The sequence below is a fragment of the Peromyscus eremicus genome, chromosome 1 (assembly GCF_949786415.1).
Source record: "Peromyscus eremicus chromosome 1, PerEre_H2_v1, whole genome shotgun sequence".
In the NCBI taxonomy this organism is placed as follows: domain Eukaryota; kingdom Metazoa; phylum Chordata; class Mammalia; order Rodentia; family Cricetidae; genus Peromyscus; species Peromyscus eremicus.
Genome location: NC_081416.1, coordinates 192,813,792 through 192,885,880, shown reverse-complemented (window position 1 = coordinate 192,885,880; position 72,089 = coordinate 192,813,792). Strand labels below are relative to the sequence as shown.

The 72,089-nt window shown below is 38.2% G+C and overlaps 1 protein-coding gene across 1 annotated transcript; it reads right to left on the bottom strand.

Annotated features, from left to right (window-relative positions):
- Positions 1-15,433: 15,433 nt before the first annotated feature.
- Positions 15,434-64,487, bottom strand: LOC131902696 (vomeronasal type-2 receptor 116-like). Its single transcript, XM_059253703.1, has 6 exons — positions 64,276-64,487; positions 44,165-44,456; positions 43,012-43,821; positions 41,291-41,518; positions 22,125-22,248; positions 15,434-16,362 (listed from the first exon to the last, which is right to left on the bottom strand). Exons 1-6 carry the CDS (start codon positions 64,485-64,487, stop codon positions 15,434-15,436), a joined length of 2,595 nt encoding a protein of 864 aa, XP_059109686.1.
- Positions 64,488-72,089: the final 7,602 nt, after the last annotated feature.

The following is a 72,089-nucleotide window of genomic DNA, read 5'->3' as shown; positions in this document are numbered from 1 at the left end:
ATGAATAATGCTGATATGAACATAATTGAGCAAGTGTCCTTGTGGTATGATTGAGCATCTATTGGATATATGCCCAAGAGTGGTATCATTGGATCTTGAGGTAGAGTGATTCCCACTTTTCTGAGAAGTTGCTATACTGATTTCCAAAGTGGCTGTACAAGTTTGCACTCCCACCAACAGTGGAGGAGTGTTTCCCTTGTTCTGCATAGTCTCCAACATAAACTGTTATCAGTGTTTTTTATCTTAGTCATTCTGACGGGTCTAAGATGGTATCTCAGAGTCATTTTGATTTTCATTTCCTTGATGACTAAGGATGTTGAGTAATTCCTTAAATGTCTTGTGGCCATTTGGGTTTCTTCTGTTGAGAATTCTCTGTTTAGATCTGTAGCCCATTTATTAATTGGATTGTTTGGTATTTGTCTGTGTAGTTTCTTATATTTTGGAGATCAGCCTTCTGTCAGTTGTGGGGTTGGTGAAGATCTTTTCCCATTTTGTAGGCTGTCAGTTTATTTTATTTACTGTGTCCTTTGCCTTACTAGAGATTCTCAGTTTCAGGAGGTCTCATTTATTAATTGTTGTTCTCAGTGTCTGTGCTACTGGTCTTATATTTAGGAAGTGGTCTCTTTTGCCAATGCACTTTAGGCTACTCCCTACTTTCTCCCCTATCAGGTTCTGTGTAGCTGGATTAATGTTGAGGTCTTTGATAAACTTGGATTTGAGTTTTGTGCATAGTGATAGATATGGGTCTATTTGCAGTCTTCTACATGTTGACATCAAGTTATGCCAGCATCATCTTTTGAAAATGCTTTCTTTTTTCCATTGTACAATTTAGGCTTCTTTGTCAAAAATCAGGTGTTCATAGGTGTGTGGATTAATGTCATGATCTTCAATTCATTTCCATTGGTCCATACGCTGGTTTTTATGACAATATTAAGCTGTTTTTATTACTATAGCTCTATAATAGAGCTTGAAGTCAGGGATGGTGATACCTCCAGAAATTGCTTTATTGTAAAGGATTGTTTTTGATATCCTAGGTTTTCTGTTTGTCAATATGAAGTTGAGTATTGTTCTTTTGAGGGCTATGAAGAATTGTATTAGGATTTTGATGAGGATTGCATTGAATCTGTAGATTGCTTTTGGTAAGATTGCCATTTTTATTATATTTGTTCTACCTATTCAGGAGTATGGGAGGTCTTTCTGTTTTCTGATATCTTCTTCAATTTCTTTCATCAAGACTTAAAGTTCTTATCATACATGTCTTTCATTTGTTAGAGTTACCCCCGAGGTATTTTATATTATTTGTGCCTACTATAAAGCATGATGTTTCTATAATTTCTTTCTTGGCCTGTTTATCATTTGTGTATAGGAGGGCTACTGTTTTTTTTTTTTTTGAGTTAATCTTTTATCCTGCCACAAAACTGAAGGTTTTCTTTTAATCATTTGTAGGAGTTCCATGGTAAATTTTTGGGGTCACTTATGTATACTATCATAACATCTGCAAAGAGTGAGAGTTTGACTTCTTTTTTTCTAATTTGTATCCCCTTGATCTCCTTTTGCTGTCTTATTGCTTAAGATAGAATTTGGAGTACTGTATTGCACAAGAATGGGGAGAGTGGACAGCCTTGTTTTGTTCCTGACTTTAGTAAAATCACTTTGAGTTTCTCTCCATTTAATTTGATATTGGTTGTTGGCTTGCTGTTAATTGCCTTTATTGTGCTTAGGTATGTTCCTTGTATTCCTGATCTCTCCAGGATCTTCATCATGAAGGGGTGTTGGATTTTGTCACCTTTTTCAGCTTCTAATAAGATGGTCATGTGTTTTTTTTTCCAGTTTGTTTCTATGATGGATTACATTGATATATTTTCATATGTTTAACCATCCTTGCATCTCTTGATGATGATGCCCCTACTTGATCATGGTAGATGATGTGCTCTTGGATTTGGTTTGCTAGTATTTCACTGAGTATTTTTGCATCAATGCTCATGAGGGAGATTAATCTGTAATTCTCTTTCTTTTCTGCATCTTTATGTGGTTTAGGTATCATGGTAACTGTAGCCTGTTAAAAAAGAGTTTGGCAATGTTCCGTTTGTTTTGATTTGCAGAATATTGGTATTAGCTCTTCTTAAAAATTCTAGCAGAATTCTGCACTGAAACCATCTGGCCCTGGGCTTTCTTTGGTTGGGAGACTTTTAATGACTGCTTCTATTTTCATAGGAGTTATGGGTCTATTTAAATTGTTAATCTGGTCTTGATTCAATTTGGATATATGGTACCTATCCAGAAAATTGTCTATTTGTTTTAGATTTTCAAATTTTGTGCAGTACAGGTATTTGAAGTATGATTATTTTCTGGAGTTCCTCAGTGTCTGTTGTTATGTCTCCTTTTTTGTTTCTGATTTTGTTAATTTGGATATTCTCTTATTGCCTTTTAGTTAGCATGGATAACTGTTTGTCTATTGATTTTCTTCAGGAAGCAACTCTTTGTTTCATTGACCTTTTGCACTTTTCTCTTTTTTCTCCAACTTTATATATAGGCAGTTAGAGTTATGAACTTTCCTCTTAGCACTGCTTTCATAGGGTTCCATAAGTTTGGGTATGGTTTACATTCATTTTCATTGAATTCCAAGAAGTCTTTAATTTCTTTCTTTATTTCTTCCTTTACCCATTGGTGATTCAGTTGAGCATTATTCAGTTTTCATGAGTTTGTAGGCTTTCTGTAATTTGTGTTGTTGTTGAATTCTCACTTTAAGCCATGGTAGACTGCTATAATCCAAGAGGTTATTCCAAATTTTTGTATCTGTTGAGATTTGCTTTGTGATCGAGTATGTTTTCAGCTTTAGAGAAGGTTCTGTGATGTGCTGAGAAGAAGGTATATTCTCTTGTGTTTGTGTGGAAAGTTCTGTAGATGCCCATTAAGTCCATTTTAGTCATAATGTCTGTTAGTTCCCTTATTTCTTTGTTAAATTTCTGTCTGGTAGACCTGTCATATTGGTGAGAGTGGGGCGTTGAAGTCTCCCACTATTTGTGTGGGGGGTATGGTGTGTGATTTAAGCTTTGTTAATATTTCTTTTACACATGTGTATACCCTTGTACTTGGGGCATAAGTGTTCCTAATTCAGACTTCATCATGATGGATTTTTCCTGTGAAGAATATGGAATGTCCCTCTTGGTCTCTTTTAATTAATTGTAGCTTGAAGTCTATTTTGTTAGATATTAGGATAGCTACACCAGCTTGCTTCTAAAGTCTATTTGACTGGAAAGACTTTTCCTTGCCTTTTACTCTGAGGTAGTGTCTGTCTTTGAGGTTGAGGTGTGTTTCTTGTATGAAGCAGAAGGACAGATCCTGTTTTCATATCTATAATGTTAGCCTATATCTTTTTATAGGTTAATTGAGTCTATTGATATTAAGGGATATTAATGACCAGTGATTGTTCATTCTTGTTATTTTTTGGTGGTTGTGCTGTGTGTTTCCCTTCTTCAGGATCTGTTGGTGTAGGATTATCTATTATTTGTTTTCATGGGTGTATCTAACTTCCTTAAGTTGGATTTTTCCTTCTAGTGCTTTCTGTAGGGCTAGATTTGTGGATAGGTATTGTTTAAATCTATTTTTATCATGGAATATCTTGTTTACTTCATCTATGGTGATTGAGAGTTTTTCTGGGTATAATAGTCTGAGCTGGCATCCATACTTTTTCAGTGTCTGCATAACCTCTGCCCAGGACCTTTTGACTTTCAGAGTCATCATTGAGAAATTGGGTGTTATTCTGATGGGTCTACATTTATATGTTACTTGGCCTTTTTTCTTCACAGTTCTTACTATTTTTCTTTATTCTGTATGTTTAGTGGTTTGATTATTATGTGGGGAGGGGCCTTTTTTTTGTTCCAGTCTATTTATTGTTTTTTAAGCTTCTTGTATCTTGATTTTCTTCTTTAGGTTGAAAAAGTTTTCTTCTATGATTTTGTTGAATACGTTCTCTCTACCTTTGAACTGGTATTCTTCTCCTCTTCTATCCCTATTATTCTTAGGTTTGATCTTTTCATGGTGTCCCAGATTTATTGGATATTTTGTGTTCTGTCTTTGTTGACTTTAATATTTTCTTTGATGGATGAATATATTTCCTCTATCCTATCTTCAACATCAGAGATTATCTCGTCCATCTCTTGCATTCTGTTGGTTGTGTTTGCATCTGTTGTTCCTGTTCATTTACTCAGATTCCATTTCTAGCATTACCTCAATTTCTGTCTTCTTTATTGCCTCTATTTCATTTTTCAAGTCTTGAACTGTTTCTTTCACTTGTTTGATTGCTTTTATGAGTTTTCTTGTCTTCCTTTAAGGGATTTATTAATTTCTTTCTATTTTTGTTTGTCTTTTTTTGATTTCTTTAGAGAAAATTTTCATTTCTTCTTTAAAGTTTTCTATCATCTTTTGTAAAGTTATTTTAAGATTTTTTTCCCTCTTTCTACTTTGGGATGTTCAGGTCTTGACAATGTAGAACAACTACGTTCTGGTGGTGCCATATTGCTCTTTACAATGTTGAATTTATTCTTGCACTTGTGTCTACCCATCCCTTCCCCAAATCAGGGCAAAAGGTGTCTGTGTCTCAGGGAGCTACTCTTGGACCAATGAGTACTCTTGTTCTGATCAGAGCTCTTGGTCCAATAGGAGCTGGTGGAGTCTGTGTTTCAAGGAGCATTTATGTCTTGAGGGATGGGTGGATTTGGGCAGTGGAGTGTGGCTTGTTGGTTACAGGATCCAGTGGGGGGTGGTACTCAGGGCTGCCTACAGGAGTCCTGCCTTCTGGTCTACAACTAGGGCTGCAATGGGGGGTTATAGGGACACAGGTTATGCCACTGGGCCTAATGCCTAGAGGCTGGGATAATTGACTAGGAGAACAAAGACTCATGTCTTGGTACAATCAGAGCTGCTGGAGTCTGTGTTTCAGGGAGCAGCTACAGTCTTGGGGGATGGGTGGGTTTGGGCAGTGGAGTGGGGCTTGTAGGTTACAGTTCTAGTAGGGGGTGATTTTAGTCAGACCCACCTGTAGGAGTCCTTCCTGCTGCATGCAACTGGGGCTGCAGTAGTTAGGAGTAAGGGAACACAGATGTTGCCCCTGGGCTCAAAGACTAGAGGCTAGGATGATTGATTTTGAGAACACAGCATCACCTCTTGGTCCATTTGGATTTGGTGGAGTCTATGCCATGGCAACTTTTATAAATGAAAACATTTAATTGGAATGGCTTGCTTACACTTTCAGAGGTTTAGTCCTTTATCATCATGATGGGGAGCATGGCAGTGTGCAGGCAGATGTGGTGCTGGTGTAGTAGCTGAGAGTCCTATGTCTTGTAGGGAACAGGAACTTGACTAAGACACTGGGAGGTATTCTGAAGTATAGAAAACCTCAAAACCCACCCCCACAGGGATACACTTCTTTTAACAAGGCCATACCACTCCAACAAAGCCACTTCTAATAGTGCCACTCCCTATGAGATTATGGGGGGACAGTTACATTCAAACTATCACATCAATGTAGGTCTGGAACACATAGAATGAGAGTAGCAGAATAAATATTCCAAAATAGAACTAGATTTATGGATATCAACAGTTTTATTACAGACTTTGGATAATTTCTAGGGATATGAAAACATGTCTTTATTGACATTGTCAGAGTTTGTGCTCCTATCCTAGAAGCACTGATTCATGGAAGTTCTAATTCTGTGGTTCTGGAAGCCCTGACTCAGTGTCTTTTTTACTTTGACATAAAACCAAAATAATAAAACCATTAACTGAGTTCCTACAAGTTTAAGTTGAGGTTAATATACAAGACCACTCCTATTTGCCAACTTACAATGGTGCTCCCACTTTTATAATTTTCCTAATAGATCATTAAAAAATTTAACAAATTCCAAAATTATTTCTGCTTATATTTACCTCTGAGGGTTCATGAAATATTAAAAGCAAGAAATAAGACCATACCCCCCAAAAAACTAAGTGGAATGTATCATCAAAAGATTAAAAGTGGTTGTCAGGAGTGGTAGAAATGGTTTAAAATATACTGTGCTGTGGGATGTTCTGTATACTCTGATTGGTTAATAAATAAAGTGCCAATTGGCCAGTAGCCAGGAAGGAAGTATAGGTAGGACAAAGAGAGAGGAGAAGGCTGGAAAGGGGAAGACTGAGTCAGGAGATACTGCCAGCCACTGCCATGACGAGCAACATGTAAGATACCAGTAAGCCACAAGCCATGTGGCAAGATATAGATTTATAGAAATGGGTTAATTTAAGATGTAGGGGCTAGCTAGCAAGAAGCTTGAGACATTAGTCCAAACAGTTTAAATAATATAAGCATCTCTGTGTTTATTCGGATCTGAGTGTTGCGGGCTTGGGCAGGACTAGAGATTTCCCCCAGCTACAAATGTTGCCCAATGTGCGGCAAAAATTTCCCCCTAAAATCTGAAAAAGCTTAAAAAAAAAAGAAGATTCTAAAAGGGAGCTAAAAACACCACCTAATTGTCTCTCTCAAAGTAGTAGGAGCCTGCGGGTTTGAGCTACTCCATGGCGGGTTTGTGGTGTGCAGGCTTGACCTATGCTATGTTACACAGAGGTGTCTCCAAGCTGCGCACATTGCTGTGTGTTGGATATAGTTTTTGCTAGTGAAAAAAAAAAGAAGTTTCTGGGCTACACGTTGCTTGGATAGAAACATAGACCCACTGCCTCCCAGAGTCAGTGGACACCATGGCTCCCAGCACTGGCAGTAAATTATCTCCACCATGTTGAAAAGCTAAATTGAGTGGAGCTAACATCCAAGGCTTCTGCTTCAGTACTAGCTGCTGTAATTTAAAGCAGTAAGTTCACAATAAGACAGATTCAGATGAAATAGCTTACAATGTTTGTAAAAATATACATAGGCTTGAAAAAGAAAAAATATATGCAGTTTTATAAAAAATAGATAGTTTTTAAAAAATAAAGTCTTTAAAGAGACAATGAAGGTAATATAAAAAATAAGCCACATAAAGAGAATCACACAGAATCTATATTGTGCTGTCTTTGGAATTTTTAACTACAGAGAGACATTTGATTGTAAAGCCAGATGAGTTAAACCAATATGTATATTTTAAAGGTACCTTGACTTCAAAATTTGGATCTAAAGATATGTTGCTTTGGAAAGGTGGCTCTGCTTTTGTTTCCACAGAAAGCAAGAGGCTACGGATTTGTTCCAGATTAAGATACATCAAGTTTGACTAGCCAAGACCCCATAAAAGGTCTCCAATGAAACCATGGCCCAGATGATCCAACATCCAAAATGGTTTCAAGGCAACTGGCTCAGAAAATACACCTTCATGGACTACTCCATAATCCTAAAATATTCTTTATGTCCCTATAAGAATAGAGCACCCTAATCCAACAGGAAGTAGCATGAGAAACTATGCCCAAATTCCCATATATACTAAGCTAGCTTTGGGGATGGAATTGGCTCACTACTTCTCTAAACCCAAGCATATTGCTAAAAAAAAAAAAAAAAAAAAAAAAAAAAAAAGGTGTAGTGGGTAGTCATTCTAGCTTTGATCTGGAAGTTCCAACCCCCATTGAGATTTCAGCAACTGTCACACCTACAAGGCGGGGCCAAGGGAGGTGCCTGGGGACCCGAGATCTGGGTCGGTGGGGCGCGCTCTCGGTTCCAGGACCCTGGATGGTGGAGGTGGATCAAGCAGAGCTCCAGAGAACACCGCTGGACTGTGATACACCTTCCCCAGATCCTGTGACCTACCTATCCCTTAATTTGTAAGTTACGCCATTAAATAAATCTCCTTTTACCTACGTGGAGTGGCCTTAATATTTACACCAATATCTGGTGCCCAACGTGGGGCAAATTCCAAAGGTCTGGGTAGCTCCTGCCCTCAGCCTCCTCCCCAGCTAGCGGGGTACCTAAACCCGCCTGCAAAGTTCCATATAACCAGGGAACGCCTGCACGGTTCCATTCCTGAAAAAGGGAGCAGCTAGTCCGGTCTCAGTTCCCTAGCTTAGCCCCAGACCAGCGAAAGAGGCACTCCCCTGCTTCCTGGGTGCCGGCTCCAGCTCCCACCATCTTGACTCCAGCGAGCTGCAGTCAGCCAAGATCACCAGCAGGCCCTGCTTTGGAGCTGTACCAATGCCACCTGCTGGCTGAAAAGTGCTACTACACCCCCCAAAACCATGAAAGGTAAGTAAAAGTACCTGATAATTTTACACCTTAAAATTGACTAACAAATTTTGAGTAATTCTTGTAATATGGCTGACAACATTACCTCACAAGAATTTGAAAACCTTTTTGCCTGTATGATGAATGACATCTTCCTGGAAATATACGACCTTCCTAAGGCATATCTGGCCTGTACCATTTTGGCATTCATTGTAATAATCCACACAGTGTTCAAACACTGGTTTAATGACAAGAACAAAGATGAGTCATTATTGGAACTGATACAGGATTTAAGCGAGAGCAATGAAGGCTTACAGAAAAAGATTCTCTCTCTGGAATCTGCTAACCAGGATTTACAGGCTTTTAAAAATAACAATGAAGGCTTACAGAAAAAGATTCTATCTTTAAAATCTTCTTTAAAAAATAACAATGAGACCTTAGAAAAAAAATTCTTTCTATGAAATCTGCTGATCAGGATTTACAAAACAGGCTTGTATCAAAAATTGATCTTATTGATAATAAATGTGAATATTTAATGGACAGAACACTAACTCTCCAGACACTATATAAGGAAGAAAGATTATCATTAATTGATAAGATAGGTCCATGGAATCATATGTGTCTGAGGAACATAAAAACTTCTATGATTCCATGAGAAATCTAGAGTCCCTTGCCAGAGAGGAGGTTCACTCCATAGAACAGACCCTAGGTGCTCGTTTACAGGCCTTAGAAAAAACTCTCAGTAAATATGACAAGGGACCTAATAAGCAGAAGGGCAAGACCATAGAGGTTGTAACATCTCCAAATGGCTCTCACACAATGGCTTATCCTGTTATCATCCATGAGAAGCCAGTGGATGACACACACCCCGAGCCATATAATACATATACATTACAATGTCCTCTTTAAATCCAAACCTTCCATTTTGATAACAAATAAGTTTTTTTCCACTAGCAATCTTGGAAGTCTCCAGAAGGAAGATGGGGCCCCAACAACAGCAACTCTACCCAATCCAGAATGATGCCATGGTAATCATCATCATACTACACTTCTTGCCAGAATTTCAGACAATCTTACATAGTACTCTAAGACTTGCTGCAGAACCTACATTTAGTCTAACTGAGATTTAACTATCTGAGCTTTCTCACAGTACCCAACAGAGATAACTTCACCCCCTAAACAGCAGGAAGCAATTCTAAGAAAACGACGCCCCTTCTCCCTTAGGTTTCATAATTCTCAGGGTTCTGGATGATGGTTATAGGGTTGGGGATGGAAGAAAATATTAGACTCAGTATTCTAAAAAAAAAAAAAAGAAATGGAATGGATAGGTATTAGATATTATGGTAGATTATTGTATATACAAGTATGCAAATTTAGTAAAATAGCAGCCTTAGATAATTTGTACTGTAATTTGCACTGTTATGGATTCTTATATGTTGATACAAATATAAACTATTTTTATATTCCTGTTTGCTGTGGGCCCCAGGAATATATTATAAGAACTCAGCTGGTTATGGCAAAGTCACTACCTGGAGGAATCAGGGAATTCCTCCAGAGGAAGCCAAATCCCAAGGAGTTTTTGGTGTTACTTGGCTTGTTACATATCAGCTGTCTTCTGTTATGAAAATCATGTGTGCCTTCATAGTTTTCCCAATTGACTTTTCCCTAAGAAGGGCTAAGAGTGTGGACTGATCACTCTCTGGACATACACATTCCAGGTATTTGGAGAATAGCCTCAGGAAAGGCTTTCTCTGGAATCAGATATCTCCCTTGGCCACTTTCAAGGACTAGCAGTAATAACAGTCCACATGCAAGTCTCCTGATTTAAGGTAAATTCCACAAGGAGACACCACCTAGGTCAGGTGGACGTTAAGTAATAGCTTTACACAATTCAGCTCGGACCCTCCTTTCTTATAGCCTTACTAACTTTATAGACCGCTAACTCCTTACCTAATCACTTCTAGGAATATTTAGATAACCTCTTGCACTGACAGCTATGCTCAGCCAGAACCCCAGTTCAAGCCTCCCTGTAATTATCATTATTGGCAGCATCCGGCCAGGTCCATCACCGGATGGAGGAAAGTACCTTATCAGAGATACCTCTGTACTTTCTAAGAACAGACCATCCAGGCTACCTGTTTGAGAAGGCCTGGCGGATGTGCCAATTAAGCTTTACTTCCTCCTTTCCCAAATCTTACCTCTGGTTCCAGATCTCCCTTTAACTATCACCAGAGGCATCTAGCTGTACACAGGTTGCCTAGCAACTGAGCACACTTTCCCCCACCCTGCAGAAAAAACAGCAGATAGCTTGGACAGATAGGAGTGACAGGAAAAAAGAAGACAGTTTTCTTTTCTCCCATTGACCTAGCAACTTATAGATTCTTAACATTTTCTACCAATCATGTTTAAGATTATAGTTGAGCACATAAGAGCCCCCTTCCTAGATATTATCTGAATTTAGCCTTTAGTTAATTCATTTCCCCATTGGTCACTTCCTTTGGGGTTGCAAATTATAATTAACGGTTATTGCCTCTCAGTGTGATTCTTATCACCTCTCCATTTGACCCTGGAAGCCTGGCTTTATATACCAGGACTTCTAGGGCATGGAGGGACAGAGAAGAGAAAAGAGAATGGAAGAACTAGCCAAGTAAGAACTTGAGAGGAACAAACTGGGATGGGGAAGAACTAGATTGAAGGGGTAAAAGGGAGGACTAGAGGAACGAGATGGAAGATGAGGAAGAGCCAGATGGGGAAGAACAAGATGAGGAAGAGCCAGATGAGAGAGAAGGAGATGGGAGAGGAGCTAAGATGGGAAAGAACTAGATGGATGAGAACCTAGAAGGGACAGAACTAGATGAAGGAATTAAGATAGAACCTAGAGGGGACAATAGATAAATATAGAGAAATCAGGCAAGAAAGGAGCTAGACATGAGAGCAGAATAGAAGCTGTGTAGAGAGAGAACTATCACAGAATAATAAAGTGTATGAACTAAGGAGTTTTTTTGTACATAGATTCATTTCTTCTCATCAAAGATTAATTATTAGCTGGTTGTAGATTCTTCCCGGACCCTGGGAGGGGACTATCGAGGGGCTGGACCTCCGTAGTCCCCGATAGTAAAGAAATTTCAGATTATAGAAAGCCTATTGGCTGAATCACCTTATTAACAGCTCATAGATTTGTTACCATTCTCCATTTTCCAGGTTTCTTTTTAATAATAAATACAGGAAAATTTCAAGGGCTGGTTGATTCTTCAATATTGAGCATTTAGCTGTTCCTGTACCAGCTGTTATAAGGCCTGGAATTTCTCTAATATTAAAAGCCATTGCTCAACTCCTACAGGTTTGTCTGTCAACCATTTTAAAGGTCGGACTGCTGATGCCTTTGAAAGATTAGCAGCTGTTGTGGCCTGTTCTTGTATAACCTGAATGGTTGGTACTTAGTCTTTATAAATATTTCTAATATTTTTCTCGGAAACATATGTTATCTAATGGTTTATTTCTGAGATTGGCGGAATGTTAATCTGAGTATTCCATTGTTGTAACAAATCACTTCCCCAAAAGTCCATTGCTATATGAACCACATATGGCTTTAATTTTCCTCTCTGTCATTCTGGCCCTATGAATTTGACCCTTCTTGTGCTCTGTTTTAGCTGAGATTATGTTCCAATCCCTAAAAGTTGAATATTTACATCCTGAAAAGGCCAATTTGGATAGCAAGATTCTGTAGCAATTATTATTACATCCATACCTGTGTTTATAAGACCTTCAATGATGTCATTTATTTGTATTTTTAATTTTGGTCTTTGTTCATTCATAGAAGCTTGCCAAAATATTTTCTTTATGATTTCTCCTGAATTTTTTGTTCTCTTTTCTATAACCATTCTATTATGCAGAGCAGTATGGTTTCTTACAATAGGCGTTAGGTTGTTTAATTGCTCTTGGAAGGGGTTTCCTTCACAATGACAGGAAATGATTGAACCAAATTTGACATGGGGGCCCATCAAAGTGTTACCTAATGGCAAAGAGTTACCTTGACTCTCCCTTGTTGATCTATATTCATTAGCCCAGTGTCTGCCTTTACCACACTTTCTGCATACTCTAGAAAAGAAGGGTGATCAGTTGAGATTATTCTTAGCAAAAATATTGTTTCTAGGAATGCCCTGTTTACAATCGCTTTTGAGGTGACCTTGTTTACTGCAATTGAAACAATTGACATTCGTTTTTTTTTTCCAAACTTCTGGAAACCACTCTCCTATCTCTTGCAGGCAGCAAGAATATATTATAAAGATTCAGCTATGTATTAAAGCTATACCTAGAAATTGCAAGGCATTTTTCTAGAGGAAGCCATCTATCATGGAATATTTGGTGTTATTTAGTTTTTAACATTTCATCTGTATTTGGCTATGAAATTCTTGTGGGCCCATATACTACTAGACCATTTGGCAAATAGTTCAGCTTCTCAGACTTCCTGATCCTTTAGGAAACTAACTAACTCTCCCACTGAGCCTGTGAGACAAGGAAGCTGTAGATGCATAACTTTGCTTCTTGTGCAAATTAAGCTCAGACCATCCCTTGCTTTCAGGCTTAGAGGCATTCATTCCAGAGCTATTGACTCAGAACAAAGGAAATTTTTTATATCTAGTTGTAGTGAAGAGTGTGGAAGAATTCCTAGCCAAAGAGAGTTGTGTGGCAAGGAAAGGAAGAAGAAGGCAGTTTTTTTGTAGAGGGTAGACAGAGCTGCATGGCCAGAGAGAGGAGAGAAAGGCAGATAGTCTGTAGATGTAAGGCAGCTCTCTTGTAGAGTTTTCTCAGATCCAGGAGAAAGGTGCAAGGAAAGAAAGATATAGGACGAAGGAACAGAGGTTGAAGATGAGGTCAAAGGCATAGGTGTTTACTAAAATTATGAGGACAGGAAAAATAGGCACAGATAGGAACTGAATGTGAGGATGCAGCTGAAGCTGTATAGATAGAATTTTGTCACAGAGAAATAAAGTAAATGGAAAAGGAGCATGGTGTACATAGATTCTTTTCCCTCAGATAATCCTATGCTGGATGTAGCATGTTTCCCAGGACTCTGGGAGGGAATTTTCTCAGGGCAGGGACCAGGGAAATTCCATTACCTTTTGGAGCATCATCATGGTTATGAGATTCAATATTTATTGTATCTTGGGTCCATTCCTCCAAGGGTGCTGATCTTGTCTTTAATGGCCTAATTACCCTTTTGCGTTGTGCGTTAGCATTTGCAAAAGCCAGAGATTCAATTATTATTTGTCTAGCTTCTGAATTTTGTACCATTCTACTTATTGCTGCAGTCAATCTTTGTAAAATAAATCAGTGAAGGTTTCTTTTGGGGGCTGCATAACTTCAGTAAACGACTCAATTTTCTTTTTTACTTCTTCACTTCTGCCCCCAAGCATTCAAGGATGCTTCCTAGCACAAAGCTAGAGTGTGGTCAAAACATAGAGATTGCCATTCTACATTAGCATAATCTCCCTCTCCAGGAAGTTGGTTTTGGGAGATTTCCATAGCTCTAGCCCTACTTCACTGTTCAATGGCCTTAGCCTCATCTTTCCACTATGTCCTCCATTTTAATTGAGTTCCAGGCTCCAGACTGCTGAAACTAAATCTCTCCAGTCTTGAGGAATAATTCTATTAAAAGTTGACCAGGAGTTTAACATCTGCTTCACAAAAGTTGAATGCTTGTGATATGAGAATTACTTCCTTGAATCTCCTCACATCTAACATTTGCACAGTAGTCCACTCAGGTCTTACACAGTCTTGGGGTTATCTATCATTTGGTAGTTTCTGTAAGGTTTGTGGATAAATTGCAGTTGCCTGTTTGAAAACCTTAGGCTGCTCCTCTGTAACCTTATAATACAATGTTGATATTGGTTCTCTTTTAAATTCCTTTGTCTTGTTCTGAATATCTCTATGATCTCTTTTATTAAGTTTTTCTAGAACTTTTATCTTGGTACTCATATTAAAAAACTTTTTTAATGATAAAACAAAAGTGATCAGATATTATTTATAATTGACATTACATCAATTCTATCTAAATTATCATTTCATTTAATGACTCCATTTTCAAACCATCCAGAGTATTATCATACAGAGATCTAACTCTATCATGATAGTGTTTCCCACTTTTAATGTGGGAAAAACTCTCTTTAACTAATTCCTCCCTTTAAAAATTCCCATTTGTCTCATCAAATCTGCCAACCATGAGGATTCAGGTGATGGTAAAGATGTGAGGCTAATGGCAGTGTGTAGAACAGTAGAAGTCTGAGCAGTTTTCAAGGCAGCTACCTATTGCGGTAGCAGCCCAAGAAAGGGACCCAAGGAAAGCACACAATGCATCAGGAGAAGGAACCCATTGTCTAAAAAATTCACACAGGAGGTGATGGGGAAGAAACACATGCATCAGGAGTTACCTAAAGGCAGAGCTGGCTGGTGGTAAGGGATTAACTCTGGCAGCATATTGAGCCTGTGCACCTGTGGAGCTTGTTGCAGAGAGGCTACAACAAAAACTTAGTCTGTGGGGTATTGATTCTGGCCACATGAAGCTCCAGCTTGTGCTGGTGGCTGCAAAGCCACAAGCAAATGATTGGGTTTTTTTTTTGTGTGAATTTACAGCCCCCAAATTGGATGCCAAATGTAACATGAATCCAAATTGGTCTTCATAATGAAAGCCCAGAGTCAGATATAGGGGTAAATGTAGAAAGATCAGAGTGACAAAGGAGCAAGCCATAGCTACTTCTTACTTCTACCAAATTCTCAGCCTGAAAAGGCCAAGCTCCTGTCTCTACCCTGCCCTACCACTTCCTCTCTCCACCCAGCAATATGACTTCCTGTTTTCTCTAGTGGCTAGCATCACACTCTGATCTTGAGGCAAGATTTGTTTGTTAAAGCACAAACAAAATCTCACTATAGAGAGTTTCTGAAAAAGAGACTCTAATGTGATTGGATAAGTAAATGGTAACCTAGGAAGCCAAACTCATATTGTAGCTCTGTAGCAGAGATAGCCTCCTACTTTTCATATAGAGCAAATAACACAGCTAAATTTCTTGGTGTTCTTGCTTTATCATTGAAGTCCAGAATAACTCAGGATAATAAGGACTTTGAAACCATTTTCACATTGGTAGGCTTAAAAGAAGTGTCTTCTTATCAATCTCAGAAAGAGACTACAGGACACACTGACAGAGGACTAATTTCTATACTTTTCTTCAATTTATTAACATAGAAATGAAGTTTATTTTACTAATGTTTAAGATGCTTATTTCTTCGAGAATGTGTTTTGTGTTTGATGAGATTAAGAGAGTTTCTATCTGGCCTTAACAAAATAATGTAGCACTTGGGGGCAAAGATCAAGCCAAGGAGAGCTGCACTGGAAGCCAAGATAGAGAAAACTTCCATTGCCACCATGTCCCTTCCTTTGGTGCTGTGGTATACAGGTAGAAAGGTGACCCAGACACAGAAGAACACCTGCATGCTAAATGACAGGAACTTGGCTTCATTGAATGTGTCAGGCAGATTCCTGGACAAGAAGGCCATGGTATAGCTCCCAAGTGCCAAGGAGCAGAGGTATCCAAGGACACAGTGGAAGGCAACTGCTGAACCCTTGTTGCATAAAATGATGATGTGTCCATGTTCAGCATAAGCATCTTGGTCAATGAAGGGAGGAGAGGTTGCCATCCATATTCCACAAAGAACCAGCTGAATCAGGGTACAGATGGGAATGATTAAGTTTGGAGCTCTTGATATCATTAACCACCTCACCATTCTCCCTGGAAAAGTGACCTTGAAGGCAGTAACCACTGTAATCGCTTTAGCTAACACAGTGGAGAGAGCTACAGTGAATGCAACTCCAAATATGGTCTGCTGAAGGATGCAGGTGGTTGTGTTGGGACGGCCAATGAAGAGCAAGGCACAGAGGAAACAGATGGTGAGTGTGATGAGCAAGGTGTAACTGAGAGCTCTGTTATTGGCTTTGACAATGGGAGTGTCTCTGTTCTTCACAAATACCCCAAGAACCATAGCTGTGAGTGCAGACAAACACAGTGCTGTGGTGGTGAGAGCCATTCCCAAGGGGTCTTCATGGGCTAGAAAACTCACAGATTTCTCTATGCAGTGTTTCTTCTCTGTGTTTGCATATTGACTTTCTGGACACTTCACACATTGATCTACATCTGGTCAGAGATGAAGATAATTGTGAGGCATTGCTGCTTTATTTCTTTTTATACAAAGCCATGTCTCAGTACCTGCTCATTGGGTTGCTAGCTAATTCACCTTTCTTTGTATTCTTATAGTCAAAGAAATAAGCACTCTATAGTGATTTCATTTAGTGCCAAGGCGGAATTGTGACCACTTGTTGATGTTCAAACAAGTGGCTACAAACTTCCTGAGCCATCTTTATTTATTCAATTTCAATGGCTTGCTTGAACAGTTTTACAACCTGTTTTTAATCCATAAGTTTCTAAAAGTCATTACAATAGTTACTGATTGTTCCTTGTCTGTTTTCCCTTCTGTCTCCTTATTTGTCCATGTATAGCCATGATATTTTGGATCTATATCTTCATCATCAAAAGTATAAGCAGTTTTTCAAGCTACAAAGGAACTTTTCTAACTAGGCACGTCTTCAGGTGGAACAGTGTTCCAAGTTCACAGCAAGTGCAGTTACAGCATCATGCAGGTTGAGAGGCAGTTTTGTCTCTTCTGGTTAATATTTACCAGAGGAGGTTGGGTCTGTGTTCTAGCAATCAACTCACCAGCCAAAGCTAGATGAATCCATTCTACATTTTGGATGATTCTATTCCCTCTGGGGGGCATATCAGGGTTTTTCCTTTATCTTATAGGCAATATAACTTAAAAACTTACTCTTAATAACTGGCATTTTTTTTGTCTCTTGTCCTTATGTCTATGTCCCTTAACTTCTTGGAGTATTGGCACAGTTATTAGAAATTAGGGAATAGTGGGATTCTATGGTTCTAATACATTCCCTGTTTATGAATGTCCTCATTAACTCTTGATATCATCTCTTCCGTAGCATTTCTCTTTTTTCATTTTTTTATTAAGAAATTTTCTATTCACTTTACATACCAACCATAGATCCCACCTCTTTCTTCTTCCCACCCATCAGCCTTTCCTCCCAAGCCACCCCCCATCCCCACAATTTCCAAATCAAGGTCTCCCATGGGGAGTCAGCAGAGTCTGGCATGCTCAGCTGAGGCAGTTCCAAGCCCCTCCCTGCTGCACCAAGGCTGTGCAAGGTGTCACACCATAGGCACTAGGCTCTAAAATGCCTGCCCATGTACCAGGGATGGATCCCAATCCCCCTGCCTGGGTGTTCCCTAAACAGTTAGAGCTAAACAACTGTCTTCCATATTCAGAGGGCCTAGTCTAGTCTATATATCCCATCCTATCTAGTCTATATATGTCATAGATATTAGTACACAGTTCATGGGTTTCCACTACTACGGCTGGTCATCTCTGCATGTTTTCCCATCATGATCTCAACATCTGCCCACAGTATCCCTCATCTCTCTCATTGATTGGATTCTGGGAGCTCAGCCTGGTGCCTGGCTATGGATCTCTGCATCTGCTTCCACCAGTCACTGGATAAAGGTTCTACGATGACTGGTCACCAGAGTAGACCAGTCCAGGCACCCTCTCGATCATTGCCAGTAGTCCAAAGTGAGGTCATCCTTGTGGATTCCTGAGAGCTTCCCAGCACCCTGGCTCTTCCTATTCCCATGATGTCTTCCTTTATCATGACATCTCTTTCCTTGATCTCCCACACTGTCCCTGTTCCAGCTCGACCCTCCCATTTCCTTATGTTCTCATTCCCATTCTTTACCCTCTGTTACCCCCACACTCCCAATTTGCTCATGTAGATCTCATCTATTTCTCCTTTGCTGGGCAATCCCTGTGTCTTTCCTAGTAAGGTACTCTGCATCTTATCAATAGAGAAACTCAAAACCAAGCCAGCCACAAACCATTTACCTTGAATGGTGTAGTTGGAAAATATGTTAGAGCAATGGTGGCATCAAGCTTGTAGGAATAATCACCCAATGACTGATTAGAAATAAGGCCCACAGCCCTGGACTTCCCTTCTGGACAAGAGGTGAGTGCCTAGGCTCAGCCTAGATCCCATCCCTGGGCACCAGCCACTCCGGGGAAGACCTGCCCAAGTTGGCCCCAGGTTCTGGCCACCGGGCAGGATCCCTTCTACCCCCACCCCCACCGGGAAGGCTCCCCTTCTCCAAGACCCCCAGCAGACCCTGCAATCTCCATGTACTGCCCCCAGGCCCATCATTGCCCGAGACCCCAGCCACTTCCTGAGACTTAGAGACCAGCCCCCAGCTCCTATCCTGCCCTGGACTTCCCGTCTGGACAAGAGCTCCCATCCTGCCCCAGACTGGACAAGAGAGCTCCCATCTGGACAAGAGAGAGAGACTTTCTGAATATGTCAGCTCTGTCTGGACCAAGTGCACTGATAAGACCAAGAATGAACCACAAGGAGATGGGCAGACATCATGGCAGAAGTAAATACAACAAAATGAAGAGCAAAACAGCATCACCAGAACCTAGCCATCCTCCAACATCTAGACCTGAACATGAAAAATTGGAAGAAGCAGAAGAAAACAGCCTTATGAATAAAATCATGAAGAAGGTAGAGGCTTATATAGAGGAAAAGACAAACAAAAAATGGGAAGAATGCTATAAAAAACTAGAGGAAAGGACAAATAAAGTAGAAGAAAACAATAAAGCCCTGGAAGAAAACAATAAAGCCCTGAAAGAAAATCATGAAAAAGCAATGAAACAGATGAAGGAAACAGTCCAAGACCTGAAAAGGGAAATAGAAAAAATGAAGAAGACACAAATAGAAGGAATGCTGGAAATAGAAAATCTGAGTAGATGAACGGGAACTTCAGATGCAAGTAGAACCAACAGAATGCAAGAGATAGAAGAGAGGATCTCTGGCGTTGAAGATACGGTAGAAGAAATAGATTCATCAGTCAAAGAAAACACTAAAGCCAACAAAGTCATGACCCAAAATGTCCAATAAATTTGGGATACTGTGAAAAGATCAAACCTATGAATAATAGGGATAGAAGAAGGCGAATACCAACTCAAAGGCACAGAAAATATATTCAACAAGATCAGAGAAGGAAACTTTCCCAACTTAAAGAAGGAAGTGCCTATGAAGATACAAGAAGTCTATAGAACACCAAACAGACTAGACCCCCAAAAAAGTCCCCTCACCACATAATAATTAAACAACTAAATGTACAGAATAAAGAAAGAATATTAAGAGCAGCAAAGGAAAAAGGCCAAGTGTCTTATAAAGGCAAACCCATCAGAATAACACCCAATTTCTCAGTGGAGACTTTGAAAGCCAGAAGGACCTGGACAGATGTAATGCAGACACTAAGAGACCATGGATGCCAGCCTAGACTAATATACCCACCAAAACTTTCAATCATCAGAGAAGGAGTGAACAAGACATTCCAAGACAAAGCCAGATTTAAACAATACTTATCCACAAACCCAGCCCTACAGAAAACACTAGAAGGAAAATTCCAACCTAAGCAAGTCAGATACACCCTCAAAAACATAGGCAATAGATAAAGCCAGAGCAGTATACACCAAAGAAGAGAAGTACACACACACTACCACCAAAAAAAATAACAGGAATGAACAATCACTGGTCATTAATATCCCTTAGTATCAATGGATTTAATTCACCTATAAAAAGACACAGGCTTACAGAATGGATACAAAAGCAGGATCCATCTTTCTGCTGCATACAAGAAACACATCTCAAATTCAAAGATAGACACTACCTAAGAATAAAAGGCTGGGAAAAGACTTTCCAATCACAACACCTGGGAGGCTACCTGGAAAACAGGACCCCAAGAAAGACACGGGGATCGCACAATGATGGAGAAATGAACAGCCTGGACATGAGTGGGGTTAATGAAGGGCAAGGGTCGAGGGAAAGAGAGCTTGGGGGAGTGGGAGATCCCAGCTGGATCAAGAACAGAGAGTGAGAACAAGGAATAGGAGACCATGGTAAATGAAGACCACATGGGAATAGGAAGAAGCAAAATGCTAGAGAGGCCCAAAGAAATCCACAAAGATGCCCCCACAATAGACTGCTGGCAATGGTCGAGAGACAGCTGGAACTGACCTACTCTAGTGATAGGATGGCCAAACACCCTAATTGTTGTGCTAGAAACCCCATCCAATGACTGAGGGAACCGGATGCAGAGATCCATGGCCAGGCCCCGGGTGGAGCTCCGGGAGTCCAGTTGGTAAGGAAGAGGAGGGTTTATATGGGCGAGAATTGTTGAGACCAAGGTTGGATAAAGCAGAGGGACAAATAGCCAAATGAATGGAAACACATGAACCACTCAAACCAATGGCTGAGGGGTCTCCAACTAGATCAGGACCACATTTTAGTTATCCATTCTTCAGTTGAATGGCATCTAGGTTGTTTCCAGGTTCGGGCTATTATGAATAATGCTGATATGAACATAGCTGAGCATGTGTCCTTGTGGTATGATTGAACATTCCTTGGGTATATGCCCTAGAGTGGTATAGTTGGGTCTTGAGGTAGATTGATTCCCAGTTTTCTGAGAAACTGCCATACTGATTTTCACAGTACAAGTTTGAATTTTTACCAACAGTGTACGAGTCTTCCTTTTGATCCACATCCTCTCCAACATAAGGTGTCTTCAGTGTTTTTGGTCTTAGCCATTCTGACAGGTGTAAGATGGTATCTCAGAGTGTTTTAATTTGCATTTCCTTGATGACTAAGGATGTTGAGCAATTCCTTAAATGTCTTTCAGCCATTTGAGATTCTTCTTTTGAGAATTCTCTGTTTAGCTCTGTAGCCCATTTTTAATTGGACTGTTGGGTATTTTGCTGTCTAATTTCTTGAGTTCTTAATATATTCTGAATATCAGCCCTTGTCAGATGTGGGGTTGGTGAAGATCTTTTCCCATTCTGTAGGCTGTCATTTTGTCTTATTGACCATGTCCTTTGCTCTACAAAAGCTTCTCAGTTTCAGGAGGTCCCATCTATTAATTGTGGCTTTCAGTGTCTATCCTACTGGTGTTATATTTAGGTAGGGATTTCCAGTGTCAATGCATTCAAGACTACTTTTTAGTTTCTCTTCTATCAGGTTCAGAGTAACTGGATTTATGTTGAGGTCTTTAATCTACTTGGACTTAAGTTTTGTGCATGGTGATAGACATGGATCTATTTGATATATTCTACATGTTGACATCCAGTTATGCCAGCACCATTTCTTGAAGATGCTTTCTTTTTTCCATTGTACAGTTCTGGCTTTTTCATCAAAAATTAGATGTTCATACATGTGAAGATTAATATTAGGGTCTTCAGTTCTGTTCCATTGGTCCACATGTGGGTTTTTATGCCTTAGTAGTTTTTGTAATGCTACATTTCTGAAGTCAGTTAATCACACAATGTTTTTAGTCTTTGATTTGGATTAGGTAAGAGTTCTTTCCTAGATTCATTAGATTTTCCCTAATTATTTTGGTCAACTTACATTCCTCTTCAGTTGTTGCATTCCCATTTGATTCTGGGGCTTGTCCTCAGAGCTTTATAGTTGCTACACAAGTGTTTCACCATTAAGCTGTATTTCACCCCTACTTTTCCTCCTTCTCTGAGACTTGAAAAGTCATTGTTGAATTCTGTAGTTTATAATAAAGACTTATTGAAGGGAATATGAGAATATTTGTGACTATTAAGGCTTAGAGTTTGTTATTCCAAGGGGAAATGGAATGAAGTGTAGCGTCCAAATTCCTAAACAAAGGAAAGAAACATTTTCTCTCTGACTTCTCTCCAGCCATCTCAGTTGCTTTAAAATTTCCAGAATCCTGTAGAGAGTTGGAAAAGTTCTCTGTAAGACCTACACATTTACCTGTTTCATTAGAAATCTCATTGTCTGGGCAAGGAATACAACCATAACAGCAGACAACCCTGTTTTCCAGGGCAGTTTTTCTGAATCCAGGCCCACAGCTCTTTTGGCACACAGAATGAGGGATCTGAAAAAAAAATGAAAGCTGTTAGAAAATGTTCAGGGTTTTATGGAAAGACTAAATGGAATTTTTAATGTTAAACAATTATTTTTCAAATATAGTATCTGCAAAAGCAGAAAATGATTTAGACAGAACTTGAACTTCACTGGCCCATGCATCCCTGGCTTATTCTTGACTATAAGAATGTTGCAGAGTTTGGAAATACTTTTTGAAACTTGAAAAGTTTGTGACAAGTATAAGGAAGTTAGGCCACTGGGGACCTATCCCAGAAAATCTAGTGCTCCCTCCAGGTTCATCCTGTCTTACTACAAAGTAATTACTGGTTTAGTAGCTTTTACTTCCAGCAGAATTGTGAATTTTTATTCCCATCTAGACAAGATTTAGACTTATCAGGGAAACAATTCTTTAGGTATTTCTGTTTGGGAGTGTTATACATAAATTAAATGGAGGGTAAAGGGGCTACTCTAAAGGTAGCTATCAGAATCATTGGCTGTTGTCTCAGACAGAGGTAAAAAGAGAAAGGAGGTGAGCAGCTGCATTTATTGCTCTCTGATACCTGCCTGGGGATGGGATGTCATCACCACTTTCTGTCCTCAGAATCAAGCCATTAAATACTGCTTGCTCACACTATCAACCAAGAGAACCCTTCTTCTTTTCTTTTCTTTTGTTTTATGTTTAGTTGTAGTAGAAGACAATATCCTCTCTCTCTCTCTCTTTCTCTCTCTCTCTCTCTCTCTCTCTCTCTCTCTCTCTCTCTCTCTCACACACACACACACACACACACACACACACACACAGACATGATCATACTATTCCTCCTAGTTATATACTGATAGCAAAATGCTAACTGATTAAGGACAATGATACAAATCTTACTAAAATAGAAATATTGATTGAATGAAAAGCATCTCCCATAGATTTGGTTATCTGAGTACTTAGGGCTGAGTGTGAGGTACTTTTTGGTGAGACTATGAAAGTTTTAGAATATGGCATTTTGGAGTGAGAATGACATCACTAGTGTTGTGGTGAGAGTTTTTATAAGCATAATTCACATTGTGTTTACTCTCTCTGATTCTCATGTGTGGATGGACATGTGATCTCTCAGGTTCCTGCTCCTACCACAAAATCTGCCAATTCTTTCATGTCCCCCTACAGTGATCAATTCTTATCCTCCTGTAACAATGAGAACAAAAATAAAATGAAACAATCCTCTTCTAAAAGTTGTTTTTACTCATAATGTTTCATCAAAGTCAACATTTGATACCTCTGATTATATTTATTATATGAATCTCAACTGAAGAACTGCCTGAACTGGATTGATCTGTGTGGCATTTCTGGAATTGAGATTCTCTGTTTCCAGGTATCTCTAGCTTATGTCAAGTTGACAAAAACTTACCAACAGGAGAGTGAACATTTGGAAGCATATTGAAAAGTTAATGGTAAATCTCTGGGTATTTCCAGGCCACTCTGACAAAGAATGCAGTAATGAAACTGCAGATCTTCATATCTCCCACCTGTCTTCTAAATCCAAACCCCAGTCTCACTCTCAGTTCTGGAGCAGACCATCGGCTGTGGCCTATCCCCCTTGGATCCACTTCAAGTGGATCATACAGATTTTCCCCTTCAATTTTATTCCCTCAGTGTCATTGCTATAGTCTAATCCCCAACTCCAGCAGGCATTCCCTGGAAAACTCTAGGTCCCTCCAGCCAGGAAAGCAATAGTCTAACTGTGGATTTTCACCTCTCCCTTCTATCCTTTAAAGAAAACCCTCATCACACTCCAAAATCTTCAGCAAAAAACCGCATGGGGCCTATACCTCCTCTTTTTCCCCATGTTCACTGCAGAATACAAATCAGCTGCTCTAACATTCTTTCCTACTCACCCTGTCATCCCAGCCCCCCCCCCCACTTCAACAGGTGTTCCCTGGAATTCTACAAGACAAGCCTGTCTAAGTAGGCCACAGAACCAGAGAGGCAAACTTCATATCTTCTCTCTCTCTCCTATCCTATTAACATAACACCCTCACCCTGGGTCATCTCCAGCTTTATAGCAGATTGTCTGGTATAGCCTCCCCATATTCTGCCCTGATTCTCCAGGACTAAGCAGATCCTTGTGGAAAATCCTGCTATCCTCCAACATCACTCTTTCCTAGTCCATCCCATTCTAAATATCAGGTACCAATACCAAGGAACACATTTTTGCCTGGAAGCCCCATTGGCCACATTTAGAAGGATTCCAAAGCAAATATTTAGCAGGAAACACAAAGTTCCCATAACATCCTGCTAAAAACCAGAAAAAGCAACAGAAATCAAGAAATCACCTAGCCAATAAAGATAAGATATCAGCACCTAGAATTACAAGCATCCCAAACAGAGATGCCTATTTTTCAGTATAAAAATACTATCAGTAATAGTCAGGACAATATGTCTCTACTAGAGCCTTGCACTTTCATTACAGTAGGCCCTGAGAATTTCAACATAGGTGAAGCATGGGACAAAGACTTAAATATCCTTTATATTTAAATCCTTTAAATATCCTAATATAATAGAGGCCTTTAAAGAGAAAATTATCAAACTAAAACTAAAGTAACGTATAAAAACACACAAAGTGATAAGACAATGGAAAGTAATGAACAAAATATTTCAAAATCTTAAAGTGGAAATAGAATCAATATAGAAAACCAAATTTAGGCAAATCTGGAAGTAAAAAAAATTGGAACCCAAACTGGAATCTCAGAGGTAAGCCTCAACAATAGAATACAATATATGAAAGAAAGAATTTCAGGGATTGAAGGCATAATAGAAAAGATACGGATACATTGAAGAAAATGTTAAATCTAAAAATACCCTGTCACAAAATATCCAGAAAATCTTAACCACCATGGAAAGACCAAATCTAAGAATATTAGGGATAGAGGAATGAAATGTACAGAAATTATTTTCAACCAAACCATATGAAAAAATTCTCTAATCTAATAAAAAAGACCAATGAAGATACAAGGAGCATACAGAAAATCAAATAGACTATATGAGAAAAGAAAGTCTACTTGGCATATAATAATCAAAACACTTAACATACAGAATAAAAAAGAGTATGAAAAACTGCAGGGGTAAGGACTAAATAACATAAAATATCAGATGTATTAGATATTCACTTGACTTCTCAGTAGAATAACTAAAACCCAGAAAGTCCTGAACAGGTTTTCTATAAAGACATCATATATGCCAATCCAGAACATATATCTAGCTAATATTTCAATCACAATAGATGAAGAAAATGTACAATTCCATGATAAAACCAAGTTTAGGAAATATTTACTTATTTATCTAACCCTGGAGATGATGTTAGAAGCAAAACTACAAGTTTATCCCCCAAAAACACAAAGGTGAATAATCTCAGAACAGAAAATCTAAAGAGAGGATATATGCACATACACATGGACAAGCACACCCCAAAATGAAGCAAAAATAACTTGAATCACCAAACATTGTTCACTGATAACATTCAACATTCATGGTCCCATTTGCCCAATAAAGAGACAGAGATTGGGGGGCTGGAGAGATGGCTCAGAGGTTAAGAGCACTGGCAGCTCTTCCTGAGGCCCTGAGTTCAATTCCCAGCAACCACATGGTGGCTTGCAACCATCTGTAATTTGATCTGGTGCCCTCTTCTGATGTGTAGGCTGAATACTGTATACATAATAAATAAATAAATCTTAAAAAAAAAGAGAGACAGAGATTAAAAGAATGGATGCAAAAGCAGAATCCACCCCTGTGCTGCATCCAAGAAACATAACTTAACAGCAAGGATAGACATTAATTCGGGAAAACGTTGAGAAAAGTAATTCCAAGAAAATGTACTGGCAGCTCCAGTTACAGGCCAACAGGCAAGACTCCTGAAGGCAGGTCTGGTTAGGGCCCAGCAGACCCTGTAATCTACAAGCACAAACCCACCCATCTCCCAAGACTGCAACTGCTTCCTGAGACACAGACACTGTCAGCTCCAATTGGGTCAAGAGTGCCAAATGGACCAAGCACAGCTGCCTTAGATATAAACACCACTTGCACTGGTTGGAGGAAGAGACTGGAAGATGCCAGTGCAAGAATACACCCAACAACATAAATAGCAATATGACACCACCAGAAACTAGTGGTTCTACAACAGCAAGACCTGAACATCCCAACGTAGAAGAAGCACAAGAAAATGATCTTAAAATGACTTTACAAAGATGATAGAGGCCTTTAAAGAAGAAATGAAAATTTTTCTTAAAGAAACCAAGGAAAGGACAAACAAAAAATTGGAAGAAATTAATAAATCCCTTAAAGAAAGTGAAGAAAACCAAGAAAAACAACCAAACAGGTGAAGGAAACAGTTCAAGGCTTGAATACTGATATAGAGGCAATAAATAAGACACAAACTGAGAGAATGCTAGAAATTAAAAATCTGAATAAACAAACAGGAAATACAGATGCAAGCAGAATGCAAGAGATGAAAGAGAGAGTCTTGGGAATTGAAGATATGATAGAGGAAATAGATTTATTGGTTAAAGAAAACATTGAAGACCAAAAAGTCATAACACAAAATGTCCAGGAAATCTAGGACACCATGAAAAGACCAAACATGGGAAAAATAAGGATAGAGTAAGAAAAAGAATACTAGCTCAAAGGCAGAGAAAATATATTCAACAAAGTCAAAGAAGAAATCTTACCCAACTTAAAGAAGGAAACACCTATAAAGATACAAGAAGCTTACAGTACACCAAATAGACTGGACCAAAAAAAAAAAAAAGTCCACTCGCCACATAATAATCAGACCACTAAATATACAGAATAAAGAAAAATATTAAGAGCTGCAAAGGAAAAAGGCCAAATAATTTATCAAAGCAGACCCATCAGAATAACATCTGACTTCTCAGTAGAGACTCTGAAAGACAGAAGGTCCTGGACAGATGTTATACAGACACTAAGAGATCATGGATGCCAGCTCAGCCTATTATACCCAGCAAAACCCTCAATCACCAATGACAGAGTAAACAAGATAATTCATGACAAAACCAGATTTAAACAATACCAATCCACAATTCCAGACCTACAGAAAGTACTAGAAGAAAAAACCCAATCTAAGGAAGTTAGATGCACCCACAAAAACACAGGCAATAGATAACCCCACACCAACAAATTGCAAAGAAGGGAAACACACACACTACCACTAAAAAATGACAGAAACTAACAGTCACTGGTCCTTAATATCCCTGAATATCAGTGGAATCAATTTGCCTATAAAAAGACACAAGATAACAGAATGGATACGAAAACAGGATCTGTCATTCTGCTTCATATAAGAAACACACCTCTACCTTCTTGGCTCGGCTTGGGAGGAAGGGACTGGACCTGCCTGGACTAAATCTATCAGGTTGAGCTCAATCTTCAGGGGAGTCTTTGCCCTGAAGGGGATGGGAGTGGGGGGTGTGCTGGGGGAGAGGGGGGGACAGGAGGGGGAAGAGTGGGGGAATCTGTGGCTGATATGTAAAGTTAAATTAAACTATAAAATTAAAAAAAAAGAAAAGAATCTATTTTCAATAAAAGAGGGGAAAAAGGTCTACCTGGAAAAAAAAGGAAAAAAAAAAAAAAAGAAACACACCTCAAATTAAAAGACAGACATTCAGAGTAAAGGGTTGGGAAAAGATTTTCCAATCAAATGGACCTAAGAAAGAAGCTGGTATAACTATTCTAGTATACGGTGATATGTTGTGTACATTAAAAGTTTGCCTGAGGATCAGAGGACAGAGCCAGCCACTGGATAAGACATAGAGGTCAGGCAGTGATGGCACACACCATTAATCCCAGCACACGCCTTTAATCCCATGCCTTTGCTTGGGAAGCACACACACCTTTAATCCCAGGAAGTAATATAGTAGGGCAGAAAAAGGTATATAAGGCATGAGAAAACAGGTACTCACTCTGTTTTGACTGGTGATTTCATAGTTAAGATCTAGTGGATAGCTGTTCAGCTTCTCTCATCTTTCAGCTTTCACCCTAATATCTGGCTCTTTTTTTTTTAATTAAAAGTCCATCTAAGATTCAAACCACACTAATATCTATCAAAATAGACTTCAAAGTTAAACTAATCAAAAGAATAGAGAAGGACATTTCATATTCATCACAGGGAAAATGCATCAAGATGAAGTCTTGATTCTGAACAATTATGCCCCAAATAAAGGGCACATTTACATTTGTAAAAGAAACATTACTAAAGCTTAAATCACACATCAAACCTCACACACTAATATTGGGAGACTAAAACACCTCATTATCACCTTCTGCTGCATACAAGAAACATACCTCAACTTCAAAGATGGACATTACCTCAAAGTAAAGGGTTGGAAAAAAGTTTTTAAATAAATTGAACTAAGAAACAAGCTGGTATGGCTATCCTAATATCTATCAAAATAGACTTGAAAGTAAAATTAATCAAATGAATGGAGAAGGACATTTTATATTCATCACAGGGAAAATGCATCAAGATAAAAATCTTGATTATGAACACTTATGCCCCAAATACAGGGGCACCCAAATTGTAAAAGAAATATTACTAATGCTTAAACCACACATCAAACCGCACATACTAATATTGGGAGACTAAAACACCCCACTCTCACCAATAGACAGGTCTGCCAGACAGACACTTAACAGAGAAATATGGGAAATAGCAGATATGGTGACTCAAATGGACTTAATAGACATCTATAGACACATTTCACCCAAAAACAAAGGACTATATCTTCTTCTCAGCCCTTCAATGAACCTTCTCTAAAACTGACCACATACTTGGTCAAAAAGTACATCTCACCAGACACAAAAAATTGGAATAAGCCCCTGTGTCTTATCAGATCACCATGGCTTAATGTTAGAATCAACATCAATACAAATTACAGAAAGCCTACAAACTCATGGAAACTAAAGAATGCTCAACTGAATCACCACTGAATCAAGGAAGAAATAAAAGACTTTCTAGAATTCAATGGAAATGAATGCACAACATACATAAACTTATGGGACACCATGAAAGCACTACTGAGAGGAACATTCATAGCAATAATTGACTACATAAAGAATTTGGAGAAATCTCACACTAGTGATTTAACAGTACACCCAAAAGCTCTAGAACCCAAAGTAGCAAACTCACCCAGAAGGAGTAGACAGCAGGAAATAATCATATTTAGGGATGAAATCAGTAAAACAGAAACAAAGAGAACAATACAAAGAATCAATGAAACAAAGAATTAGTTCTTTGAGAAAATCAACAAGACAGACAAAACCTTATCCAAACTAACCAAAAAGCAAAGAAAGAACATCCAGATTAACAAAATCAGAAATGAAAAGGGAGATATAACAACTAATAATGAGGAAATCCAAAGAATCATTAGGTCATACTTCAAATACCTGTCCTGCACAAAATTCAAAAAATGTCAAAGTAATGGACAATTTTCTGAATAGGTATCACATACAAAAATTAAATCAAGATCAGACAATTTAAATACATCTGAAACCCCTAAGGAAATAGAAGCAGTCATTAAAAGCCTCCCAACTGGACATGAACTTTCTCAGACTAAGTAGCTGCTCTAAGAAGTGATTTAGAAAGAATCTCCTCTCATTTATTGGAAAACATGAAAATACAATTATGTAATTTGCAATTAAAATGAGGCTTTAGGTCCTTAAATTTAAATTGCTGAATCTCATAACAGATTGCCTTATACATTTTGTGTTTCCTGTAAGTATATCTCCTCTTCTCTGTGATGCAGAGACCATGCATTAAACTTTTCAAATATCAAAAAAAGCCTCCCCCCCCAAAAAAAGCCCATGGCTAAATGGTTTCATTGCAGAATTCTATCAAGATTTCAAAGAAGAGGTAATACCAACACTCCTCAAATTCTTCCCTACAACACAAAAAGAATGAACATTGCCAAACTCTTTTTATAAGGCTACAGTTACCCTGGTATGCAACAAAGAAAGAGAATTACAGACCAGTCTCCCTCATGAACATTGATGCAAAAATACTCAATAAAATACTGGCAACCTGAATCCAAGAATACATAAAAAAAATTGTCCACCATGATCAAGTAGGCTTCGTGCCAGAGATGCAGGGATGGTTCAACATATGAAAATCTGTCAATGTAATCCATAATATAAACAAACTGCAAGAAAAAAAAGCTACATGATCAATCTGAAATAGCCTTTGACAAATCCAATACCCTTTCTTTTTTATTATTAAGAAATTTTCTATTCATTTTACATACCAACCACAGATTCCCCTCTTCTCCCTCCTCCTGTCCCCCAGAATTCCCTCCAACCCACCCCACATCCCCACCTTCTCCAAGCAAGGTCTCCATGGGATGTTAGCAGTACATTCAGTTGAGGCAGATCTCAGCCCCTCCTCTCTGCACCAAGGCTGTGCAAAGTATCCCTTAATAGGTCGTAGGTTCAAAAAGCCAGCTCATGCACAAGGGACTGGTCACAATCCCACTGCCTGAGGGCCCCCTAAAGAGTTAAAGCTATATAACTGTCTCGCCTATCTAGATGGCCTAGTCCAGTACCATGGGGCCTCCTCAGCTATTGGTGCATAGTTCATGCATTTCCATTAGTGTGGCTGGCTGTCTCTGTACATTTTTCCTTCATGATCTCGATGTCCCTTATAGAAGCCCTCCTCTCTCTCATCGATTGGACTCCTGGAGCTTGGCCTGGCACCCAGCCATGGATCTCTGCATCTGCTTTCATCAGTTCCTGGATGAGGGCTCCATGATGACAGTTAGGGTATTCAGCCATCTGATCACCAGAGTAGGCCAGTTCAGCCACACTTTTGACTATTGCCAGTAGTCTAAGGTGGGGTCATGCTTGTGGATTCCTGGGAACTTACCTAACACACTGTTTTTCCTTATTTCCATGATGCCTTCATTTATCATGGTATCTCTTTTCTTGCTCTCCCACTCTGTCCCAATTCCAGCCTGAACCTTCTGTTCCCCTATGTTCTCAGCCCCCTTCCGTTGCCCTCCATTACCCCCCACCCCTTACCCCAGGTTTGCTCATGGAGATCTCATTTATTTCTTCTTTACTGGGTGATTCACGTGTCCTTCCTAGGGTCCTTCCTGATAGCTAGAAAAACAAGGACATCATGAAATTTGTAGATAAATAGATGGAACTAGAAAATATCATCCTGAGTGAGGTAACCCAGACCAAGAAAAACAAGCATGGTATGCACTCACTCATATATGATGATATTTTATTTTGTTCTAAAATGTTGTTTGTATGTTAATAAATAAAGTTGCCTGGGGGTCAGAGCTATTAGGAAGCCATAGGAAAGCCGGGCAGTGGTGGTGTAAGCTTGTAATCCCAGCACTTGGTAGGCAGAGCTAGGTAAGTCTCTGTGTGTTCAGGGGTACAGCCAGCATTGGAGAGACACGCCTTTAATCTCAATACCAACCATAGAAGACCTGGAGGTCTATACAGACAGGCAGTGACAAGGCAGTCATGTGGTTGGATTTACAACCAATGAGAAGGCAGAACAGAAAGTCTATATAAAGACTTTAACACAGAAAGTAGCTCTCTTTTGGAGAGGTATGACCACCGCAAGAGAAAGGGTAAGGTTTTAGCTCTTAGCTCTGACCTCTTGGCTTTCTTCTTTGCATTGGTTCTGTGTTTCTTATTTAATAAGATGGTTGGTTACATCTACACTCATAAGTGGATACTAGAGGTAAAACAAAGGATAATCAGACTACAACCCACAGTTCCAGAGAAGCTAGAAAACAAAGATGACCCTAAGTGGGATACATGGATCATCTTGGATTGGGGGAAAAAGATGAGATCTCCATCAGTAAACAGGGGATGAGGAGAGCAAGAGAGGGGAGATGATGGGCTATGAGAACATGAGGGAATGGGATGGTTGATCTGGGAGGGGATGGAGTAGAAGAGCAATGAAATAAATATCTTGATAGAGGGAGACATTCCAGGGTAAGGGAGAAAACTGGTGCTAGGGAATTTCCCAAGATTCCACAAGGATGACCCCAGTTTAGAATACTAGGAATAGTGAAGAGTGTGCCTGAATTGGCCTACAATGGCAAATACCCTAACTGTCATCATAGAGCCTTCATCTAGTAACTGATGGAAGCAGATGTGATCCACAACCAAGCACCAGGCTGAACTCCAGAAGGCCAGTCAAAGAGAGGGAAGATGAATTATGAGCTAGCAGTCAAGATCATGATGATGAAATCTAGTTTTCATGAACCAAGCTCATAAGAAGTCAGGAACTTTAGCTCAACAGCTGTGGAACATGCATCAGACCAGACTAGGCCCTCTGCATAGGGGAGACAGTTTTGAAGCTTGGTCTGTTTGAGGGGCCCCTGGCAGTGTGATTGGGATCTATCCCTTGTAAATGAGCTAGCTTTCTGGAGCCCATTACCTATGGTGGCACACTTTGCTCACTCGATGCAGGAGGGAGCCTGCCTCAACTGAATGTACCAGACTTTGCTGACTCCCTATGGGAGGCCTTACCTTTTTAGAGGAGGGTATGGAGAGGTGGATTTGTGGGGGGAGGGTGGGGAGGAGAAGGTGGAGGGTTGACAGGTGGGATATAGGTTGGTATGTAAAATAAATATTTTTTACATAATTAAAAAAAGAAAATGGACTGAAGAAGTAGCCTGGTATGCCCATTTTAATGTCTGTCAAAGTAGACTTCAAACCAAAACTGGAACAAGATATCTTTAAACAAGATAGGGAAGGACACTACTTACTCATGAATAGAAAAATCACCAAGAAGACACTGCAATTCTTAACATCTATGTCCCAAACATAAGGCCACCTAAGTTTGTAAAAAAAAAAAACACTTCAACAACTTAAATCACATACTGACCTTCATACCCTGATAGTGGGAGACTTCAATGATACTCTTTCACCAAAAAACAAATGAACAAGAAAAAAATAATTTTTTTTTTTAAAAAATAAAATTTTAACAGAGAAATTCTGGAGCTGCCTTCTGTGACGAATTAAATGAGCCTGGCAGATATTTACACAACATTTCACTTAAACAAAAAGGAATATGACTTCTCAACACCTCATGGAACTTTCTCAATATATGAACACTTATTCTGACACAAAACAAGTCTCAGCAGATACAAGGAAACTGAAATAAACTGCATCCTTTTTGAACCACACAGATTAAAGCTATAAATGATCAATATCAGAATAAAAAACCCAGAAAGCTTAAGAACTTTTGGAAATTGAACAACTTACTATGGAATGAATGACTGGTCAAGAAAGTAATTACAAACAACTTACATAATTGAACAAAAATGAATATTCAACACACCCAATCACATAGGACACAGTTGAGGCAGTTCAAAGTAGCAAGAGTATGTACACAAAAATTCTGGGAGATTCACATTAGTAATTTAACATTACACTTGAAAGCTCTTAACCAAAAAGAAGAAATCACACTCAAAAGGAATAATGGCAAGAAAAACAATCAAACTCATGGCAGAAATCAAAACAGAAAAAGTATAAAAAACAATGAAAGAAATTGTCTCTTAGAAAATATCAAGAAGATTCAGAAATACTTTTACAAATTAACTCACAGGCAGTGAATGAATATCTAAATTAACAAAATTAGAAACAAAAAGGGAGATATAACAACAGACACTGAGGAAATAAAGATAAACATAAAGACATACTTTCAAAATCTCCATTCCATCATATTGGTAATCTGAAATGAATTAATCTTTTTTATTTTTATTTATTTTTATTTTTATTTTTATTTTTTTTTTGGTTTTTTGAGACAGGGTTTCTCTGTGTAGCTTTGCACCTTTTCCTGGAACTCACTTGGTAGCCCAGGCTGGCCTCGAACTCACAGCGATCCGCCTGGCTCTGCCTCCCGAGTGCTGGGATTAAAGGCGTGTGCCACCACCGCCCGGCTGAATTAATCATTTTTGATACTCCCAAATTATCAAAGTAAAATCAAGATCAGATAAGCCATTTACACAGACCTATAAATTATAATAAAATTGAAACAGTAATCAAAATTATCCTAACATGAAAAAGCCCAGAACCAGGTAGTTTTACTGTAAAATTATACCAAACTTTTATAGAAAAGTTAATGCCAATGCTCTGCAAATTATTCTACCAAATAGGAACAGAAGATACTTTGCCAAATTCAATTTGTGAGGGTACACTTAACAATGATATTCATGCCATATACGGATCCAACAAAGAGAGATTACAGATCAATTTCCCTTATGAATGATGATCCACAAATTCTCAATAAAATATTTGCAAAAAGAATCCAAGAACACATTAAAAAGACCATCTACCATGATCAAAAAGGTTTCTACCAAAGAAACATATTATGTAAATGGTAAACAAGCATAAATCAATAAATGTAATCCATCATATGCACAGACTGAGGAAAACTGTATGATCATCTCATTAGATGCAGAAAAGATCATCCACAAGATCCAAGACTTCATGATAAATTTCTTGGCAAGATTAGGGGTACAGATGACATTCCTCAACATAATAACAGTTTAGAGAAAGCCTATAGCCAACATTAACTTAAATGGAGAGAAATATATAGCAACTCCACTAAAATCAAGAACAAGACAAAGTTGTCCACATTCTCCATACCTATTCAATATAGTACTTGAAGTATTACCTAGAGCAATAAGACACAGGAATTTTACTAAGAAGATATGAAAATGGGAAAGAAAGAAGTCAAAGAATTGTTATTTGCATATGATATGACAGTATACTGAAAGTACCCTGACAATTCCAGTGGAATGTTTTCCTATAGCTGATAAAAGTTTTGAGCAAAGTAACTTCATACAAACTTTAGTAACAAAAATCAGTAGCCTTCCTATATACAAGTGACAGAGACTAAGAAAGAAACCAGGGACAAATACCTTTCACGATAACCTCAAATAATATAAAATTTCTTGTGTTAAATCTATTCAAGCAATGGAAAGGCTTGCATGATTAAAAACTTTAAGGCATTGAAAAGAAGTAGACTGCTACTCACAACTCCAGAGAGGCTACCTAGAAAACAGGACCCTAAGAAAGACACAAGGATCGCCCAATGACAGAGAAATGAATGAGATCTACATGAGCAAACTGGACATGAGGGGTGGTAGTGAAGGGCAAAGGTCGAGGGAAAGAGAGCTTAGGAGAACAGGAGATCCCAGCTGGATCAAGAACAGAGAGGGAGAACAAGGAAAAAGAGACCATGATAAATGAAGACCCCATGGGAATAGGAAGAAGCAAAGTGCTAGAGAGATCCCCAGAAATCCACAAAGATACCTCCACAATAGACTACTGGCAATGGTTGAGAGACAGCCCGAACTGACCAACTCTGGTGATAAGATGGCCAAACACCCTAATTGTCATGCTAGAAATCTCATCCAATGACTGATGAAAGCAGATGCAGAGATCCAAGGCCAGGCACCAGGTGAAGCTCCAGGAGTCCAATTGGCAAGAAAGAAGAGGGATTGTATGAGTGAGAACTGTTGAGACCAAGATTGGAAAAAGCAGAAGGACAAATACCAAACTAGTGGAAACACATGAACTATGAACCAATAGCTGAGGAGCTCCCAACTGGATCAGGCCCTCCAGATAAGTGAGACAGTTGATTAGCTTGAACTGTTTGGGAGACACTCAATGGGACTGGGACTTGTGGCTGTTTGGAACCTGGGCCTATGCAGGGACACTTTGCTCAGCCTGGAAGGAGGGGACTGGACCTGCCTGGACTGAATCTACCAGGTTGAGCTGAATCCCCAGGGGAGTCCTTGCCCTGGAGGAGATGGGAATGGGGGGTGGACTGGGGGAAGGATGGAAGGGAGGTCCCTGGAGGAGGGAGGATAGGGGAATATGTAGCTGTTATGTAAAATTAAATTAAATTATAAAAGAAAAAAATTAAGACATCGCTATTAATAAATTAATCTTTTTTCTAAAATATGAATCAAAAAAAAGAAAAAAGAAAAGGACATCATATTCTCATTAATCAAGTAAAAATGGCCATCCTACCAAAAGTAATCTACAGATTTCAAGCAATTAGCATCAAAATTCCAACACAATTCTTCAAAGATATTGAAGGACAATTTTCAGCTTCACAAAGACATACAAAATAATGCAGTATACCTAAACAATTCTGAATAATAAAAGAATTGCTGGAGGCATCAACATCACCAACCACAGAAGGCACTACAGAGCACTAATAATAATAATAGCATGGAATTTACACAAATGCAACATGTTGATCAATGTATTCAAATTTAAGATACAGACTTAAATCCACATACCTATGGACACTTGATTCTTTTCCATGAAAGAGAATTATAAATATATTTATTGGTACAATTCTAATAGGATTTAAATGAAATATAGAGAATGCAGGGTACTTATATTTACTCAACTCAACTTCTCCAATTGCTAATAAGAATTCTTTGAATATATAATATTTTAAAACATCAAGACATATAGTACTTATATAAAATTAAAATAATTATAAAATAATAGCATTTTCAGAGAAAGCAAAGGAATATGTCATAGCATTTGAGAAATAAACACTAAACACACTGTGTTGCTATTGGCTATAATATATAAAATGTGACCTCAGTGTACAAAGACTGGGAAGTGGCTTAGCCAGTGTGGAGTTTCCACACATGAACTCATGACTTCCAAAGCTGAGATGGACATCTGATTTTTGATGAAGAATTTCCATTTAAACACTGGAAACAAGACAGCATCTTCTACAAATAGTTATGATCAGATTGGATGGCTGCATTAAAAAATGCAAAGAAATCCATGCTTATTCCCCTGCAAAAAATCTCACATCCAAATGGATCCAAGATCTTAGCATAAAACCAGATATATAGAGAATAAAAGGTGGAAAATAGTCTTGAACTCATTGGCACAGGAAAAAAACCTTGTGAACTGAACATGATAACCACAGGCAGTAAAATCAACAATTAATTAACATGGAAAGTTTCTTCACAGCAAAGAACTTGGTCATTCAGACAAAGCAGCAGTATACAGAATGGAAAAATATTGGTATGACTTACATATCAGATGAAGGGATAATATCCAAAATATATAAGTAACTCAAAAGACTGGATATCTACAAAACAAATAACCCAATTTTTAAAAATGGGTACAGATCTGAACAGAACTTTGAAAGGAGAAAATTCAAGTGCCTGAGCAAGACTTAAAGAAATGTTCAATATCCTTAGTCACCAGGAAAATGCAAATTAAAACTATTCTGCAATTTTGTCTTTACACTAGTCAGAATGGCTCATACTTGCAGAGATATGGAAAAATCATAGTACTCATCCACTGATGGAGGGACTTCAAACTCATACAGCCACTAGGGAAATCAGTGAGGCAGTCCCTATGGATGATGAAAATTGATCTACCTCAAGATACAGCTATACAACTCTTAGGTACAAACCCAAGGAATGTTTCATCCCACCACACAGACACTTGTTCACCCATGTTTACTGAATCTCTATTCATAATAACTAGAATTTGGAAATAACCTAGATGTCCCTCAACACATGAATTTTTAAAGAAATATGGTGCAATTATACAATGTAATATTACTTAAGCCATTGAAAAAAATGAAATCATGAAAGCCATAAAGATATGGATGACATTAGTAAAATTATCCTGAATGAAGGACTCTAGGTGCAGAAAAACTAATATTGTTTATATTTGCTTATATGTGGATATTAGCTGTTAAATAAGTATATCCAAGATAGAATCCATAGAACCTCAAAGCTTATGTATTGAGTGAGGGACTAGGAGTGATAGATCTCCCTAGGAAAGGGAAATAGAATAAATAACTGTGCAGGGATGAAAGAGGCTAGAACAATAATCAAGTGGGAATGAAGAGGGAACAGGGAAATAAGAGTGGGAAGACAGGAGAGACAGCTAAATTTAAGTGAAGGATAGTATGGAAACCTAATACAATAGAAGTTTTAAAAAATATATATTTATATGTAGGGGATCTAAGTAACATCATCATTATTTGATGGAGGAGACAGAACCCCACTGAACATCTCTTGTCACCAAATGAAGCTACCAGTAGTGGGATTAGATTACTTCAAATTGAGGTGTTGGCCAAAGGGGTCCCATGGGATCCCCCCCCCAAAAACTAGACTTTTGCCAAGACAATTGCTCTGTACAAACTGACAGCAAGGCTCTTTTGCTCTGATAACACTACCACAACTCTTCAAATATTTTAAATCTTGGGAGTGCCCACTTTACAGCTTTCACTCCACTCCTGGGTACTAGTCTTTGGTATATAAAGTACTCTGTATGCTACCAAATGAGGAAAAGTAAGCATCAAACCAGCCAGCAACCTCTTTGATCTATAATGTTGTCATGCCTACAAGATCTGCTATTACAATGGTGCCATAAAACTGTGAGAGTGGCCAACCATGATCTGACTTGACTTAATCCCCACACCATGAAATGGAAATCATCCTAATACTCCTTGACTGACTAAGAATGTGAGACTAGGTTGATAGGGCCCTAAGGTAAAACCAAATACTACTGTTCTAAAACAATCTAGCAATAAAATGATTCCTAATTTCTGCTATACCCATAAATCAGTGCTTTGTTCAACCATCTTCAGAGAAGTTTCTTCCTGAAGCTGATGGAAACAAATACAGGGAACCACAACCTGATGATATTCAGAGAGAGACCTTGCAATAATCAAGTATAGATAGAACGTCTCCATAAAATTCCTCCCACTGGGACTCAGGTAATCATGTGGAAGAGAAAGTGAAAAGAATGTAAGAACAAAAGGAGTTGGGGAACACCAAAGAAACAAGGCCCACTACATCAAGGTGATCAAAATACACCTGAAATTACAGGGCTTGAGATAGCATGCTCAGGCCTTGGAAATTCACCTGTACCAGATGAGGTCCTAGAACTGAAAAGAGAAGTGGAAACATAACCTCATCCCTAACCCAAAAGCTATATGCAATTGACAACCACTTGCCAATGAAAACTTAGCTTTCTCTATTGTAATTTCACTGGTGGAAACAAACTACTCTTTTTTTTTTATGAAACCTTACTTATTTTTTTTTTCAAATTTTTATTTTGCAATACAATTAAGTTCTACATACAGGCACAGATTCCCTTGTTCTCCCCCCTCCTGCCCCCCTCACCTTCCTCCCAGCCCGCCCCCCATTCTAATCTCCTCCAGGGCAAAGCCTTCCCCACAGACTGAGATCAACCTGGTGGACTCAGTCCAGGTGGGTCCAGTCCCCTCCTCCCAGGCCGAGACAAGGGACCCTGCATAGGCCCCAGGTTTCAAACAGCCGACTCATGCAATGAGCACAGGACCCGGTGCCACTGCCTGCATGCCTCCCAAACAGATCAGGCCAATCGACTGTCTCACCCACTCAGAGGGCCTGATCCAGTTGGTGACCCCTCAGCCATTGGTTCATAGTTCATGTGTTTCCGTTTGTTTGGCTATTTGTCTCTGTGCTTTATCCGACCTTGGTCTCAACAATTCTCTCTCATATAAACCCTCCTCATTCTTGCTAATTGGACTCCCAGAGATCCACCTGGGGCCTGGTCATGGATCTCTGCATCCAGATCCCTCAGTAGTTGGATGAGGTTTCTAGCATGACAATTAGGGTGTTTGGCCATCCCATCACCAGAGTAGGTCAATTTGGACTGTCTCTCGACCATTGCCAGCAGTCTGTTGTGGGGGTATCTTTGTGGATTTCTGTGGGCCTCTCTAGCACTTTGTTTCTTCCTATTCTCATGTGGTCTTTGTGGTACATATACACAATGGAATACTACTCAGCAGAGAAAAACAATGACATCATGAGGTTTGCAGACAAATGGATGGACCTAGAAAAAATCATCCTGAGTGAGGTATCCCAGACTCAGAAAGACAAACATGGTATGTACTCACTCATAACAGGATACTAGATGTGGAACAAGGATGACTGGACTGCTACTCACATCACCAGGCAGGCTACCTGGAAAACAGGACCCCAAGAAAGACACAGGGATCGCCCAATGACAGAGAAATGGAATGAGATCTACATGAACAGCCTGGACATGAGTGGGGGTAGTGAAGGGCGAGGGTCGAGGGAAAGAGAGCTTGGGTGAGTGGGAGATCCCAGCTGGATCAACAACAGAGAGGGAGAACAAGAAACAAACTACTCTTAATTGTTGTATGCATTCCCAGCAGTAGATGAACAACAGAAAATGAACTCAAACACTTTTTGGAGGTTCCTTTTTACATAATGTCATGTCAGGGCTTTTCTCTTCTTTTAATCTAATTTGTAATTTTTGACTATATATATAATCAAATATATATAAATATATAAAATATATAAATATATAAAATAAATAAATATATAAAATAAATATATATAAATATATATAAAATATATATAAATATGTTATATATATAAATTTCTTTCTCTTTTTACCTTTCAAGGACTTTGCAATTATATATAATGGCTCTCTATTTAGTATTTTAGGGGGTTCCTGAGTGTCTGAGTGAATGGGAGTCTGCATCTATATCTGTTTCTTATGCATTTTCTTGGTCTCTTTTCTTTCCTGTTTGTTTTACCCAATTACAATCTGTTAGTTTTGGTTTCATCATTTGACTTTTTCTTTTATTTCATTATTATATCTTGGAATCCTATTCACTTTCTACTAAGAGACTGAACGTGGGTGAATCCAGATGGATTGCAAGGTGTGAAGGAATTGGGAGGAGTAGAAGAGGGGAAACCAATATCAAGATAAATTATATGAGAAAAAAACTCTAGTTCTGATAAAAGAAAATAGGAAAGAAAGTGACTGGGTCCATTGATCAGAATTAGGAAGTAAGAAAATTCTGTAATTAGCAGTGGTTCCATGGCATTTCTTCTTTTCCTTTGTATAGTGGTAGATATGAATGACCATCAAAAAATTATTATCTCCAGAAAAATAATATTCTTAGTAAGGTAAGTTCAAAGAATTGAGATAAATTACAACCCACCTTTGTAAACCTTATAGGCCATTTTATCATCTGCTCAGTTAAAGATAACTGTTGTCCCTGAGGAGCATTAGAGGAAAAGGTTCCTACTTTCACCTTTAGTCCAAGACCCTTTGGAAAATTCCAAAAATTGAATATATCATAGTCTGAATCTAATTTCTGCTTCCAGTCTGCATCCACGTGTCCTCCCACATGATTTTTTGCATGAATTTTCCTCAAGAAAGGGTGCAGCTGGAAGAGATCCAGGAACCTATGGTAAAGTTAAATTGAAACAGATGCATGAATCTGTGTTAAAGCTACACTGAAAGAGATGCATGAATCTATGTTGAAGTGGATCCTAGGGCCAGAACAAACCTGTTTTTATCAAAAGCCTCTCATGGTTTTAAATCTTTGATTTTACACGTGGTATTGTGATGGTTGAATAGGAATGGCCCCCATAGCCTCATGAGTTTGAATGTTTAGCCCACAAAGAGTGGCACTAATAGGAGATGTGGTCTTGTTTCAGTAGGGGTGGCCATACTGAATGAAGTTTGTCACTGTGGAGGTGAGCTTTGAGATCTCACATACTCAATAGACCTAGTGTGGCAGTTTCCTGCTTCTGCTTGAGGATCAAGATGTAAAACTCTCAGCTCCTTCTCCAGTACTCTTTGCCTCCATGCTACCATGCCTCTTGCCATGATGATAACGGACTAAACCTCTGAAATTACAAGCCAGCCTCAATCAAATATTTTCCATTATTGGAGTTGCCATGGCCATAGTGTCTTTTTACACCAATAAAAATCCTAACTAAGACAGATACCAATGTGGATATTAGTGAGGTTGAGCCAGTGAACACTTGGGTGGGTCAGATGCTATTCTGCCTCAAAAAGTCAGTCAATTTTTTTTATTTTAATTTCTTTAAAGTTTATTGTCTTTCTTGGTAAGGTCTCACTCTCTTGCACTTGCAAACATATATGATAAAATGAATATTTAAAAAATAAAACATAAAGCATAAACTATAACAAATATAATATTTATGTGTATAAGACAGCTTTTTTAAAAATTAGAAATGTTTAATTTCTCAAGAATAAAAATTCTAGCATTCTGAGGTCAAACAATATGACAAATTTTCAAATAGTGACCCAAAGAGAAGCTCGCAGGCTCCTTTTAAGCAGGGTTAGAGGAATTCCAGCTGTAGTTGAATGTGCTTTGAAGTGATTGGGTATTGACCCTTACTGGTACAGGAATCACTTTATGATTAGCTCATGAAGGTCAGTCAGCTTTAAGAGAAAATGCTGAACCAAGGTCAGGTAAGTGATCAGTGTGTGTTTATTGAGTCAACTGTAGACTTACTTGAAAACTAGTCACACCTATTTACTTCCAAAATATATTCAGAACTTCAGTGTGGAAATTGAGGACATTTAGATCCAATGATTAAGTAAATGTGGTCATTAGATATAAAATCATTGTGGTAGTTATCATTGCTACCAAACTATTAAGAATCTGTAATTTTCTCTATTTCACTTTGCAAAAAATTTGAGGGAATTCATATTCTTTCTTATTAAATCTCTTGCCATGAGAAGATGATAAGGCTCTTTATGATACAAACTTAAAATTGACTAAGCTCATTTCCTCCTTTCAGGGATACTATCCTAATGGTCAGCATCAATTTATAGGCAGACAAAATCCCCTGTGGCTATTGACAACATATCTGAGAATCTCTAAAACAATGGAAATGATGGTACCTGCCAGGGGAAAAATTCCATTTGTTGTTTCCCACTTCTGTATTGTTGTATTTCTACTTGCTGAAGACTCATCTTATGAAGACTATGGGCCACAGTATACACAGCATTGTATATATTGTAGCTCTCTTCACTCATTACAATGTCAAAAATGTGTCTAGGCAATAAATCCAAGGAAGCATTGGGATGGCAGTTCTCCAAAAGATGACAATCAAGCTCAGAAAATGCACATTTAAAGAACAAAAACCATAGCTTAGGAAGGTAATTGTCTTTTTGGTATTTGTAAGGATTAACTGTTCTGATAAAATTTGTAAACTCAAAACTCTCCTCAAGGTGGTGTGAAAAAATAAAACTGCCATGGAATGAGTCTAAAAGGAAATAATCAGCATGGTTCGTATAATCCCACTGAGCATTCAAGACCCACACTTTCCCTGTCATTAACAGTTGCCCAATGTTTCTCATTAAACCTTGTAGAGAATAAGTATCTCCATAAATGATTACCACATTTGCTGATGAATTTTGGATCTTCCCCAGATTTTTCCAGAATTTATTGGAAAATGAAGTCCAGGTGCCTGGAATCATTTCCACAAAAGCTATGCAGACTCTATTACTCTCCAATTCTTTTCTCAATTCTGACACAAAATGAGTCCCTTTATGGTCATCTGGGAGAATCAGACCAACCCAGGACCACTTGAAATGAAGCATCAAAGCAAGAACAGCAAGTGATATAGATGTGTCCTTTGGGGCCATCTGGTAGAGAGAGGAAAACTGTCTTCGGTCACCCAAGATAGGATCAAAAGGTCCAAAAGTAAGCTGAAGAGAAAACAGAATTGGACACAATAGGAAGAATGCTGGAATAGAAACTATCTAAGTCCTGAGGTAACAGATGGGATGATCAGTGTGAAGATGGACGCATTCTGCTTTAGTGGCATATCTCTGAGTAAGGTTTCTAGAAAATTACTGACAAGTTAACAGCTTTCATAAGCCTCCTTGTCTGGACCACACTTTCTTTTCCATTCTGAGCAATAAAAATATGTATATATCAATGGGTACCTTGGTAGCTGAATACTATAAGTGTCTTTCCTTTACCTTTGAGATTTCTGAAATGTTTACAAGGCATACCAAGATCCCTGTTCCACACAATACCCTTCCTCACCTGTGGTGTTTTGTAGAGTTGCAACAGTGTCCCAACTTGTGCAGATGCTGCCAATGTTGTTCCTGTAAGTACAGCAGCTGACTTACTCTTCTTTCTACAGTTGTAATTAGGAATGTAGTCTTTTAGACCTGTTATCCAAATAAAGGCATTCTCAAGTATGTCCCTTTCAGCATATGGTACATTACGAAAATCAAATCCTAGAGATGTGTTGGGTAAAAGATGGGGGTTCCTGTTGATCTCCTCAATGGCAAAAACCAGGGCCAGAACAAATTGGTAGTTCTTAAAATTATACCTGAATAGATGGCATAAAAATATACAGGAGGAATACATATATCACACACATGTGGATTTAATGCAATTGTTTTTCTAGTTTAAATGTCTGTGCTTATTTCTAGGATGTACTTACTTACACATGGACATTAGCTGTAAAAAAAAGAATAATCATGTAACAATCCATGACCCAGAAGGACTAAATAACAAGGAGAGCTCAGGGGAATTGATGAATCTCTCTGAGAAGCAGAAATAAAATAGATATTATGGGTTGACTGGGGGTGAGTGGGGACAGAAACAGGAGGAATCACGTGAAATGAAGATGGATGAAGAGAATACTGGGAGAGAAAACTGGAATTGGGAGGCATTTGGAGTGCAAGGTAGAAACCTAGTGCAATGGAGACCCCCAAAATTTGTGAGTTTGACCCAAGCTAAAACACGTAGTAAGTGATATATAGAGTCTGAGCCTCCATTGGACTGATGAAGGTACCAATCCAGCTACAAAACCTTCAAGCCTACAATTTGTCCTACCTACAAGATGTGCTGTGGTACATGTGGCACAGAAATTGTGGGAATGACCAACCAATGACTGGTCCAGTTGAGACTCATAACATGAAAGAGAACCAATACACTGCCTGGAGTGGCAGGACCTAGAGGCTGGATAGCCCAGAGACATAGGATAGAACCAGACAAGACTGTCAAAAAAGTCAATGCAGTGATGCTAAAGATATTCTTCGGTACTCATAGAGTGGTGTCTAGCCCAATTGTCATCAGATATGCTTTATCCAGGAAGTGATGGAAACAGATGTAGACACCCACAGTCAAACATGAAGCAGGGCTTGAGAAATCCTACAGAAGAGAGGGAAGAAGGATTGTAGGAATGAGAGGGTCAAAGACACCACACACAAAAAACCCCAAAATCAACTAACCTGGCCTGACAATCATGAAGCCTGCATGAGTCTGACCTAGGTCCTCTTCTTGTATGTTATGGTTTCATAGCTTAATCTTCTTGTTAGACTCCAAACAGTGGAAGCAGGCTGCCTGACTCTTTTGTCTATGTTGGGGGCCCCTTTTCCTCTTACTAGGTTGCCTTGTCCAGACTTAGTAGGAACAGTGTGCCTAGTCTTACTGTAATTTGATATGCCATTTTTGGTTAATATCCTCAGGAGACCTGCTCTTTTCTGAAGGAAAACAGAGGAGGAGTAGAAGGAGGGAGACAGGAAGTGGGACTGGAGGAGAGGAGATGACTGCAGTCAGGACGTAATATATGATAGAAGAATATTTAAAAAAAATAATAAAGACAAATCTCTCATGCAAAATTGCCTGTGTTTTTAAATCATGTTTTAGTATATTCCCATGAATACCTGGAATTAGAATAGGCATTCTATGTAATGTAAACTAAGTAAGAGCTTTTGGTATAATACCCATTATTGTTTTATTTTCATGAATTTATTTTTGTTTGTTTTATATATACAGGAGTTTTATCAACATGTATGCCTCTGTAACATGTACATGCCTGCTAGCAGCAGGCAAAAACAAGGTATATTCCTTGGAACTGGAGCTAGAAATGGTTGTAAGCTGTTTCAAGGATGCTGGCAACTGAACCTGGGTTTTCTGAACCCTCTCTCCAGCACCAACGATCTCAATAAAATGCTCCAAGGAGCTTACTTTATTTGTCTTCCATGTATTACTTGAAGTAATAAAATTCTACTCTAAATCAGGAAACAGGCCCTTAGAATTATTAAATCTCCTTTTGGTTGGATGGTCTTTCAGCCACTTCAATTATGAAAACCCTGTATTTCTTTCAGATTTAAGATTTATTTAATATGTCATTTTTTTTTTTTGCCTGCATGAGTGATGTACACCACATATATGCTATGTTTGTGAAAGACAGAAGAGGATGCTGGGTTCCTGGAAATGTGAGCTGCCTTATAGAAACAGCGAATTGAAACCCAGTGTTCTGATGGCAGAAAGTGCTTTTAACCACTTCATCTCTCCAGCCCCAAAGACAGTAGTCTTGTTTTAGCCACCCATTTTCTAAGATAATATTTCATAGAATAACATCAAATATATTCAAATTATCTCCTCAACTTGTCTTTTCTAAACTATTTTTTAATCTTTCTGGGTATAAAAGGGATTTGTGTGTATCATGAGTGCTTGCATGTGTTGTGTGCCTTTGTGTGTGCGTGCATGCATGCATGCGTGCGTGCGTGCATGTGTGTGCATGTGCGTGTGCGTGTGCGTGTGTGTGTGTGCGTGTGTATGTGTGTGTGTGTGCAGTTGCATAGATGTTATGGGTATGAGCACAGGAGAGAAGACAACCTGAAGGGAAAGTCCTAGAAATTGAGCTGGGGGCTATTGTTTATGGGAAATAACAAGCCACACATTTTCACTCCCCTAAACAAGTTTGTTTGTCCCAGCAACACTGGATGTTCTTGATCACATGTGGGGGGGAGGTACATAGACAAGAAATAATCCTGATATGTACTTAGCCCTGATTGGACCTGATGGGAAATGCACTGAAGTATGGGTTTTCCATCTGAAACCGTTGCCATACTTGATTCTGGGTTATTTTCTAGGAACCTGGGTATGGACCTGGCCAAAGCCCATCTACCTGGATAGTATTTAATTAAAGCTTGCTTCTAATTTGGCATAAGTCATGCTCTTATTCTCTGTCGGTGGGGTTAACATTTTCTGGAGGCTACCAGCTAGATTCAGACCACCCGGGCTGAAGGGGCTGCTTTAGGAGGCATGTGCCTTGAGATGTTCTAAGGCTCCAAGGCTGCCTTCCATTTGCAGATTATCAATGAGAACTGCTATGCTGAGAAAAGCAGCAAACATCCGTGGATGCCTCCTGGTGAATCATAGTTTGGTCCTGTTTTGTGGGAACCCTATCTGGGACATGGAAGGGATTCAATGGGACCCCAATACCTCATACCCCAATACTCCAATATTCTCCCATCCAGGGCATGTAGCTAGATGCCACTTGCCCATCTGGTTCTGGTTCTGGCTCTGATTGGAAAGTTTTAGTTCCTGGGGAGAGTTTTGTTTGTCTTTTTGGAAAGTTTTGTCTCTGTTTTCTGGTGTGTCTGTAAGTTTTGTTGGAAAGTTTAGCTGTCTATTTCTCTCAAGAGTTGTGTCTCCATGTGTTGTTGGGAAGTTTTGTCTGTGTTTTCTGGTGTGTCTATAAGTTTTATTGCCAGTATGAAGCTGAGATAGAAATAGATTTGATAGTTTTTTTTTTCTCTGCTGCCAACAGCAACCAGTCACCACTGCTGTCATGGCTATTTCTATGGCTAGTTCTCAGAATTTGTCTCTGAGTCTTCTGACCACTGGATACAGGACTTTTTTGGTGTAGATAACATTAAAATTGTTTTGTGCTATTCTATTTTATTTGAAAGTTGGCTCTAGAGCTGATTTATAGCTCTACCTTCTCTAGACCCAAGCATATTTAAAAGTTTCATCTATGTCCTATGTCAGTCTGAGCCACTTGTCACAGTGACAGGGAAAAGAAAAAAAAGCAGAATAGCCAAAAAATTTGACTGGGTTTGTGTGAACTTTATGTACCTCGAGATTAGTAAGTTTGTTTTTTGGGTATGGTTAAACATTTGTAAAATCTTGAAAAAACTTAAAATTAGTGACACTGGGAGTTGATAGTTAAAAAATCTATGCATGGGTAATTTTAAAGGAACCTTGGGCATGATTCCATCTTAGATTACCCCCATAGTTTGGCCGCTTCAAGGCAGATTGCCAACTTTTGTAGTGTTGGAGGTGGATTTCAGGTGGTTGCACCTTCATTGGTCAGTCTTGTGTCTGTCAGCCATCTTGGTTAGTGTTGGAGAGAGTAGATATCATGCAACTTCACAATCTTTGGGCAGCCAAGTGTGTAGCAGCGATCTGTGCTGTGGTTGGAGAGGGCAAATGTCATGTGACTTCACCATCTTTGGGCAGCCAAGTGTGTAGCAGCGATCTGTGCAGTGGTTGGAGAGGGCAAATGTCATGTGAGTTCACCATCTTTGGGCAGCCACATGATTGTCAGTTGTCTTTGATGGGATTAGGAAGACAGATGTTATTTTACTTCCCTGCTATCTTGATTAAAGGTGACCACATGGTATGAGTCTACCAAGGAGCCAACAAGTCTCCGAGATATTTTGGAATAGAGTGAATTTTTGTATGATAATTCCTGTCCTATCTTGAAAACAAGGTTTATGAAAGATAGAATTTAAAAATGTTTGTTTAATAAGGTATTAAAACTGTACCTCCATGTTTTCATATGCAAGAATGTACCTTGCTCTGGAAACTTTACAATTTATGAGTCATGCAGGTGACAGTTTTAAATACACGAGGGGATCATGGGAAAATAATTTTGCAAATATTAGGCAGGGCTAGAGTTCTTAAAGAGAGCCCAGTTGCAATGGTGTACCTAAGCAGTTTTGGAAATGCTGATGCCAAGTGACATTCACCAGAAGCAACAAACGCAATGAAATGGAGTAGACTGAGATCTAGAAGGCAGGTTATATATATGTTCATGAGGATGGGGCCAAAGAGGGAAAACTCAAAGAATTGTGAGCAAATCTCAGGTATTGAGTTATAGAATATTCACCCTATTGGAGTATGATTTGGCTTTATGCAGATTGTGGTTATGCCCTGTTTTCACATTCTTGAGGTAAAAAGGGTACTTTATTTCTGATGTTGTGGGAACACACAATTGAGAGGTTTCAAACTTTTTTAAAGAAGAAATTCAAGAGTTTTACAAAAAATTTAAATTAAAAATGGACATTTTTTAAGGAACAGATTTAAAAATATTTAAATTTGTAAGGCTATGGCATATTTTAAGTTTATAAAAATTTATATCAGTAATATTTGAACTTAAAATAAATAAAATGTTAAAATTAAGGCCAGAGGTAGGAGTATCAAATTCTAACCACCAGAAACTGTGATATTCTTATCTTATGATGCACCAAAACAATGACCTAAGCAGTCTGGCAAAGTGCTTGGAGCAGCTTCTCAGCCTATGAGTCATTATGCTGACAAAATTGCAGTTGTGAAATGGCAACAGGAAGGATTTTGTAGTTAAGGAGTCACCACAACTTGGGCAACTGTATTGATTGGTCAAAGTATTGGGAAAGTTGAACCACTGGCTTAGAGAATGTCTTTCTTACCTAAGGTCTATTTATGCTTAAGAATATATGTCTAGCTTCCTTGTTTTTTCTAACTTTGTTAAGCTTAAGTTATTTTTGATAAACTGAGTCATAAAATAAACTGTTGTAATCTGTAATGGTGTACTATAAAAGGACCAGGAAGTTTCTCCCTCACTGTGGACTCTGTCTATGCATTAAGAATTTTATTTTGATACTAAAAAGAGCTTCAGTTTCAGAAAATGCTATTTTTTAAAGCTCAAACTTAACAGAAATAAAGTTATAAATTCATTTCCCCAAATTCAGGCATTTAGACAAAAGCCTCTGTTCCCTCAGAGGTTTGAGGAAATTTTCTGCTTTATATAAAGAGAGTCATTCTCCTTAATTCTGGCAAAAGAAAAATGTATGGCCCTTCAATGAACATATGGCTGTGGTGTTATTAACTTGTCAAGGGCAATGCTAGCCTCTAGGCTACCTCATTTCCTACCCCACATGTCCTAGTTTTATGAAAGCTAATAACTTATTATAAACTGTAAGTATAATTAAGAAAAATGTGACTATATTTGGTACCCATCTTGATGGTGACAGAGTCCTCATAAGAGTTTTGTTATGATTAACTCTCCCAGGACTTGATCATTAGTCTAATTATTTAAGGGTTGCCTAGAGATGCTGTCACCACCAGATAACTGGAAGCAGTCTAGAAAACATGAAGCCCACATCACCAAGAGGTAGGGTGGTTGGTTTTTGGACATTTGGTGGATGTTTGTCATTGTTTAGGGGGGTTGGTTATAAGATGTTATTGGTCATGGTCTGGGAGGAAAATAAACAAAGGAGATTAGATTCAGGGATCTTTTTCTAAGAAAGTGGGGGTATAGGAAAGGACAGATTATTGAATCTACTTTTAAACTAAATGAACAACTACTAGTCTCAAATATTTCCCATTGGTATAGATTTTTGTATATTGATAAAAATTAAGGTTATTTTTGTTATACTATATTGTTTTGGGTATTATACCTGTGCAGCTCATTTAAAAATGTAATGTATAGTTAAGAAATACAGATTTGTAGTTAATTATCTATAATAACCAAACTTTTAGTCATATTAGATATGTTTTCAAGGTTAAGCCTGGTTTTGTTTAGCTCAGATATACTTAATAGATTATGGTCCTTGTACTTGCCAGAGATCTGTTGAATATGGGATTTAAAATGTTTTTATACCAATTTCCATTCTCTCCTCTCTTTCCAATTCCTCCCTCTACCTCCCATCCACTCCTTCATTTAGAAACGTTCATGCCTCCCATGGGAGTCCACAAAACATGGCATATCAAGATGAGGCAGCATGGGAAATAGATTCCAAACAGTCAGCTCAAGTGCCAGAGGAAGGTCTTAAACCCACTGCTAGGGGCCCCACAAATATACCAAGCTACAAACTGTCAATCACATGCAGAGGCTTCAGTAAGTCCCATGCAGGCTCCCTAGCTGTCAGTCTAGAGTCTATGAGGTCCCACTAGTTCAGGTCAGCTTTCTCTGTGGATTTCCCCATCATTATCTTGACCCACTTGCTCATAAAATCCCTCCTCCCTATCTACAACTGGACTGCCAGGGCTTGGCCCAGTGCTTGGCTTTGGATCTCTGTGTCTACTTCCATCACTTGCTGGATGAAGGCTCTCTGATGAAAATCAGAGTAGTTTTATGGAAAAGGCTTACTATGACAGAGACTCCCAGATCCTGGCAGTTACTCTGAGGTCTCTAAAGAAAATAACAGGACACCAATATGTCTCCACCTGGATTGTGGTAATGTTAAGCACTGGGAAAGACTGCACCAATGCAGCATCTGCTGCCAGTACCCAGCCAAACTGTGGGCATGTAGGAAACTAAAGAGTTGATTTTCTCACCATACCAGAATAAAGTAATTAGCATTCCCCATATCTTGCCTCCTCAAGAAAACCTCTCACCTACTGGACCTGGCAGCCAAAGACTGATTCTGTCCTGCTACCTCTGCTACCAGTGTCATGGAGATCACCATGGATCTCCATGGAGGAGCCTGACATAACCGTCTAGTTAATGGACTTGTCTCTGTTATTTTAAGTGATACATGGGCCATTTGGATTACACTTTCTGATATAATTTATTCTTCTCAGATCTCTGATGATATTGCCAGGTAGGCTAACTATAGCTTTGTCAGCTTTGCAGTAGCAGGTAAGCAAGTACTTTGCAAAGTCTACAGCCATTGTGTTAGTTAATTTCATATGTAAAAATCAAGCTTTGCTTTTTCTAAAGCTGTTAGTTATCTTGTAGAGAAAAGACAGACATATTTGCCTTACTAACAGGCTTTATATTAAAAGATAAACAGGTTTCAGATGGAACTTTCAAATAAAGTAACACGATTTGCAATGACTAATCTAAGTAATAACTATTGTGTCTCTGATAAATGATTAGATGGAAAGAAAAAAATGTTAAAGTCTATGCAAGTTTGGATGATCTAAGAAAATGTTCTAAGGTATATGAAGGTCTGAGGAGCTGAAAGCTTAAATAAATACTGAGGGTTACAGAAAGTGATTTAAGATTTAAATGCAAGATGTAAGGGTATAAGTACATGATTTAAGGTATGGTAAAATGCAAAAGGTTTCAGATTTCTTTCTCCTCTTATGCTCTTGTTAGACTAAGATTTCAGAAGCTCAGAGTTTGAACATTGGTCATTGAAGTTCTGATAAGCTGGCAGAGCACAGAGACTACTTATTGTTCAGTCCCAACCTAAAGATTTTAGATTTCGAGGTGAGGAGATGCCAGCCTGCTGTTTAGGGAGCAGCATGTAATGGCACACAGGTAAAGCCACAGAACACATGGCAACATACAGATTAGCAGAAATTGGCTGAGTTTAAATATAAAAGCTAGTCAATGATAAGCCTGAGCTAATTGCCACACAGTTTTAAGTAATATAATCCTGTGTGTGTTTTCTTGGGTCTGAGCAGCTGCAGACTGAGTGGGACACAGAAAAACTTCAGCTACCAATGGCATATTAGCCTATGTGTGTGTTTATTTGGGTCTGAGTGGCTGCAGAACTGGCAGGTTCAGAGTAACTGGATTTATGTTGAGGTCTTTGATCCAGTTGGACTTAAGTATTGTGCATGGTGACAGATATGGATCTATTTGTAGCCTTCTACATGTTGACATCCAGTTATGTCACCATTTGAAACAGAAGGAACATTACCAAACTTCTTCTATGAGGCTACAATTACCATGATTCCCAAGCCACACAAAGATGCAACAAAGAAAGAGAACTACAGACCAATCTCCCTCATGAACATTGATACAAAAATACTCAATGAAATACTGGCAAACAGACTCCAAGAACACATCAAAACAATTATTCATCATAATGAAGTGGGCTTCATTCCAGACATGTAAGGGTGGTTCAACATATGAAAGTCTGTCAATGCAATACACCATATAAACAAACTGAAAGAAAAAAAAAACACATGATCATCTCATTAGATGCTGAAAAGGCATTTGACAAAATCCAACACCCCTTCATGATAAAGGTCTTGGAGCGATCAGGAATACAGGAAACATACCTAAACATAATAAAGGCAATTTACAACAAGAAAACAGCCAACATCAAAGTAAATGGAGCAAAACACAAAGCGATTGCACTAAAATCAGGAACAAGACAAGGCTATCCACTTTCCCCATATTATTCAATATAGTACTTGAAGTTCTAGCCAAAGCAATAAGACAACATAAGGAGATCAAGGGGATACAAATTGGAAAGGAAGAAGTCAAGCTTTCACTTTTTGCAGATGACATGATAGTATACATAAGTGACCCAAAAAATTCGACCAAGGAACTCATATAGATTATAAACACCTTCAGCAATGTAGCAGGATACAAGATTAACTATAAAAAAATCAGTAGCCCTCCTATATACAGCTGACAAACAGGCTGAGAAGGAAATCAGAGATACATCACCCTTTACAATAGCCACAAATGATATATAATACCTTGGGGTAACTCTAACTAAATAAGCAAAGGACCTGTATGCCAAGAAAAAAAGAGTCATAGAGTAAGACAGTCTGTTTGGATGATCCCATGAAAGCTGTAATTCATCAACAATTGATAATAAAGTCACTCAAGCAGACACATATGCAACCAAAAAAAATGATTTTAGATTTCTTTTTGATGTCTTGTAAGTATAAACTTAAAGATGCTTTTCATTGGGCTAAAGACATTTTTTTCCAATCTGTATCTGGCTCTCTGGACAGAGCAAAAGTGTTCATGCTTTTTATCCCAAATTTATAGCTCTTGCTAGAAGTCAAATGTGTGAGTCTACTGCAGCTGCTTTACAGACACCAGTTACCACCTTTTTCTACAATGTGGATTGCTGTGGAATAAACCTCTAGTACACTGTAAAGATTTGTCATTTGAATTGGTTTAATAAAATATTGAAATGCCAGTGGCCAGGCAGGAAGTATAAGTGAGGTGGCCAAACTGAGAACGCTGGGAAGGAGAAGAGTAGAATCAAGAGTCACCAGCCAAATAGAGGAGGCAAGATGAGAATGTCATACTGAGAAAATGTATCAAGCCATGTGGCTAAACAGAGCTAAGAATTATGGGTTAATTTAAATGTAAGAACTAGTTACTAATAAGACTGAATTATGGGCTGAACATTTGTAAGTAGTATTAAGCCTCTGAGTGGTTATTAGTGAACTGTCAATTGAGAGAGAACCATATGCCTACAGTGGATTTCAGTACAGATTGGTATATATGCTTTTTCTACAATACAGATTTCAGTACAGATTGTTAATGCTAACATGTCTAAAACTGGTATGGCTTTTTGTAAACTAAGAAAACATCATGTAAGCTTCAGAGGATATAGGGAGTGATAAGACTTACATACACCTTTCACAGTTCAAAGGAACCCCAGATAAACACAGTCTAACTTTCCCTACCTGTCTATTCCCAAAGATGGAATCTTTCTCTCTTTCTCCCTCTCTCTCCTAGTCCTGGGGTGCCTCCCATTCTCCAACTACTAGGATTAATTGCCCAGAAAATTCCAAATATAAGATTTTCCTTTAATTTCCTAAATTTTAACTTCTGTCTCTAGTCTATATGTGTTCCAACAGATTTCCATTTGGGTGACAGATACATCCAAGCATCAGCTGCTGACTGCAACCTGTTTCAAATGACTGCAAGCCCTGGACTTGCTGAAATCTGATGTGGTCCAATCCAGCTGATGTGAATGCTCCCTGTCTCCAGATGGGTCAGAAAAGCTGATGTTTCTGATGAATGCTCCATTGCCTGAATTCTCTCTTTGCTTTAAGTAGCATTTCAGCCTTCCTGGGCCTTGATGACAATGTCCTAGTTTCAGCAGGAAGTAGTTACAAGAAAGAATGCATTAACCCTTGTGCCCCAAAAGGCTAGAATGTTAGATCAAAAGAAAACTCCCTGGCATAAAGGACAAAATAGCTACCTATAGTGTCCATTGGTATACAGAAAGGGTATATGTTAAAATCAAGTAGACTCAGATCTGTCAATAGGTGGATTCATTAGTTTCAATAGTTGGGTAGGGTTATGATAGGGCACTCAACATGCTCTACTTAAAACAGAGAGGTTATTATATAGCTTTAAGAGAAAATCATTGTTTCTATACAAACTACTCAGAGATCATTAGAAATAACCTGGGTGTACTAAAATAAAGTCATTGTAAAAAAGGGGACCTAAGATGAAGTAAATAACTGGTCCCCATTCTCTGTCAGCCATCACAAGGCCCTTTGGCCATTCTGCTTCTGATGATTGCCATTTGCTCTTGCGTCAGTGATATTTTAACTAAATGATAATTCCTCTTTGGGTACCATTAAGCTGATGGTTACTAGATCACAATATAGACAGGTACCCATCACAGAGTCAAGGATTTGACTCAAGAAACAACTCAAGCAGAAATGTGAGAGCCAAAGTTACATTTTAAGTTTTAATTACTATGCTTTAGAGATACATTAAACAAAAAGTGCCTCTGATCTTCAAGCCCCTTGCCCAAGCGCAGATAATTCCTGAAATGCTAGAGGCTATTTTTTATGGAAGGTAACAAGCCATTTGTTTTCACTCCCCTAAATAAGTTTCTTTGACCCATAAACTCTGGATGTGCTTGATCACATGTGGGTGGGAGGTACATAGGCAAGAAACAGTCAGGATATATGTTTACCTATAGTTGGACCTGTTGGGAAATGAAATGTATTATGGGTTTTCATTCTGAAGCCCTTGCCATACTTTATTCTGGTCCATTTTCCAGGAACATGGGTATGGACCTGGCCAGCGCCCTTCCATCTGGGTATTAAATCTTGCTTCAAATTTGACTTTAAACTGTGGTAGTAGCTTTGTATTTAATTGGTGTGATTAACAATGTAAGGACCCAACAGGAAAGAGAATTACAGACCATTTCCCTTATGAATATTGAGGCACATAGTTTCAATAAAATATTTGCAAAAAGAATTCAGGTATATGTCAAATGATCATTCACCATAATCAAGTAAACTTTATCCCAGAGATTCAGAAGTGGTTCAACAAACATTAGCTGATAAATATAATGAACCATATAAACAGAAAAATAGCACATGATCATTGGCATGGAACCCATGGCAAAGTATTGTTGCTTGACCAAGTTCCAGCATTTCAACAATGTAGACCACACTTCTCTAACACCTTTTTACTTTCACCTTTAATGATCCTCATTATTAATGCCTTTCCATTTCAGAAATTTTTGTGCAAGCTGTGGTAAAGGATGGAAATGTTTACAATGGTAGCTCTCTAAACAAAATAATTATTTGGAAAAAATCCCCACAACCTCAGAACCAGAAACCCCTCCTAATTACACCAAGAACAGGAAAGTTAGAGATTCACTAGACACACCTGTTCTCAAGGATGAAATGTCTATAATTCAGGTCCAGACCCTGAGACTATTACAGATAAGAGTTCAGCTAATAAATATAAGAAAATCAGAATGGCACCATATATTGGAAAAAAAGTAAGACACCAGAACCTTCCCCCATGGGATATCATGAGGATAACAGGACCATTGAGTAAGACTAAGAAATTTTAGTATAGCATCTGGTACCCACAAGCCCTTCTTCCAAAGTCAGGAGTTTGGATAAGGGTCTACATTTCTCTGGGCACCTGAGGACTTGCTAAAAAAGTCATTCTCTTACCTCTGGTAAGGGGGACATGTAGCTCTTTCATTAACTTAAGACTGGTGCTTATTGTTACAATCAATGCTAGATTCCTCAACCCCTCATCTCAAGCCATACCCCAGCTCACATGCCCCTTTTATCCCATTTAATTCTATGTGCAAATGTAGAGCATAAAGAGTGTATTCTTTTTTCAATTAAATGCTGCTGGAAGCCATCCTGATTCACCCTCAGATTGTGTGAATCTCTTCTCCTACCCAATTCTACACATTTACTTTGTGACCCATAGACCCCTCAAGCAAATATTCAGCAGGTCATTTATTAGATGCAGAACACTCCTGTTACAAAATGCAACATCCTTTCATGACAAAAGTCCCAGAGAGATTAGTGATAAAAGGAACAAGCATAAACACAATAAAGGTAGTTTACAGCAAACACAGAGCCAACATCAACCTAAATGGAGTGAAACTCAAAGGAACTCTGCTAAAACGAAGAACAACACATGGCTGTTCACTTCCTCCAGACCTACTCAATATAGTACTTGAAGTCTTAGCTAGACCAATAAGATATAAGAAGTACATTGAGGGGGTATAAATGAGAAGGGAAGAAGTCTAATTATCTTACCTGCAGACAATATGCTAGTATATTAAAGGGACCCTAAAAATTCCAATGGAAATTTTTCCTACAGCTGACAAACTCTTTCATCAAAGTAAATGCATACAAAATTAACAGAAAATTTAGTAGCCATCCTATATACAAATGACAAATGATATAAGAAGGAAACCAGAGAACCACCATCTTTTACGATAGTCTCAAATCACACAAAACATCTTGGGGTAACTACAACCAAGGAAGGGAAAGACGTGTATAGTAGAAACTTAAAGACACTTGAAGAAAGAAAATGAAGAAGATATCAATAGATGGAGAGATATCCCATCTCTGATTGTTAACCAGTAGGACTAACATAGTAAAAACGCACATCCTATCAAACGAAATCTACATATTGAATGAAATATCCAACAGAATTCCAACACAAGTCTTCAGAGAACTTGGAAGGATGATTCTAAGATTTATGTGGGAAAACAAACAAATGAGCGCAGGATAGCTAAAACAATTCTGAGTAATAAAAGAATAGTCACTGTCCAGATTTCAAAGTGCCTTAAAAGCACTTTATAATAAAACAACATGGCATTGGAACAAAAATGACACATTGATAAATGGAATAAAATTGAGCATTCAGTCGTAATTCTACACATGTATGGACACCTGCTTTAGATATAAAGGACAGACATACACACTGGAAAAAGTACTGCAATGATGTGGGTAATACTGGGTGGCTGCATGTTGAAGAATCCAAATAGATCCACATTTACCACCATTTACAAAATTCATCTCCAAAGAGATCAGGGACCTCAATCTAAAATTAGATATACTGATCTGATCCATATAGAAGAGAAAGTGAAGAACAGTCTTCAACTCTTTGGTACAGGAGAAGACCTGAGAAGAACACCATTAGCATGGGCACTCACATGAGCAATTAATAAAATAGTATGTAATGAAACTGAAAAACCTCTACAAGGCAGAGGAAACCATCATTTGGACAAAGAAGCAGCAAATACAATGTGAAAATATTTTTATCAACTACACATGAGGTAGAAACTCAAAATAACTGGATATCAAAGAAACAATCCAATTACAAATTGTCATAAGAATCTAACAGGGAATTCTCTCTCATTTTGAGTTTTTTGTTTTAGTTTAATGAAAATGAATAATTTTCTCATACAACATATCTTGATTATAGGCTACCCTCTCTCTACTCCCCTTAGCCCTTACTCCCCTCCTCTCCCCTCCCCTCAGGATTCACTCCTATTCTGTCTCTCATTAGAAAACAAACATAGACTTCTAGGAGATAACAACAAAAATGAGAAACTGAAATATGGTAGGATGAAATAAAAACCATCACATTGACACTGGACAAGGTGAGCAAACAGAAGGAAAAGAGACCCAGGAGTAGTCACAAGAATCAGATACCCATTCATTCCCACAATCAGGAGTATAAGAAATAGTAAGCTGGAAGTTATAGTATTTATACAGAAGACCTGGTTCAGACCCATGTAGCCTCAGTTTATGTTGTTGCAGTATTTGTGATTTCATTTGAGCCTCGCTCAGTTGATTCAGAGGGCCTTTTTCTTTTGATGTCCTCCATTCTCTCTGGCTCTTAGACTCTTTCTGTCTTCTTTTCCATAGTGTTCCATGAGCTCCAATGGGAGAGATTTGGTAGAGACAGCCCATTTAGAACTGTGTGTTCTAAGGTCTATCTCTATCTACAAAATGTTTAGCTATCAGTCTAAATAGCATATTCTCAATAGAGAAAACTCAGAATGCTGAGAAATGCTTGATATGTTCAGCATTCTTAGTCATCAGGGAAATTCAAATCAAAACTACTTTGAGAATTTATCTTACACTTGTCAGAATAGTTAAGACCAAGAACACAAGTGACAGCACATGCTGGCCAGGATGTGGCATAAGAGGACTACTCCTCCATTGCTGGTGGGAGTAAAAATGGTACAACTGCTATGGAAAGCAGTATGGCAGTTCCTCAGGAAGATATGAATCAATCTACCTTAAGATCCTGCTATACCAGTCTTAGACATATGCCACAAAGACACTGCATGCTACCACCAAGACACATTCACAGTGTTGTTCATTGTGGTTTTATTCATAATACCTAGAAACTGGAAACAGTCTATATATCACTCAGCACAAGAATAAATAAAGCAAATACGGTACATTTACACAATGTGGTTTAAAAATGACATCATGAAATTTTGTAGGCAAATGGATGGAAGTAGAAAAAAATCAGTTTGAGTGAGGTAACCCAGATTCAGAAAGACAAATATGGTATGTACTCACATGTTGATATTAGGAGTTAAGTCAATGATAACCAAATCATAATCTGCAGAATTACAGAGAGTAGGTACAGAGTAAAGGTTTAGAGAAAACACATAGAATTAGGGAAGGGAAATAGAATAGATAATTATGAATGTATGGGGACATTAGAATGGGAGATCTGGCAGGAAGGGGGAGGAGACAGGGGTGTAAGGGAGGAAATATAGTGAATGACAGCAAAATATTGAAGAGGAGAAGTATAGAAGCCTTAAAAAATAGAAATCCCTGAACTGTATACATATGAAAATGTGGTCTACATGAAATCACCAAATAACAGGGGAGACAGTGTCCCAACTGGCCATCGCTTGTCACCAAGTGAAACTCCAGTACTGGGGCCGGGTTACATCTAACTGAGTAGTTGGGTGTAAAGGGGATCCATGGGAACTGAAAAGTCACCTGGGCTATTGCCAAGACAGTGGACTGTTTTCCATAAACTGACATCAAGGTCTCATTGCAAAGACAACACCTATACGTATCATTGACCACACAGAAATTGACATAGTGCTCACATAGAGCCTTCATCCATGTGTTCTAGCATCTTTGGTACAGGAAGTTACTCTGTGTGCTACCAAAAAAATGTGGGCAACCAAGCCAGACACCAACCCTTTATCTAAAATGGTGTACTGCCTGCAAGATATGCTAAGGGCAATAATGGCACAAAGCCGCTGTGCATAATTGAACATTAACTGATTTGATTTTAGGTCCACTCCATGAGATAGAACATGTACTTTTCACTGTGTAGGTCACCAGGAACCAGAAAAAAGATAGTTCTTGGATCTTGGGTATAACCATGAGATGTTATCAAAAAAAAAAAAAAAAGAAAAAAATGATAAAATGATTCCTAAAGGTATTCTGCTATACTCATGGATCAATGCTACGTTTGGCCATTATTAGAGAAGCTTCCCTCTTCAGCAAATCAAAATAAATACTGAGATCCACAGACAGACATTACACAGAGAGGGAGAGGCCTTGAATACTAAGCCCTTAAATGGGACATCACCATCAAATTTGTCCCCTCAAAGGTCTGTGAATCCAGTGGAGGAGGAATCAGAAAGACTCTAAGATATAGAGCTGGTGAAGGACACTAAGTAAACAGGCCTTCTAAATCAACATGACCAAAGGTCCTCAGCATACATATTATGGCTTCCAGTTAACTGTTTTTATGGGATTCCTGAGTGTGCAAATAAGTAGATCTCTAATTTTTCTGCATCCTTGTGGGGTCTTTGTGTTCTGGTAGATTGTCCTGATAAATTTTTATGTGATAGTTTTGTTTTATCTTATTATACTTTATTTTGCCATAATTCAATATTATCTCTTAGAAGTCTGTTCTTTTCTAATGACAGACAGAAAGACAGTGAGTCCAAATGGGAGAAGAGGTAGAGAGGTACTGCAAGGAGTAGAGGAAGGAGAAACTGTAATCAGGATATATTATGTGAGAAAAAAATCTATTTTCAATAAAAGAAAAAAATGGTCATGTAATTATGTTAGCAAGGTGATGTGTAGAACTCTGCAAGATCCAGTTTGAGATAAATACTATTTTTCCAATATGTGTGATTTAAACCCTAATGCTGTTGCTCATTCTAATGCTTTATTGGAATTTTCCATACCCAATTATTTATAGCAGTTGGTTTGCTGCAACAATGGGGATGAACTTTAGTGTGTGAGCACATGTGACTCTGAGCAGAAAATATTTTTTATCTGGGTATCTACAAATACATTTCAAGAACTTTATGTATATTACAAGATTCAACTTTCTAAGCCATATAAAGGAAAACTTTATCAGAGAAAAAAGAAAGAAAATAAAAAGACAAACTGACATGCATAAAGTTTGGTAGCTAAGGGCAGACATGAAAGGAAAAATTTCAAGGAAATAAAAATGAAAAAAGGGCCAGGAAACCCTCCCAAAAGATTTACAGCACATTCAAGACCATACTATCTATTTTCAGAGAAAAGACCACAGGCCTGCAATTTATGAAAAGAGGGAGAACAATTATGATGACATAACCAACAGTGGAGCAAAGGGCTAGTCAACATAATATAGGCGTGGAGACATTTTCATTGCTAACATACACAAAGGGAAACATGGAGAAAGGACTCCAGGATGGCTTTATCTACATTAACATTGTTCTAGCAAATTGGTAGTTGCGTTATTCTGTTTCTAATTCCTGAAAATAATATAACATATACTTATGTGAATAAATTTAGTTCTTAACCATTTGCACTTCTCAAATAATAAAGTTTTCATCTTTATCAGAACAAAAAATTATAAATTTTGATCTATGTACAAGGTGCTGCTTTTCCAGCTTAAACAGTCAACAATTCATGAAATAAAGAGGCTATAAATTTGAAAGAAAGCAAGGAAGTTATATGGGAGGGCTTGGAGGAAGGAATGAGAAGCAAGAAATTGTAATTGTATTGCAATCTCTCTCTCTCTCTCTCTCTCTCTCTCTCTCTCTCTCTCTCTCTCTCTCTCTCTCTCCCTCTCTCTCCTATATCTATGTATCTATATTAGGCATTGCATTATAAAACATTTTTGAATGACATGAAAGCACATACATATGTCATTTAATGTATAAAATATCCATAAAGGGGATGTATCTACAGAAAAACATACAAACTATTAAAATCTAAATTGTCAAAGATAATCTTACGACACATGGATTTTTAATCAATCGCTTAACTCAAGAACTATATATACAGGTGATTAGATCCTCTTTGAAATACCAAGTTAATCACATTTATTTCTGTAAATTTGAAAGAAAAATACTCCCATGGATACATAAAGAAGATGCTGTTCAGTTTTGTTTTACAAGGATCTGAGCCACTATACATAAATTGTACCATATAAAACCTAGTGCTGTGAAGCATAATGCTAAACCACAGCTTATATATTTTTGAAGTTATGATGATCATGATGAACACACTTATGCATGTAGAAAAATATGACAAAAATCACTGATGAAAGCACATATTTATGTGTGTGTGAAAATATGACTAAAAGCAAAAGGCGAGAGTATACAGGAAGTGTGAGGGGGAGAACAATACCTTTTAAAAAGTAAAAACAATACATTTAATTAGAAGCATGGCAGAAGTGTTTTAACTTTGCAGTATATATGCCTTTGTGAGTCTCATTCTGTATAAAATTATATATTTAGTGAATTTGTTACTGTAAACATATGTTAATCTTTTGTAGGAAAAAGTTTTCCTTCCATAAACATAGTATGATTTTATCTTTGATGTCATAAGAAGTCAAGTCATTTGACACATCACTGTATTCTTATACATGAAGAAGAAGAATACTACTCAAACTCACATAATAGAAATTATTACTTTTGCAGTCATATACTCCATGCTGCACAATCAAGAAAGCAATGCACATTGATGCAGATTGGTGAGTGAGCTGGTGACATTAGAGAGTAGAGAAAAAGAGGAGCCATACTTCTATTTAGCAAACTACAAAGCTGAAGATATCAATTCTGGATTTTTGCTATGTCAATTATAACATTCTGTGACTGTTTACATCTGAACATTTTCTCTCCTAAACTTTCCATGATCTGATGACTTAGCATCCTACCAAGGTTTTAGCAAATACACAGCAGTGTCACACTGACCACAATCCATCCTACTACTTGTTTGTTATTGTAATTTTTCATCCACTGGTTCTCAGCATGGCTCTGATCATGTGTTTCTTTGTTCCCATGCTGTGTACACAATTAATTGTGAATATCATTATTTCACCTCCAATTGTATGGAACCCTACCTATGTGGAAACATATTAGTGGAATAAAGAATGACTTATTTCTTAAAAAAAAAAACTATGATTATTTCTTGTTAACTAGACCAAGGAATACAACCGACTTGGATGACTCTATCCCTTAATTTTGCATATTTAGGACAGGCTAACAAATAGCCCAGAGTGTTGACCATCAATCTGATATGTCTATATATATGACTATATTTATAAAAATGAGAAAGGACATGTTAGAAATGTATGGAGCAAGTAGGTAAAATGAAAACCTACCTGAGAACCAAAGAATATCAGACACAAACATTTAGATGCAAACTCTGACACAGGTGAAGTGTTTTTACAGCAGAGAAGTACTCACAAATTCTAATTTTGACACTTGGGATTTGGTATCAGCTGCATAGAAAATACAAGATTTTTCTTTCTAGCATCACATCAGTCATTTAGAATCCACTGCTTTTAGTGGCATTACCTTGTCTTACTTAAGCACAATTCCAATTTGAATGCTCTAAAGTACTTACTGGTGAAGCTTTGTTTAAGTCACCCTTCTTCTAAGCATCTAAAACATAAAGCATGTGGCACAATACACATGATAAATTAAGACTATGATATTACAATTGCCACATGTGGAAGCAAAGATTAATTTAAAAAAATTCTCACTTCCCCTCCGAGAGAGAAAATCAACAAGAATACATAGTTAAATAAGCATATCAGAATTAAAATGGGATTGTTATGATAAAAAATGTAAAGAGTATGGGAGTTTGAATCTATGCATACCATTCAAAATGGGAATTTTGAACTCTAAGAATTAATAAAGAACAACAGCACTTACTGTAGGTAAAAGTCCACGTAAAAATTTGGCTTAGTGTCATCAGGAAGATTTTTGCCTGTGTAGAATGTATGAAGAGGAAAAAATGCACCGATCACCACATCTCCTTCATGGTGAAATTCTTCTGTGATTCTGAAATAGCACTCAGAGCTGCTATAGGCCCACAAAAGTTTAGGAATCTGCAGAAACCAGGGAATAAAAATCCAGGAGAACATTGTACTAATACATGTGTCTACACAGCCATAAATCTGCTGGATGCAGATCTCAATGTCCAGCAGGTTTGTACTCAGCTAATATGGTTGTGGGCATATGTGCTTCTAACTTTGCTCATGAGTGAGGCTGTCACAATTATCAACCCAAGATCTTTCCACTTCCATTGAGAATTCCGAAACTCTCTCTTCCCTTAGGCTCTGCATCTGGGGCTCTGTGTTTATCTGAAAAACAAGCTGTGAGATATGTTTGTGGATCTTAGTCTGTAGCCACAGGCACCATGATTTCAGCCAAGACAACAGACACCAAGAGCTCAGGGATGACATCCTCTTGGGCTAATTTGACCACAAGTGTGAAGAAGGAAACTTTTCATGTTAAACAACATGGCTAATGCTAACAGGTTACATCAGAGCATGCCTTCTAGGGGAAAGGGCCAGAAAAGGTCCATGCTGGGCCTATACAGTCAAAAATAAGTGGGTATTCAGGCTCTCCAGAACCAATGACCACCTATGTAACTGTTCTCTGACTATTGTCTGTATGGGTCTCAGAATCACTTTCTGTGATACAGGTTCATCTGCAGATCAACATGATGCCTACAACTCAATTTCTTTCTCCCTTTGGGAAAATGAATGACCCTGTCATATTTTTTGTATTCTTCACTTTCAAATGAACCCTTTACTCTCTGAGCAGAAATCAAGCTTCCTGTTTACAATCAGAGCTCTGAGCTTGTGTACCACACCTGTCTTCTTTCATTCTTGGTAAATGTCCAGTGAAGGCCATGGTCTCATAATCTATCCATGCATCTAGAGGTCTGGGTTCAATTGCCATTTACTATTTCCTTATAACATGAGGATATGTGAGAAATTCTTGTCTTTCCTCCATCAAAGATAATAGCAGAAAAGCATCTAAATGCCTTCTACCACCAAATATATTGAATGAAACTATCTTGAGCAGGACTTTACTTTTATAAACTAATCAAACAAGACTTTTTATTGTAGGATTCCCATTAGACTTAACCATGTGTGTATTGGGGGAATGGCCTAGTAACATGGCGGACACATTATTAAATAATTTTAGTGTTTTTCTGACACATCTCTTTTTCAGTGTATGAAATGAATGGTCCTGAAAACATAATATATGCAGATTCAGGAAAAAACTGTACAAGAGGAAAATAGAACATGACAAACTGTTACTCACAAATGTTTTTGGATAAATTGGAAGAAAAATAAGTGTTTAGACAAACAAGATTAACTTGTCAGACAGGTTCTAGTACTTACTGATAAAGTGCAACTATGCAACACTGATCTCCCTTTCCTCATCTCTTCAGCAAGGGACAGACCAGGTCTACTCTGTGCTTTCCTTCATGTCTTTAAGTCCTTGAGTTAAAAAAGGTACACTTAAAAGTTTTACATTTAGGGTCAGGCAGTGGTGGCACATGCCTTTAATCTCAGCACTCTTGAGACAGAGGCTGATGGAGCTCAAGGTGAGCCTGATCTACAGAGTGAGTTCAAAGACAGGCTCCAAGAGAAACCCTGTCTCAAAAAATGTCCAACTTTTAGGACAAACAGTCAAACTATATTGCGATTCAGACCTAACAAGAATATGAAATTTATAAGGAAATTCCTACCAAAGGATTCTCAAAATTGTTTCACAAATCTTTCAAAATTAACCTTTTCTCTCTTTGTCAGAAATACTGGATCATAGGTCTGTTTGACAATACGTTTGTCACTCTTAGAGTTTCAATACATAAAACATTAGACTGACTGTTCTCCTCTGCAGTTCTATGTGTCAGAGAATCCATCAGTGGATTTGCAACTCCAATTTCATGACCATACCCAGTATACTGTTCCTCCACAGTCCATGTCAAAATGCAAAATCTATAGATAAGATTGTGATGTATAATTGCGTGCATTACCCCTCAAAAGAATATGAAAATTTCCTCCTTGTAATTTTTTCCATGTTTCACTAAAGGAGGACACTAATAAAATTATATTTTAATTAAAAATATAATCACATAGACACACATACACACACATATAAGTAGATCATCATGAAAGCCACAAAATGTTAATAAGATATAATTTTTACAAGAAAAAAACTGTGAAATATCAGGTTTTCTCTATATATACTCCACCTTTGCCACCCTGTCCAATATGGTAATTTCTTCTTATTTTCACTTTAACCTGTCACTTAATAAAATTGCTCAACTTGTTTTTAATATGTTTTTCAATTTATTTATTTTATTTGTATGAGTTTTTTTGCCTGCATGTATATTCCACCACATGTGAGCAGGAGCTAAAGAAGATCCCAAGAGATGTTGGATCTCATGTAACTTAAATTACATATGGTTGTGAGCTCTCTTTGTGAGTGCTGGTACTGAATTCTGACTCTTTGAAAGAGAAAGAGGTGTTTTTAACACCGAATACTCTCTCATGCTCCTTTCAAGGCTTACAAGGAAGTCTCCATGTAACATGAATCTTGAAAGTTCTTATTAATAAAAAACCTGGAGGCAGACATTGGGGTGAAATTTGAAAGATCAGAGAAGCAGAGCAAGCAAGCCACAAGTTCTTACTTCTATGAAATCCTCAAGACAGCAAGTTCCTGCAGGCAGAAACTCTATTTTTTTATTATTAAGAAATTTTCTATTCATTTTACATACCAACCACAGATCTCCCTCACCTCCCTAATCCCACCCTCTAGCCATCTCCCCCTACACCATACCCCATTCTCACCTCCTCCAAGGCGAAGCCTCCAAAAGGGAGTCAGCAGCACCTGATCTACTCAGTTGAGTAAGGACCAAGGCACTCACCCTGCAACAAGGCTGTGTAAGGTGTCCCACCATAAGCAGTGGGCTCCAAAAAGCCTGCTCATCCACGAGGCATGCATCTTGATTCCACGGTCAGGAGCCCCCTTAAGCAGATCAAACCACATAACTGTCTTGCCTATGCCAACGTTCGTGGTATGAATTCACCAAAAAGCTACTTGTCTGAAGCCTTTTGGGCCCCAGCTCAGACCCAAGCTACACATTGCTGGTTGTGGTGGCACATTAGTAGGATTTGCTGAAGGAGGCAGAGGCAGGAGAATCCCGAGTTTGGGGCCGGCCTAGGAAGCCTCTAAGGAGAAGCTTTGGCCAGGGCCGAGCCACAAACAGTGGTGGCACCATGGAGGCAGAGGCTGCTACTCTGAGTTGCTGGCTGCTTCTCATTGTGTTGGTGACTGCAGTGATGCTGCTACCTGGGATGAAGGGTTTTCTACCGCTCTTTCAGAGAAGAATTGCCAGGACCATTGTGTTATAAGAAAGCATCGACGAAGGTCAGTTTGGAAACTGCCATGTTTGTCCTTCTGAGTCTGGGTTACCTCACTCAGGATGATATTTTCTAATTCCATCCATTTGCCTGCAAATTTCATGATGTCATTGTTTTTTACTGGTGAGCAGTACTCCATTGTGTGTATATGCCACATTTTCTTTACCTAGGGGCATCTAGGTTGTTTCCAGGTTCTGGCTATTATGAAAGGTATTGCTATGAACGTAGTTGAGCATGTGTTCTTGAGGGAAGATTGAGTGTTCTTTGGGTATAAGCCCAAGAGTGGTATAGCTGAGTCTTGAGGTAGCTTGATTCCCAATTTTCTGAGAAATCACCATACTGATTTCCACAGTGGCTGTACTAGTTTGCACTCCCACCAAGAGTGGAGGAGTTTTCCCCTTTCTCCACACCCTCTCCAAGAAAAGTTGTTATCAGTGTTTAAGATCATAGCCATTCTGACAGGTGTAAGATGGTATCTCAGTGTAATTTTGATTTGCATTTCCCTGATGACTAAGGATGTTGAGCAATAATTTAAATGTCTTTCGGCCATTTGATATTCTTCTGTTGAGAATTCTGTTTAGCTCTGTAGCCCATTTTTAAATTGGATTGTTTGGTGTTTTGCTGTATAGTTTCTTGAATTCTTTATATATTTTGGAGATCAGCCCTCTGTCAGATGTGGGGTTGGTGAAGATCTTTTCCCATTCTGTAAGCTGTCGTCTTGTCTTATTGAATGTGTCTTTTGCCCTATGAAAGCTTCTCAGTTTCAGGAGGTCCCTTTTATTAAGTGTTATGCTCAGTGCCTGCGCTACTGTTGTTATATTTAGGAAGTGGTCTCCTGTGCCAATGTGTTCAAGGCTACTTCATACTTTCTCGTATATCAGGTTCAGTGTAACTGGATTTATGTTGAGGTCTTTGATCTAACTGGACTTGAATTTTGTGCATGGAGATAAGTGTGGATCTATTTGTAATCTTCTACATGTTGACGTCCATTTATGCCAGCACCATTTGTTGAAGATGCTTTCTTTTTTTCCATTGTGCAGTTTTTGCTTCTTGTTAAAAATCAGGTGTTCATAGGTGTGTGGATTAATGTAAAGTACTTCAATTCAATTCCATTGGTACTCATGATGATTTTTTTTTGCCAACACTAAGCTTTTTTTTTTATTACTAGAGCCCTACAGTATAGCTTGAATTTGGGGATGGTGATGCCTCCAGAAGCTGCTTTATTGTACAGGACTTTTTAAAGCTATCCTTTTTTTTCCATATGAAGTTGAGTATTTTTCTTTCCAGGTCTGTGAAGAATTTTGTTGGGATTTTGATGGGGATTGCACTGAATCTGTAGATTGCTTTTGGTAAGATTGTCATTTTTGCTATGTTAATCCTACCTATTCATGAGCATGGAAGATCTTTCCATTTTCTGATATCTTCTTCAGTTTTTTTCTTCAGAGACTTAAAGTTCTTGTCAAACAGGTCTTTTACTTGCTTAGTTAGCCATCCAAAAGTATTTTATAATATTTGTAACTATTGTAAAGGGTGATGTTTCTCTGATTTCTTTCTCAGTCCATTTATAATTTGCATATGGGAGGGCTACTGATTTTTTTGAGTTAATCTTGCATCCTGTCACATTACTGAAATAGTTTACCAACTGTAGGGGTTCCTTGGTTGAATTTTCGAGGTCACTTATGTATACTACCGTATTGTTTGCAAATAGGAGAAGTTTGACTTCTTCCTTTCCAATTTCTAACCCTTGATCTCCTTTTGTTGTGTTATTGCTCTAGCTAGAACTTCAAGTACTATGTTGAATGGATATTGGCAGAGTAGTCACCCTTGTTTTGTTCCTGATTTTAGTAGAATCACTTTGAGTTTGTCTCCATTTAAGTTGATGTTGCCCTTGGCTTGGTATAAATTTCCTTTATTATGTTTAGGTATGTTCCTCACATTCCTGACCTCTCCAAGATCTTTATCGTGAAGAGGTAATGGATTTTGTCAAAGCTTTTTCAGCATCTAGTGAGATGATTGTCTGTTTTTTTCTTTCATTTTGTTTATATGGTATATTTCATTGACTGATTATCATATGTTGAACCATCCTTGTGTCTCTGGGATGAAGCCTACTTGGTCATAGTGGATAAGTCTTGTGATGTGTTCATGGATTTGGTTTGCCAGTATTTTATTGAGTATTTTTGCATCAATGTTAATGAGGGACAGTGGTCTGTAATTCTCTTCTTTTGTTGCATCTTTGTGTTGTTTGTATATCAGGGTAACTGCAGCCTCATAAAAAGAGTTTGGTAATGTTCCTTCTGTTTCTGTTGTGTAGAACAACTTGAAGAGTATTGGTATTAGCTCTTCTTTAAAATTCTGGTAGAATTCTGCACTGAAGCTATCTGGTCCTGGTTTTGTTCTTGGTTAGGAGACTTTTAATGATTCTTTCTATTTTCGTAGGGGTTATTGCTCTATTTAAAATGTTTATCTGGTCTTGATTTAATTTTACTATGTGGTGCCTATCCAGAAAAATGTCTATTTCTTTTAGATTTTTCCAATTTTGTGGAGTACAGGTTTTTAAAGTGTGACCTGATGATTCTCTGTATTTCCTCATTGTCTGTCATTATCTCTCCCTTTCCATTTCTGATTTTAAAAATTTCGTTGTTCTCTCTCTGCCTTTCAGTTAGTTTGGATAAGGGCTTGTCCATTTTGTTGATTTTCTCAAAGAACCAACTCTTTGTTTCATTGATTTTTTTGTACTGTTCTCCTTGTTTCTATTTTATTGATTTCAGTCCTCAGTTTGATTATTTCCAGGCATCTACTCCTTTTTCTAGAGTTTCAGGTGTGCTGATAAGTTGCTATTGTGAGATTTCTTCCAATTCTCTATGTGGGCATTTAGTGTTATGGATTTTCCTCTTAGTATTGCTTTCATAGTGTCCCATAAATATGGGTATGTAGTACTTTACTTTTCATTGAATTCTAAGAAGTTTTTAATTTCTTTCTTTATTTCTTCCTTGACCCAGTGGTGATTCTGTTGAGTATTATTCAATTTCCATGAGGTTGTAGGCTTTCTGTAATTTGTGTTGTTGAAATCTATCTTTAAGCCATGGTGGTCAGAGAAAATACAGGAGGTTATTCCAACTTTTTTATGTCTGATTTTTTTGTTGAGATTTATTTTGTGACCAAGTATGTGGTGAATTTTGAAGAAGGTTCCATGGGTTGCTGAGAAGAAGGTATATTTTGTGTTTTGGTAGAATGTTCTGCAGATATCTATTAAGTCCATTTGAGTCATAACGTTTTTTAGTTCCTTTATTTCTCTGTTAAATTTCTGTCTGACAGACCTGTTCATTGGTGATAGTAAGGTGTTGAAGTCTCCCACTACTAGCATGTCGAGTTTGAAGTAGGGTTTAAGCTTTAGTAATGCTTCTTTTACAAATGTAGGTGCCCTTGTATTTGAGGCATAAATATTCAGAATTGAGACATTATTTTGGTGGATTTTTCCTGTGATGATTATGTAATGTCCTTTTTGATCTCTTTTGATTAATTTTAGTTTTGAGTCTTGTAGATGTAACCAACCGTCTTATTAAATAAGATACACAGAGCCAATTCAGAGAAGAAAGCCAAGAGGTCAGAGCTAAGAGCCTCACCCTTCCTGCTTCAGTGATCCTCTTCAATCAAGAGAGCTCTCCGAAAAGGGGCCTACTTCCCGTGTGTATGTCTTTATATAGTCTAGCTGTTCTGCCTTCTCATTGGTTGTAAACCTAAACACGTGACTGCCTTGTCACTGCCTGTATGTACCACCCTCCAGGTCCTTAAAGGCGTGCGCCACCACCGCCACGTACTTGCTCTGGCTCTAATAGCTCTGACCCCCAGACAACTTTATTTATTAACATACAATTAAAATCACATTTCAGTACAAGTAAAATACCACCACATTTCCCCTTTTCTATTTTAATAAAAAGGAAAAAAAAGAAAAAGGTTATAACTAACAAAAGAAAAACTATATACAAAAGTACAATAACTATATACAATATATACAAATAATAAATGTCTAAACAATGTCTAGTCCATTTGTATTTGACAAATTCAGAGATAATAATTTCATTATCCTATTTTGTTAAGTCCAAAATGTATCTAATTCACTTTCTCTGCTAATTAATCTTCAACTATAATTAACTAACCTTCAACTATAACTAACTAATCTTCAACTCCCTCAGAGACCCAAGAAGGAAATAATATTAGCTAACAAAAATAAAAAAAGAAAGTACATGCAAGCAACTTTCAAAAAATTTGTGAGTTGACAGAAACAGCCAGCTGCCTGGACAG

Coding starts and splice junctions, on each gene's coding strand:
- LOC131902696 (XM_059253703.1), bottom strand. CDS start 64,487: ATGTTCTCCTGGATTTTTATTCCCTGGTTTCTGCAGATTCCTAAACTT. Junction 43,822..44,164: donor AACTCTACAAAACACCACAG/GTGAGGAAGGGT, acceptor TTTTCTCTTCAG/CTTACTTTTGGACCTTTTGA. Junction 41,519..43,011: donor TGGAATTTTTCCCCTGGCAG/GTACCATCATTT, acceptor GATCTCTTCCAG/CTGCACCCTTTCTTGAGGAA.